The sequence below is a fragment of the Cibotium barometz genome, chromosome 10 (assembly GCF_041138505.1).
Source record: "Cibotium barometz isolate CiBa-2024 chromosome 10, ASM4113850v1, whole genome shotgun sequence".
NCBI classification, from domain to species: domain Eukaryota; kingdom Viridiplantae; phylum Streptophyta; class Polypodiopsida; order Cyatheales; family Cibotiaceae; genus Cibotium; species Cibotium barometz.
In genome coordinates this window covers 50534351-50606439 of record NC_141055.1, presented here as the reverse complement: position 1 = coordinate 50606439, position 72089 = coordinate 50534351, and the positions used below count along the sequence as shown (strand labels likewise).

Below are 72089 nucleotides of genomic sequence, written 5' to 3'. Positions count from 1 at the left end.
CACTAACAATTTGATTAATTTCGTCACACATGTTTTTCTGTAGCAGTCAAATAACCTGCAAACACACAACTTCTGTATATGCAACTTGTAATATAGGAGTATCTCTTGTAATTACTGTAGCATCAGTACTTCAGCACAACTTGTGTGTCACCAAATGTGACCAGAGTATATGTATATACCATCCAGTATCAACAATACATGTGCAAACCCTATCTGCACTTCCAAAACGCACTGCTACACTACATGTGCAAACCCTATCTGCACTTCCAAAATGCACTGCTACACTACAATAACTAGATTTCGAGTAGAAATAGTTCTCTACCAGAACTTTCAGAACACTGCCGAAAATACCCTTCAGTGACAAAACGGGTCCATAACGCACCTGAAACGCTAATCTAGCCCAAAAAGTTATCCCATAATAGCCAAGCTTGACCTGCTTTTTACCAAGTTGGCATGGTTCACATACCTTATGCATACCGTTGTCGGGAGGCTGGGAAAAGAAGAAATGCCTCTATAGCTACCTACCCAGCAGCCTTGGAAGACACAATAAACATAAGGGGCACCACCACCAGCACAATGCTGGAAACAGAAATCTCTCAAAACACCACACAGAGATACCTCAAAAACCCTGTATTCCACAAGATAATGAAAACCCGCACACTTATCCACAAATAATGCAAAAAAGAAGATCCCTCTTTCACAAATCAGCTGGCTCCACTTGGCTTCCTTCACTCCCTTCGGCCAGTGGCCTCCTTTTACATCCTAAGGTGACCACCCTCACACCAGCTTCTTCTCTGTATGCATGCTACCGGCCTCTACACTTCAAGCCTGTCGACGTTGCCACCTTATCTTCAGCAGCAGCCTTCGCCACACACAAACAAACAAGGCCACCCAAACTTGAAAGACCCTCTGTCTCTGCAGCACCTGCACCCTTGTTTACTTGCATAGCCAACCTGTAAGTGCCTGAGAAGTTCCCTCTTTGCTAGCTCTACCTGCTCACGAGCTCTTTTTCTTCAGGGCGGCTGCACCAACAAAACCCTGGCTGTCTTCTCTGCAGGCTTGCAGAGCAGCAGCTACCCGACTATCTCCACAAGGCTGTCTTCTCTGTAGGCCTGCAGAGCAGCAGCTACCCGACTATCTCCACAAGGCTCTCCTCTGTCTGCTCTGCACAGCCACTCGCACAGCCACTCGAGAGGTCTTCCACAACCAGGCGGCCACCCTCTACACGTTGACTCCTCTCACCGTTTGCGTGGACTGCCGAATCCCCAGCCCCTCTGCCCACTCCAGTCGCCCGTGAGCTCTCGACAACACCTGAGTCGCCTCCTCGACTGTCTTTCCTCTCTGCGCAATCACCAGCAACGCCTTCTCTACGCCAGGCGGATCACCCTTCCTCACTTGGTCATCTGTGAGGCGGCGACTATACTTGCCTGGCGTCCTTCGCCACGATGGCTTCACCAGCCCGTCGCCAGCCACTGTACACTTTTTCCTCTCCTGATCAGCCTTGCACTCCACACAGAGAAGCTCCTCGTTAGCTCTCCTCTCCCGAAGTCTCTCACACGCCCCGTTGCCTCTTTTTCAGAATCCCCAGCCACGCCTTCTCTACGTCAGGCGGTCAGCACCTCCTCGAATCTTCGCCAGCCTTCTCATGATCACGCTGGCAGCCTACAACACCTTCCACGTGGACTCTTTCCAAGCTGGCCATACCATTTAATTATATATATTTTTTTATATTTTTTCCCCAAGCCTCAATGATGGCCACACCTTAATGCTAAAAGAGCCCCTCCTTCCTTATGCTTTGGATCATCACACTACGCCCACGACTTTCCAATACAAGAGCTGCCCCCGGCTTTTAATCATCAGCATCGTCACTTACCAAACAAAACCATTTCCATCGATGCCATACTTCAATGCCTATCAAGGCCTTCATCAAGATCTTTTTAAACACCAAAATCCACACAAATACCACGTCTCATCACCATGGCTATTATGCCCAAACCCTCTGCAATGTGGAGACATACAGCCATTCCAAACCTGAAAGACCCTCCAAACTCAAGCACAAGAGCAATAAATATTTTGCTGGCGTCCCTTATAGATTTCAATATTTACAGTCTAAATTGGGTTCTCTCCACATAACCAGCATATGTACACCCATTTCCACCAGAGGTTCATCAAAACCCTATCATTGACATTCTCATGCTCTTCCACCTCTTATTTACACACATCCAAGACACCTTCTTGACAAATAAAAAGCTCGTACAATAAAAACTTCAAGTCTCCAGCTGCTCCAAAGAAAAATGCATGCACTAACTCACTCCAAAGCCATTCAGTCTGTACATTTGCCAGGGCATTCAGGGCAAAGTTTTATTACATACCATGCATCCCATATGTACACGGACTCAAAACACCTTTACAAAATTTTGCCTGACATACTTTGCCCAACCCCCAGCCTGCTGAATCATTCATGATCAGCAGTAAAAAGCATTTCAAGACCTAAATCCATATCCAAAAACTGCCCTTCATCTGAAATCACATCTTCAAATACTGCATCCTGTACAATCACCATCAAACGTGCATAATACTTCTTCAACCTGTATCCATTTACCCTGGAAGCATGTAAAGTCCCATCTAAATCTGCCAATTGATAGGTACCATTTGCAAATCCTTGCATCACCAAAAGGTCCTTCCCACTTAATTTGGAACTTCTTATGAAAGGAATTATCCAGCCTGCTATTATAACGTAATACCAAATCATCCTTCATAATTCCTTTGCTTTTAATCTTCTTGTTGAACTTCTCCAACGTTCTTGCCTGCATATCTTCATAATGCTTCAAAGCATTATCCCTGTTTAGCTGTGCTTCTTGTAAATATAACAACCGCACTTTAAAGGCATCTTTAGGCTCTTCCAAAAGCTTTTCCAACATTTTAACAGCTGGTATCTCCACCTCAATAGGCAATAAGGCTTCTTTCCCATAAACAAGATGAAATGGAGTGAAACCCATACCAGTCTTAATTGCTGTCCTGTATGCCCACAAGGCAGCAGGCAACTCCAGATCCCAATTCTTGCCTTGTTGCTCTGTCACCTTAGATAAAATCTTGATCAATTCACCATTGAAACGCTCATTCAAGCCATTACACTGTGGATAGTAAGGTGTGGTAAAATTGCGACTGATCTTCATCTTTGTACACAAATAGTCCATAAGCTCTGCTCTGAAACCTGGACCCTGATCAGAAAGCAATTCCAATGGCACACCAAATTTACAACAAATATCCTGATATACAAACTTTGCCACCTCCTTAGTGGTAATTTGTTTCACTGCCTTTGCTTCCGCCCATCTAGAAAGGTAATCAACTGCAGTCAAGATGTAGCACTTCCCTCGGCTAGTAATGGGCAATGGTCCCACAGCATCAATTTCCCATTTTTCAAAAACATCATAAGCAAGAATTGTCTTCCTCATCTCAGGCTTTAATATCCGTCTACTATGAGCTTGGCATTGTTTGCATGACCTGCACCAATGATTAACATCCTTATGTACACTTGGCCATACATAACCTTCCTGCAATACCTTATGCAAGGTGATCTTTGAGGCAAAATGTCCACCGCATGCTCCTTCATGGTTTTCCTTAAGAATTTTGTAGATTTCTTCCTTCCAAGGTACCCGTCGCATTATCAAGTCAATTCCCTTCAAATACAAAGCATCACAACCATCACATACCTTGCAGCTTTCCTGATGAAACCATATTTTTTTGATCTTTCAATACCATTAGGAATCATCCCTGTTAACAAAAACTCCTCAACATCCTGTAAATTCTCCCTGCCACAATAAAATGATGCATGAGCTTTTAGAACAAAAACTTCACCAATCATTCCCTGGGCTGCTTCATGAGCCTCCTCATCATGGCCTCGATCCACATGCTTAAGACTCCAAGCTTCAAATTCTTTCAACAAACCTTTAATCTTGAAACACATTTCTTTGAGTAACATATTCTTTGACTTCCAAACTCCCAATACCTGTTTTACCACAAGCAATGCATCTCCTCGAATGCGAATCCTGTGTACACCATGCTTCAAACATATTTGCAATCCAACTTCCAAACTCAGATACTCCGCTTCATTGTTGCTATGTGCATCCACCTTAACACCCTTCTTAAAAACAAGGCAACCCTGTGGATCATAAAGCACCAAACCTCATGAGGCTGCATCATGGCTTTTCCTGTAAGAACTATCAAAATATAATAAGTGTGCATTCACCAACTCAGCCGCATCCTCAACTGGCTTCTTGATGGTCTCCTCCTTTATAAGAAGAGGACTTTCCTTATATGTCAGTAGATCAGCTAAGGTAGCCCTGGTACTCTCTTCCACCAAGAATGAGAAAGTAAACTCCTGCAACTCAATCACCCACTTCATCATAGCCTTAGATAAATTTGTGCCATTTATCAACTGAGGCAAAAAAGTGTAGCTCGTCAAAAACACAAAGGGGCGAGGCAATAAGTAATGGCGGAACCGCCTACATGCATACATCACACTAACCATAACAAGTTCCACCTCTGATAAGAACCTTTCTCTAGCAAGTTTTACCCTGCTAGCACAGTAGACTGGTTGCATATAATGTGATTCTTTCCCCTTTTGTAACAACATAGCTCCAATTGCATCTTCACCCACTGAAGGGTTGACATAAAATACCTGTTCCCAGTTAGGCGCCTGCATTGTAGGAATAGCACCCAACACCTCTTTCACTTTTTGGAAAACTACCTCACACTCCTCCGTCCAATGCAAAGGATCATGCTTTGCTGCTTGCTGCAAAGGATATAACAACTGTGAAGATAGAGAGATGAATCGAGCCATATACTTCACCTTTTGCACAAAAGTAGCCAGTTGCCTTGTATTCATTGGTGTAGGAAGAAGAAGAAGAGACTTGACTTTATCAGGATCCGGATCAATACCATTCTCTGAAACAACATGGCCCAAGAGCTTCACCCTCGGTTGAGCCAAAAAACACTTTTTTGGATTTAATTGACCACCACACTCATCATAACGCTGAAAAACTGTAGCCAGTCTATCACAATGCTCTTGCCTGGAGCTGTATATACAAAAATCATCAATAAAATCCTTCACAAACTTGTTCAAAAAAGGAGATAATACCCAATTTGCCCTTTTCTGATAGTAGGCTGGCCCATTCATCAATCCAAAAGGAAGAACTTTGTAGCAGAAACACCCCCACGGTGTAATGAAAGTCATCTTGCGCTGATCTTCTTCTGCAATCTTTAACTGGAAATAACCTGAAAACCCATCACAAACACTATACCTTTCATATCCAGCTACAGTATCCAAGATCTCATCCAAAAAAGGTAGGGGGTAAGAATCCTTCTTTGTAGCAGCATTCAAAGGCTTGAAATCCACACATATACGCCACCGGCCATCCTTCTTTGGACTCACCACCGTAGGACTTACCCACTCAGCTATGTCCACTTGTGTAATGAAACCTGCACTCAACAGCTTATCAACTTCCTCTCTCAGAGCCTGCATTTGTTCTCGTCCCATCCTGCGAAGCTTCTGCCTAAGTGTTTTTACACCTTCTTTCAATTCAATCCTCAAATCTGGCCCTTTAAATCCTCGAATCTCCTTATAAGAGGTGATGAACAATTCTGGAAAATGAGACAGCATATTAACATATCTAACCTTTTCTCCACTCGAGAGATCCGAACTCAGCATTCCTTCAATCAGCTCCTACTTCTTCTTCACTTCTATCTTTGGCTGCAGTAATTCCTCGATCACTTCATACGACCCCAAGGTATCTTCTCCCTCAGCACCCACTTCATGCACTTCTTTATCTTCATTACCTTGTTGCTCTGATATTAGGAAAGCCACATCTGCCTCTTCTTCACTAGAAGTAGTAGTCGATGAATCCATCTCCGATTTAGAAGTACTGGTGGTAGTTTCCTCTTCACTCAAATCTTGTGGCCTCTCCCACACATCATTCAAAGATCTCCTACTATGCATCTTAAAAGATTTTTTATTACCCCGCTTATTATACAAAGAAATGGTTCCATACCTCCAGTCTTGTACTGCACCCACCACTCGCAACCAGGGTCGTCCGAGAATAATTGGAAAATCACCCAGACTCGCAGGCATCACATGAAAATCTACAGTAGCTTTGACATTAAAAGCTTCAATTTCCAACTCCTTTACCATACCAAGACATTTTACCTTTTGATGATTAGCCATCCTGATTCGAAAACCAGAAACCCCAGACACCCTCAAGCCTGACTGCTCCACACATGATTGGGTAATCACACAGATTTGAGCTCCTCCATCTATATAGGCCTGACCAAGGTTCCTACCTTTACTCCACACCTCCACAATAGGGCAAATATCTGGAAGCTCTTCTAAAGATAGTACTTTGACTAACCTCTTCTCTGACTCCTTTTCCATTGGATTCACAAGTCCCTTCCATTGCCTTCTCAATTTTGGCACCATCTCCACCAACTGCCCAAAGGTGATGTTGGCCTTCCTGTTCACCAAATCAGATTTCAAGTCATAGCTGGTTTGCCCATCCCCCAGTGGGAAGTCTGACACCTGGAACCTTCTACGAGGCTTCCGTTTCCTTTTAGCTTTCACATCTTCTCCTTCCTGCTGCTTCCTCTTCTTACGGCTGGGTCCAGCCACCCCTTTCCCTTCTCTTTCATCCGTAGTGCGCTTGCCAACGGGCATCACATCCCCTTATTCTCTCACCTGAACATTCTCCAGAGTAACAACATTCACGACCTTTGCCTTCCCCTTCTCCTCAGCTGTGATTCCACTGGGGCCTGCTTGATTCCTGATATCAATACCATAATCATTTGACCTGTCAGGTAACTGTGAAGGTAGTGGGTACATATCACCACCCATTCGCTGAGGCTTATCACAATCTGTACTTAGATGACCAAGCTCACCACAGTTCCAGCATGTAGGGATGAAACGACGGCCCCTGTCCCCACGACCACGTCCATACCCTGCTTGTCCATCTCCCCCTTCATGATTATTGCCTCTGCCTCTGCCTCTACCACGTCCACCATCTATACTTCCCATTAAATTTAAGCTCAAATTCTTCATAAGATCAACCATCTGTTTCATATCCTGTCGCAATCCCTCATCAGAACCTGCAGGAACCATAGGTACTCCTTGACTAGCTTGTGGTACCATCTGCATAGCTTGGGCTTCAGTGGGCTTCATCCTCTCGCAATCCCTCATCAGAACCTGCAGGAACCATAGGTACTCCTTGACTAGCTTGTGGTACCATCTGCATAGCTTGGGCTTCAATGGGCTTCATCCTCTCAATCACTGCATTCATGGGTGTAGCCTCCACTCTACGAATCTCCGGCTGTGCTACAACGGGAATCATCCCCAGCTGATTCATCCGTTGCAACTTCCAATCCTTTGATTTGGCAATTTCCACCGCATCCTCATAAGACCTGGGCTTCTTCAATTCCACCTTCCAGCGAATACTCCTCTTAAGCCCGGCTACAAACTTGTTTTTCTTCATCATGTTAGGAGGTACCTGGTCTTCCCCTAAAGCCCTGCATAAAGTCTCCCACAACAAAGAGAATTTCTTCACATAATCATCAATTGATTCCAACTCACCTTGTGTTAGAGCTTGCACCTCATGCCAAACCTTGTCGGGGTCTTCTACCTTCTTGAACCTGTTGCTAAGTGTTGTCTTTAATCCATTCTTAGTCATATCAATACGTGGAACAGCAACCCTCAATGACTCCTCATAAGCTCTGTACCAAGTCCTTGCATCCCCTTGCTCAGTAGCCGCAACACCTGTACCGACTCATTGATGTGGTTGCTGTTAGAAGTCATCTCCTGTCTATTTGTATACACCAGGGCCTCTGTTGTGGGTGTGCCCGCCCGTATATCATTTTTCCACACTCCCCGTATTTTTTCCCTATTTTTTCCATTTTTTCCTACTGGCTGGAGGGTTGCCAGGTGGTGCCAGGACCACTCTGAAGCTGGCCGACTGCATCTGAAGCAGTCGTGGGCTATCTGAGTGCTGGCTGACTTGTTCTGTGCAGACGTGGGGCACCAGATGCTGGCCGACTGCTGTTTTTCAGCAGTCGTGGACATTTAGTCAGTCGTGGGCCTCTTCCAGAGCTGGCCGACTGCCCTCATGGGCTTGTATATATTGCCCCCCATCCTCCTCCACTTTCTCATTCAGTTATCTCCGGGATCTTGTGTATAGAGAAGAGTTTACACACATCTCTCTGTGTTTCTTGTGCTGATTATTTTCTGCAGTCTACTTGCTCTTGTCTACCCAAGTTTGGATATCATTTCCGCTGCATATTCTGACATGGTATCAGAGCCCTAGGCTCTAGCAGATCTTGGGCGTTTTTTCTGAGCAAGAGGGGGAGCAACAGGTTGCTGATCGGTGGATTGTTTTGGGCTGAACGGGAAGTGAAGGTGCAAGAGGAAGGCGGGCAGAAGGGCTGGACAGCCACTTGCATTTTTTCTGATTTTCAGATTTTTCCCAGCCACCCACCCTTTCAGGTTACTCTCCGAGATGGCGGATTTACTCGAGATGGCTGAGAAGCACATGAAGATTCCGACTCTCCCCACGTTCCCAGTGGATCGGCAGTTGGACGGGTCCAATTATGGCATCTGGAAGGTCATGATGGAGTCAGTTTTGGAGTCATATGATCTTGCTGATTTTATTATCAAAGGGGTGCCAAGGCCGGAAGCTGAGGAAGGGGAGGTTTTATCAGCGAGGAAGGACCGAGAGGCACAGGCACAAATGTGGGACCGTGTCAACGCCAGGGTCCGGTCATTTATATTCCTCAATTGCACACCACAGGTGATCAACCATGTGAAGCACATGACGCTGGCGAGAGGCATATGGGAGCACTTGGCTTCTTTGTACAACAGGGTGTCACCCATGAAGCGGATATCCTTGGAAGTGCAGATGCGGGTTATGAACCCTGCAAAGTCTTCGACGATGCGGGAACACATTAACAAGCTGCAGGCCCTTCAGCAGGAAGTCCTTCAAGCTGGGAAAGAGATATCGTCCGAAGATATGGCCATCACGTTACTTTCCCACTTGCCTGGTCAGTATTCCGCTTTCTATTCCTCGTTGATCACGAGTGGCAGGCTCAGCACCATTACATGGGAGGAGCTTGTGCCAATGGTCTTGGACCAGGAGGAACGTTTCACGAACCCTCCTCACGGCGGAGGTTCGGAGGCCTTAACTGGCCAACGGTCGAAAGGCCGTAATACCAACAAGGGCAAAGGGAAGGCTTCACCAGATAAGTCTTCCGAGAAGAAGCCTGATCCAGAACGAGAGAAGCTGAAGGCCGAAAGATCTTGTAATGATTGTGGCGAGAAAGGCCACTACTGGAGGAAGTGCCCTAAGCGGACAGGGAAGAGTGCTGAGTCCTCAGCCTCAGCTGCGAAGACTCCGGCATTTGTGCACTTGGACATGGTGGACTCCGATGATTCATCGTCTTCGAGCGAGGAGGCAGTTGGCTTCACCGCAAAGGATACTCGGGAATGGATTCTCGACAGTGGTGCTTCCAGGCACATGACTCCATCCCGTGACTTCTTCCTGGATCTGAAGCGGCAGTCAGGTCGTATCTTTATTGGTGATAACTCCACTATTCCGATTCATAGTGAGGGCCGGATGGAGATCATTCCCGACGGCAAGGGGGGCAAGCATGCTTCCCGTGTTCTTTATGTCCCTGCTCTGGGCTTTCATCTTTTGTCAGTGCATGAGGTATGCAAGACTGGCTTTCGGGTGGAATTTGAGGAGCATTCAGTTGCTCTAAGGGACCGTGAGACAGGCAAAGTTGTTTGGGAAGGCGGTGTGGAGAACGGTATCTACAAACTCTCTGCACTCTCCTCACTGACAGGCTCTCAGGTCGGAGACTTGTGGCACTTTCGTTTTGGCCACTTAAATGTGGATGCTTTGCGGCGCGCCTTCCGGGACCAGATGGTGGTTGGCTTGCCAGATGTTGGTAGTAGGCAAGGACGCTGCAGTTCTTGCATACGTGGTAAGCAGCACAGGGAATCCTTTCCGAAGCAGGCTTCCAGGCGGGCTTCGAAACCTTTGGAGTTGATTCACACTGACTTGTGTGGACCACAGCAGATACCATTCTTGGGAGGATCTCTCTACTTCATGCTGCTTGTTGATGATTGTACCAGATTCACGTGGGTCTACTTTCTTTCACAGAAGGACCAGGCTTTTGCTCGGTTCAAGGATTGGCACGTGATGGTGGAGAAAGAGTCTGGATTTCAGGTCAAGACTCTCAGGGCTGACAAAGGAGGGGAATTCTCCTCGACTGTATTCTTTCGGTTTTGTGCAGATCATGGCATCAAGAGGGAATTGGCCAATACCGGATCGCCTTCGGAGAATGGAGTTGTTGAACGTAAGAACAGGACTGTGGTGGAGATGGCGAGGACCATGCTGGAGCATCGAGATCTTCCTCGTCCACTTTGGGGTGAGGCTGTGGCGACAGCTGTCCATACCATTAACCGCTCTCCGACGACTTCTGTACCCCATATGACTCCATTTGAGGCATATTTTGGCAGGAAACCCGATGTCTCGCACTTCCGTGTCTTTGGGAGTGACGCGTATGTACATATTCCGAAGAAGCAGAGGGGGAAGCTTGACTCCAAGTCCCGCAAGCTGGTATTTGTGGGGTATAACTCTCTTTCCAAGGGATACAGGTTGTATGATCCAGAGAGGAACGAGATTGTTGTCAGCCGGGATGTGGTCTTTGATGAGCATGTTCCAGCATCCACTGTCGAGGAGCCGCCACTTCTTGGAGATCCAGAATCTGATGATGATTCCCAGTCTATCACTCCAGTTGATCCACCTCAGTCATCACAGGAGGTTGAGCCCGCAGCTGGAGTTGAGCCCCCGCGACCACAGGAGGCTCCACGATCTGTTCGAGTACCTAGGTGGTTGATGGACACCCTTCGGGAGTCAGGTGTCATGGAGCTACCCTCCGAGTGGACCACAGAGGACGGCCCTCGAAGATCACATCGAGTTCGAGATAAAAGCAACATGGCGGAGCTTCTTCAGGTGAACTATGCTCTTATGTCTCGTATCATGCGGGATAAAGAGCCCACTTCCGTAAAGGAAGCCCTTTCACAGGATACTTGGAGGGAAGCCATGCAGGTGGAACTTGACGCCATCGAGAAGAACAACACTTGGGAGTTGGTACCGAGGCCGTCGAAGCGGTCAGTCATTGGTGTCAAATGGGTCTTTAAGACCAAGTACGCGGCTGATGGGTCGGTGGACAAACACAAAGCCAGGCTCGTGGCTAAGGGTTATGCTCAGCGGCCAGGCATCGACTACGAGGATACCTTTGCACCGACAGCGCGGATGACCACGATTCGGACCATTCTTGCCCTTGCTTCTTCTCAGAGGTGGCCCGTGTACCAGATGGATGTAAAATCAGCGTTCCTTAATGGTGACTTGCAGGAGGAGGTGTACGTTGAGCAGCCTCCAGGCTTCATTGTTCCAGGATCGGAAGGGATGGTTTACAGGGTACGTAAGGCCTTGTATGGTCTTAAGCAGGCTCCGCGGGCTTGGAATCAGAAGATTGATTCCTTCTTTATTCGGACTGGATTCCAGAGATCGGTTGTAGATCCGAACCTGTATCTCTTTCGGGAACGCGGCATGGTCACACTCATCATCCTTTATGTGGATGATCTCATTCTCACCGGCGGTCATGTGGAGCACATTGGAGTGACGAAGGCTGCCTTGTCAAAGGAGTTTGAGATGACCGACTTAGGCTTACTCCACTTCTTCTTGGGATTGGAGATCTGGCAGACCCAGAGGGGGTTTTTCGTCTCTCAGCAGCGGTATGTTCATGAGTTGCTTGAGGCCTTTGGGATGGAGAACTGCAAGCCTATTACTTCGCCGATGGACCCGAACACAAAGTTAACCGTTACAGATCCTTGTGAGCCAGTTGATGCCTCGCAGTACCGGAAGTTGGTTGGTTCATTAATCTGGTTGCTGAACACCAGATTGGACTTGAGCTTCTCCATGGGGCTGTTGAGCTCTTTTATGCAGACGCCATTGAAGACTCATTGGGACGCAGGATTGCGGATCTTGCGGTATCTGCAGCGTACGAAGGATCTGGGACTCTTTTACACAGGAGGGAATGGAGTCAAGCTCCAAGGTTGGAGTGACTCAGATTGGGGAGGAGATCCAGACACGAGGAGATCTACTTCAGGATACACTTTTACCCTCGGCTCAGGAGCGGTTTCTTGGAGCAGCAAGAAGCAGCCGACTATTGCCCTTTCTTCGACAGAGGCAGAGTATCGGGCGGCTTGTGGTGCTGCTTGTGAGGTTGTATGGCTGCGGAGGCTGCTTGGCGAGATGGGGTTTCCACAGAGGGAGCCCACAGTCATCCAGTGTGATAACCAGAGTTGTATAGCTATTGCTCGGAATCCGGTTTTCCATGCCCGGACCAAGCATATAGAGATACAGTATCAATTTGTTCGTGAGAAGATCTTGGCGGGTGACATCTTGCTACTTTATTGTTCGACGGAGGACAATGCGGCGGACCTCTTCACGAAGTCTCTACCTCAGGCTACGCTCAGGCGGCACTCCAGCTCCCTGGGGTTGGTTTCACAGCCAAGAGCTGAGAGGGGGTGTTAGAAGTCATCTCCTGTCTATTTGTATACACCAGGGCCTCTGTTGTGGGTGTGCCCGCCCGTATGTCATTTTTCCACACTCCCCGTATTTTTTCCCTATTTTTTCCATTTTTTCCTACTGGCTGGAGGGCTGCCAGGTGGTGCCAGGACCACTCTGAAGCTGGCTGACTGCATCTGAAGCAGTCGTGGGCTATCTGAGTGCTGGCCGACTTGTTCTGTGCAGACGTGGGGCACCAGATGCTGGCCGACTGCTGTTTTTCAGCAGTCGTGGACATTTAGTCAGTCGTGGGCCTCTTCCAGAGCTGGCCGACTGCCCTCATGGGCTTGTATATATTGCCCCCCATCCTCCTCCACTTTCTCATTCAGTTATCTCCGGGATCTTGTGTATAGAGAAGAGTTTACACACATCTCTCTGTGTTTCTTGTGCTGATTATTTTCTGCAGTCTACTTGCTCTTGTCTACCCAAGTTTGGATATCATTTCCGCTGCATATTCTGACAGTTGCTTATGCATGCAACCTCCATCCTTTCCAAGAAATCTGCCACATCCTCATTAGGACCACCATAAAACTCCGGATAAGACATCATTTTAACACCCAAACTTCACCTCAAATCCTAAGAAAAACACCTTCCCTAAAACCCTCAACTCCTAGGGCATACACCCTGGTAAACTGAAGAAAATACCAGAGCTATCCTCATTGGGGGCACCAGAAAACTGTCGGGAGGCTTGGAAAAGAAGAAATGCCTCTATAGCTACCTACCCAGCAGCCTTGGAAGACACAATAAACATAAGGGGCACCACCAGCACAATGCTGGAAACAGAAATCTCTCAAAACACCACACAGAGATACCTCAAAAACCCTGTATTCCACAAGATAATGAAAACCCGCACACTTATCCACAAATAATGCAAAAAAGAAGATCCCTCTTTCACAAATCAGCTGGCTCCACTCGGCTTCCTTCACTCCCTTCGGCCAGTGGCCTCCTTTTACATCCTAAGGTGACCACCCTCACACCAGCTTCTTCTCTGTATGCATGCTACCGTCCTCTACACTTCAAGCCTGTCGACGTTGCCACCTTATCTTCAGCAGCAGCCTTCGCCACACACAAACAAACAAGGCCACCCAAACTTGAAAGACCCTTTGTCTCTGCAGCACCTGCACCCTTGTTTACTTGCGTAGCCAACCTGTAAGTGCTCGAGAAGTTCCCTCTTCGCTAGCTCTACCAACTCATGAGCTCTTTTTCTTCAAGGCGGCTGCACCAACAAAACCCTGGCTGTCTTCTCTGCAGGCCTGCACAGCAGCTACCCGACTATCTCCACAAGGCTCTCCTCTGTCTCTGCACAGCCACCCGAGACTACACGTTGTCTCTCAACCTTAAACTTTGGCAAACTAACAATATTTTAGGCCTCCATAGACTTTAGTTGCTGTACATTCACACGACCAATGCGCTTGTGCCATTTGTCAATATCTGCAATGACACCTGTTCCATGCGCAAACATGTCTGCCTTTATCTTAGGCATGTTCACATCCAAAGTAAACGCACTTTTATAATAAAAATATTTCTACTATGCATTTTTCTATGCCTAAAATGAAAATAATTTTTTTAAAATAAACAAACGATGGGGATTACTCTTTTTGAATAATAAAAGATAAAACTTATTTCACAAAATTTAAGAAAATTTTACCATAACCTCCTTTGTATGGCTTACCATTTTTCAAAATTTCCTAACCTTAAATTACTTAAAAATTATCCCCAAATGGTTTAAAGCATTCTAAACTAATCAAATTCCACTTTTAAAAGAGAAACAATATGAAAAGTTTAATTCTAACAATTTGATTACTTAACTAGGATAAAGAAAGGCTGAATTTAAGAATGAAGAGAGGAGGAAAGTCTTTCCGACAAGGCATAGCATCAATTTATCACTTTAAAGATAACAAAAATTAGAAAAGCATTAAAAGAATAAAGAAAAAGTAGGATTTCTAACTTACATGAATTTCTGGGAGCTTTCCTTTGGCTTGATGGTTTGAGGGATCTACTCTTATTTGCAACAAGAGTGGCCACCAATTCTTTAGAAGAGGGAATGGTCAAAAACTAATGAATTATTAATAAATTCACAGTTTTTGGCTCTCAGGAGGAGTAGAGTAACAGTGCATAAAACACTATTAAGCTTCAACAAAGGGGGAGGCTTCTATTTATCATCCACCGTACCGGAAGCTCACCATTTAAATCGAACCGAGGCTGGTCAAGACCTGCTACACGAGATGTCCTCCATTGACTCTTCGTCAGCTTTGCAACTTTATCAGTTAGGTCTCCACGACCTTATTCACAAGATGGTCAAAATGCTTTCCCAACATCCTTGGGACATAAACCAGTCATTTAAAAACAGGTTTCATAAATATAATTTCTATAATGAACTCTCATCTTTCCGCATTGTTCCACATCATTTCTCGTTATTCCACATTCTTCTACATCAATTCACATTGCTTAATCTATATCCAATCATATGTATTCCCTTCGTCCTTCATCCATTCTCATTCAATCATATCATATTACACCTCATCACATCTCATCCATTCACATCTACCCATATCCACATCACATCATATCACATCCATTCACATCACATCTCATCCATTCACATCTACCCCGATTCACATCACATCTCATCCATTCACATCTATCTTGATTCACATCACATACGTTTACATCACATCCATTCACATCAACCCCTATTCACATCACATCCGTTCACATCACATCTCATCCATTCATGTCTCATCACATCATACTCACATCCATTTACATCTCATCATATCATATTCACATCGCATCACATCCATTTACATCTCATCATATCATATTCACATCGCATCACATCCATTTAGACATCATCACATCACATTCACATCCATTCACATCTCATCACATCCACTCACATCTCATCACATCCACTCACATCCATCACACCCTTCACATCCATCACACTCATTCACATCCATCTTATTCATTGCATTCACATCACATCACAGATAGTCCATCCACATTACATCACGTCCACATCTATCCACATCACATCTCATTCATTCTATCCACATTACATCACATCCACATCTATCCATATCTCATCACATTCACATCCACATCTATTTACATCACATCACATCCTTTCACATATCATCACATCTCATTCTCATATCCTCACATCCACATCCACATCTATTTACATCACATCACATCCCATCCACATCCATATCCACATCCATTTACATCACATCACATCCCATCCACATCTCTTCATTCATTCACATGCACATCTATTATACCACATCTCTTCATTCATTCACATCCACATCTCTTCATTCATTCACATGCACATCTATCATACCACATCTCATTCTCATCCATTTACATCACATCACATCCCATCCCATCCCATCCACATCTCATCACATCCCATTCACATCCACATCTCTTCATTCATGCACATTCATTCACATGCACATCTATCATACCACATCTCATTCTCATCCATTTACATCACATCACATCCTATCCCATCCACATCTCATCACATCCACTCACATCTTATCACATCGCATTCACATCTTATTCACATCGTATTCACATCTATTCACATTTAGTAACATTTTCTACTTTCGAATACGGATGGGACTTTTCTAAATTTCTGCCAACAATTGCTTGGCCTAGTTAAAGGTACTTTTTCTCGATAGATATTTTAATATTCTTTCTCAAATTTCTCAAGTGAAATATATTCAATATTCTTCTTTTGAGTAAAAGATTCATAGGATTTACAAAAATCAATTCTACCCATATTTTCCAATAAAATTAATATCAAAATTCCACTTTTGATAAATACTCATAATTTAAATTATGCTAAAAATTCCTCTTTTACCATTTAATTTCTTGGATCTCAAATATCATGGGAATTCCTCTTTTTTCATAAAAAATAAATTGATCTAAAATTCCTCTTTTACCATTTAATTTCTTGGATCTCAAATATCATGGGAATTCCTCTTTTTGCATAAAATAAATTTATCAAAAATTCCTCTTTTACCATTTAATTACTTGGATCTCAATTATCGTGAGAATTCCTCTTTTTATATAAAAATAAATTTATCAAAATTAACTCTTTTCTCATAATCAATTAATTATGCATAATTACAAAATATTTCTCATGAATATGATGAAAATAATTATTTTTGCATAGGATGTCCAATCCTAGAATATGGTAAGAAGTCCTCTTTTAGCATTATGCATAAAAATAAGATATGCATTATTTTCTAAAAAATTTTGCCATAGTTTTGCTACTATTATTGATAATTTTTAATGTTTTCTAAAAAGAATAAGACATTGTAATACTATTATGATAGAAGATCTATTCTTAAACTTAAACCCAAATTATGAAATTAAATCATAAATTTAGCCATAATCATAAACTTAATTATGATTATTTCTACTAGATTAACCTATTTCTATTATTCCTCTTTTTCCAAAATGATAGGATTATCTCTTTTACATTTAGAATCACTTAAAGTGGCTAACTACTTATAGTAATCTAAAAGAATTTATCTTTATTTTGTTATCATAAAAGCATAAAAATACCATTTTCTTATCCTCTAGCTTTACAAGCTTAGAGTTTGGTTTTGAATTAAGACTTATCAATTAGAAGCATTCTTTTTTTAAAGAATTAGCCATAGGAATGACTATTCTTTTGGGAGAGAGAGATATACATAAAAAGCATTCTAATTAAGCATAAAGATTAACTTTTTTATGATTAATCATTAAAACTCTTAGGGAAAGCTTGATTTGCATTAAAAATAACTAATTAGAAACTTCTCAAGCTTGAGAGGGGTTGAGAAGTGAAATCATTTGAGAATATTAACAAAAACCAAAAAATTCCTTCTTACCTCAAGGTTTGGCTTGCTTCTTTATCTAGAAGTGAAGCCCCCAAAAAATTAATTGGTTTAGTGAGTTGCGAAGAAAGCTCCAAGAGTTGTTGAAGAGAGAGAGAAGCTCCAAGCTCTCCAAAAGTAGTGGAATTTTAAGGGATAATAGAAAATATGATTATTTTAATGTAATACTGGCATGGTATAGCTCACAGATTTTTTTCAAAAGACTAAGGGTCTATTTATAGGTGAGGGAGGCCACTTACCAAGTCCAACTGGGTTCTAGAATTTTTCAAGTTTAGTTTGACTCAATTTGGACAAGATTTGGACCAGTTTGGCTCCCTTTTTGATTTGGTTTGATCTAGGAGAGAGGAGAGATAAAAATATCACAATTTTTTTGAATTAAAAACCCTTCCACATGTGTGAAATAGGCACCTACCTCAAGAGTCACCCTCTCCTTATCAAGGTGTCAAAAATGCATCATTATTCTAAAATATATCATTTTTAAGTAATATCTCATAATTTTTAGCTAATAAACCTTGTACTCAGTAAACTCTTCATCTTATGTGAGCATTTACTCATTTTTGGGTATTTTCTTTTATTCTTTTAGATTTATCTCATCCCAACACTTAGATTAATCCAATTGGTCCATTAGAACCTTAATTGGACCAAGATCTTTCTTCTATTTCATATAGAGGAATAATTACAAGAACAGAAGGGGAGGTTCTTACACCTTTACACCTCAAAAGCTGGAGGGAGGAATCTCACACTTTCTTGTACATGTATTCTCCCACCTTTCTATCTTCATCTTTCAATGCTTTCAAAATTAATTTTCTAGCAATAATCATCTGAATCTTTCTCGGACCTGCATTGTGGTCCATGCTAACTACTCAAGCAGTAAGGTATTTTTCATTTCTCAAAGTTTCTCTACACATCCCCTTTGGTACCTCATGTGTATGCATCCCTCACTGTATAACAGTCTGTTGTGGGAAGAGTCTTTGGGAATAAAGTAGCATACCCACACTGAGCATATCCTCACACACATAGGAACATGCTTACAAAAGAAGCATTCCAAGTTCCCAAAACTACCCATTACCGAAGAGCCCTTTGGTGGAGGATACTTCAAAAAGCCCTTTCTAATAAAGTCTATTTGGAACTTTTGAACAAGAAAGGAACAAACATCTTTGATTCATACACTGATGATAGGTTCCACCACAAAATCTTTTTCTTAGAATAAATGTTTTGTTGGATCTTCTTTGTGTTTGTGGTTTTGTCCATGCATTTACATCGTACTTCTATTTCATTCCCTCCATCCCTTTTTCATTTATCAATTAATAAATAGAATTCTTGACACAAAGCTTGGGTAGATCAGTCACTTTACCCTTGTATTCACATTCTTCTACCAACTTTTTGAGGAGATCAGTACAGGGAAGAGTCTGAATTATTTGGAATGTTGACATTGGTTCTTGAAATACGAGCCCCACAGTAGGTGCATGCATATAAAGCATGGCATGAAAGATCCAAAAAGGTGTCATATTGGTCTATCCAATGTGACAGATTCTATGATTATGCATATATAGGATACATAAATGCCTACTAAGGAGCCTTGGGAAACCTTGGTGTGAAGATGTACATCACAAACACTCAAACTTGAAAGATGTATCTAAAGAAGGAGATGTATAAATGATTACTCGGTGAAGGTTAGAGGGCTTGCAAATGCCCTTGCTTCTATTAGATCTCACTAGTAGATGATGATGATATGGTTTTTGTGACCTTAAATGGTCTTGGCAAGGAATACAACCAGTTTTAAACCTCCATTGGAGTTAGAGAGGGTTTTCATAATTTTTAGGAGAAACTGAATCCATGAGGAGATGAATATTGGGGGAGGTTCATCCTCTATAAATGTAAATGAACATGTCTTCTACTTAGATACAGGTAGAGGTAGAGTTAGGTTGTCATCTAGAGCACAAGGTGGTTGTCCATTTAGAAATTGAAATAAGCAGCAACAAACAATAAAATCAATCTCATACAGGTGAAAGAGGCCACTCTAAAGGTAGGGGGAGCTAGAGGGATCAAGGTGGTTGGCAAAGAAATCAAAATACAAACAACATAGAGTGCTATTACTATGGCAAACTAGGGCACATGGAAAAGGATTGTTATAAAAAGTAGAATGATATCAAAAGTGGAAAGTTGGAGCAAGGCAACTATGCATCATCAAAGTAAACAGCATGATGATAGAAGTGAGCAGCTGTTTGTGATATAGCACATGCTTAGTTCCATGACAGGGGATGTAGCACAATTTCAGTTCCACAACATGAGATATGTCAACAATCAACATATATTTGATATGTGGATTTTTCTGCCTCTAAACCACATGACTAGTCATGGTGAGTGGTTTAGCGAGTTTATTTCATGAAGGAGAAAAGTAAGGTGTTTGCTCACTTTAAGAGATTTAAAGCCTTGTTTAAGAAGGAAAAAGGTAAGCAGATCGGATTTGGGGAGAGAGTAGTTTTCCTACGAGTCCAATGATTTCTTAAGAAACTAGGGAATCAAGAGATAGTTTACATGCAAGTACACTCCACAAATAGAATGGTGTTGTAGAAAGACAAAATAGGCACTTTGCAAAAGCAGCACGTGCCTTGATGTCTGAAAAGAATATGCCAAATTACTTTTGGAAAGAAAGAACAATAACTATTTACATTATGAACAGGACCCCATGAGTTTATAAGCATAAAACCAAATGTGTCTCAATTGAAAGTGTTTGGATGTATTACATATGTACATGTTCCCGATAAAGTGATAACAAAGTTGGATCTAAAGATAGAGAAATGCATCTTTATTGGTTATGCTTTGGAGCTGAAATGTTATAGATGTTATAATCCTACCACTGTGAGGTGCAAGTAAACAAAGATGTTGTCTTTGATGAGATGAATAGATGGTGCGCACCAGTGAAGGCAACATAAGATGTAGAAGTAATAAATAATGATTTAATCCCAGATGTAGAGAAACAATCATAGAGAGTCCTTGATCAGTGGATCGAGTGTTAGTCCATGGTCATGCAAGTTGAGGATAGATATAGGTATAGAAGTATCACACAAAAGGAAGGATGGTGCGCACCAGTGAAGGCAACATAAGATGTAGAAGTAATAAATAATGATTTAATCCCAGATGTAGAGAAACAATCACAGGTGCTTAGTGGACCTAGAGAGTCCTTTATCAGTGGATCGAGTGTGAGTCCATGGTCATGCAAGTTGAGGATAGATATAGGTATAGAAGTATCACACAAAAGGAAGGAAAAGGTAGATCAATATTTTATGCCCTGATCTGTTAGCAAGTCACTCATATGTGGAGGGTGACTCTAGTGGCTTTGAGTGTAGAGCCTTAATAAGGAGCTTAGCATTCTGTTAGTGTGGTTACTCTTGGTGCAAGGAAACCTAGAACCGTTTTGAGGACACTTGGTAGTGATCTAGGTATGTGCATGTGGTTCGATACCCTATTGATAGGTTGAGATATGATGGATACATAGCCCATCATTATGCTTACATGATTGTTAAAGCAACATGGGAGTTGGAGCCCACTTGTTTTGAGCAGGCACTTGGACATTAAAAATGGGAAGATGCCATGGATGAGGAGATGGCAACATTGGATGCAAATGCAACATGGGAGTTAGTTCCTTTACCTAAAGAATAGAAGGAGATTAGATGTAAGTGCATGCATAAGATTAAACATAACTCAGATGGATTAGTGAGAGCAGGTATAAGGCAAGATTGCTTATACCAGAGGTTATACACAAACCTATGGCATTGACTATGAGGAGATATTCAACCTAATTGAGAGAATGGAAACCACCGTGAGAGTTGTCATTATTATATAGCTAGTGAAGGATTGGTCTTTACATATGTCGTTGATAAGCCACCTATCGCTCCCAAATTACCCACATACATGCCATATTGGGTGTCCTAAGTTCTTCTATTCTCATGGATAATCCAGTCTCATTCACACCCACCTTTTCAACCAAGCTTTCTACACATCACCACTAAATTATCTATTGCAAACCATGTATAAGAGTTGAAGAAAGCAGACAAATAAGTGTGGAAGAAAGTGATGTGTTGGAGCTTCCACCAGAAGGATCTTCTACACATGTCCTTCTTATGCCAATGTCTATGCACGACACCTGTAATATACACATGGGATTTACATCTACTAGACACATCAATAGGCATGATAGCTCAAGCACCTGCATTAAGATAGCTATCTAAGTATATTTTTGGATGGGGGGACCATTTTATGACCTATCACCTAGACCTTCTTTAAACTAGGAACCTTCCATAGCCTCTTCTTTTATTGAGATATCGAGCTCGTCTAGTGAGGCGGTGGACACTAATGACCCGCCTGGGGGATAGGCTCCACACTTACACCACTGGCATGGTTGGTGAGATCATGGGTGATATGCGGCCAGTGGGATGACAGGCTGTGTGACAGCCATTCTAGAGACTGGCATAGTTATAGCGCCAGCTCATTTAGTTGGGTTCACACTATAGAGAACCCTCGTATGTATTGGTTGAGTACCTTTCATATTATGTGTACTCTTATCTTGTATATGGTGTGTTGAGTGTTGAGTGAAGTAGAAGAAGATTTTTAGCCTCTCACCTTGTGTGTTCTCTATTAGGGTTTTGTGAGCGTGTGTGTGCTTGCAAGAGCTCAAGCTCTCTTCCACCCTGCATCTTTTCATGGTATCAGAGCCTGGTTCATGCTAAGGGCTGAGCTGCAAGCAAGAAAACCACAGGAAGCGGTACGAGGGTAAGAGCTTCAACTACTCTTCCCTATTTGTGTTGGTGACTACACCCTTGTCGGGAGCTCTATGGGAGGCACCGGCAAACGATCTCTGATTGAGGAGCTTTCTTCGCGGGAGTAAAGCTATAGGGCAACTATAAGGCACGCAAGATACAGTTGAAGAATGAACTTCATACTGTGGAGAAAAAGAGCATGTCTATGAATGACTATGCATTGAAGATAAAGGGTATTGTGGAATCCCTTGCATCTATTGGTGTATTAGTAGATGATGATGATAAGGTGGAAGTATGTCTATGTCGTCTCGGGCCACAATACAAGGCGTTCAAGACGTCTATTCAGACTCGGGAAAACATTTCCAACTTTACAGATTTGGTGTCTATGCTGATTATAGAAGAGAAGAGCTTGGGTGAAGACCAAGAGTCTTCTAAAAACAAAAAACAGTTCAGAGCAACAGGCCTTCTACACAAGTTCAGGAAGAGGACGAGGTAGAGGAGGCCGTGGACGCGGTCAAGGAGGTGGCCGAACAGGTAATCAGAATTATGGCCAGCAGCAGTAACAACAACAGTCCCAGAATACACAACAACAACAACACACAGGTGGAAGAGGCAAATTCAGAGGCAGGGGGAGTCAAAGAGGCCGTGGAAATTGGCAAAGGCAATATAATGATGCACGTGAATGCTATTATTGTGGTAAGCCTGGACATGCGCAGGCAGAATGTTATAAGAAGCAAGCTGACATGCAAAATGGAAAAGTGCAGCAGAACAACTATGCATCCTCAAGCAGAAACAATGAGGATAATGAAAGGTTGTTTGTTATGCAGTATGTCGTTAATGCCATGTCTGAAAATGTTGAAGCAGCACAAAAAGATGATGTATGGTATGTGGATTCAGGTGCTTCGAACCACATGACAAGTCATGGGGAGTGGTTCAAGGAGATGAAAAACCTTGAAAGACCAGGTTTTGTGGAAACAGGGGATGACACTGCTCATCCAATTGCCCATGTTGGAGATGTGCCATTGTCTATGCAGGATGGCAAAGTGAAGTACCTTGCACATGTACTTCACGTTCCGAACATAACAAAGAATCTGGTTTCAGTTGGCCAGATGATTGAGCAGGGTTTGCAGGTTCGGTTTAACCCTGATGGTTGTTATATTGAAGACTTTAAAGACAAGTGCAGGTTGGTTGCAAAAGGCAACAGAGTGGGCAGAATGTTTACGTTGAATGTAGACATGCCTGAAATGAGTGCTGTGATGTTTGCAAATGGTTCAGGAATTGTTGCAGACACAGACATTTGGCATAAAAGAATTGGACATGTGAATGTGCAGCGAATGAAGTCTATGCAGACTAAAGGAATTGTGACAGGGCTGCCAAAGTTTAAAGTGGAAGGTATGCAGAGAATATGTGAAGCATGCCAATTTGGAAAGCAAACAAAGCATGTATTTCCACGTAATAGATATGTGAGCAGAAATGCACTAGATGTTGTGCATTCAGATGTATGGGGTCCTACGAAGACCATGTCTATGGGAGGCTGCAGATATTATGTGACATTTATTGATGACCACACAAGGAAAGTGTGGGTATATTTCATGAAGGAGAAGAGTGAGGTGTTCACTCACTTTCAGAATTTCAGAGTTTTGGTTGAAAAACAAACAGGGAAATATGTAAAGTGCCTAAGGTCAGATGGAGGGGGAGAGTACTTCTCCAATGAGTTCTCTAAATTTTTGAAGCAGAATGGTATTCGGAGATAGTTTACATGCAGATACACTCTGCAGCAAAATGGAGTTGCTGAGCGGAAAAACAGTCACATTGCTGAGATTGCGCGAGCATTGATGGAAGAGAAGAATATGCCGCATAGCTATTGGGCTGAGCCTGTTTCTACAGCAGTATACATCATGAACAGGACTCCAACTGCAGCCATACATGATGTAACTCCAGAGGAGAGGTTTACTGGCAGAAAACCTGATTTGTCTCATCTGAAAGTCTGGATGCATTGCATATGTGCATGTGCCAGATGAACTGAGAACTAATCTGGATCCAAAAGCTGAAAAATGTGTGTTTATTGGATATTCCCTTGAGCAAAAGGGATACAGGTGTTATAACCCTGCTACACGTGAGTTGAGGGTAAGCAGGGATGTTGTCTTTGATGAGATGAGCAGCTGGTATGCTGCTGAAAAAGAAACTGTTGGGGCTGATGTGAGTGGAAGTGTGGTTGCACAGAATGCAGGTCAGCAATCACAGTGTTTGAGTGGACCAAGAGAGTCCTCATCTAGTGGGTCTGTTGATAGACCATGGAGTGGCAGGCTGCGTCATAATACTAGTCCTGCAAATGTGATTAGTACATCACGTAAAGGGAAAGAGAAAGTGGTTGAGCCCCTTGGTATGCCTGACATTTCTGCAGGGCATTCTCATGTTGATGGAGAGTCTAGTGGCTCAGATATGAGCCTTGATGAGGAGCTTGGGATCCCAGCTATGAGAACACCTGGTGTAAAGAAGACTATGGAAGCCATGGATGAAAAGCTACGAAGATCTGGGAGAGTGAAGAATCCTGTGCAAAGGTTTACTTATGATGGTTATGTGGCACATCACTATGCATATATGGCAAAGGTTGTGCAGGTTGTAGAGGCCACATGCATTGATGAGGCTGTTGGAAATGTGTGTTGGGAGAAGGCTATGGATGAGGAGATGGATGCACTATATGGAAATGAAACTTGGGATTTAGTGCAATTGCCTGAAGGCAAGAAAGCCATTGGATGCAAGTGGGTGTACAAAGTTAAACATAACAGTGATGCAACATAAACAGGTACAAGGCTAGATTGGTAGCCAAAGGGTATGCGCAGACATATGGCATTGATTATGAGGAAACTTTCAGCCCAGTTGCCAAGATGGCAACAGTGAGAGTTGTGATAGCAGTGGCTGCGTCAAAGCAATGGTCTTTACATCAGATGGATGTAAAGAATGCATTCTTGCATGGGGATTTGCAAGAAGAGGTGTATATGTTGCAGCCACCTGGTTATGAGGATGTGAGTCACCCTGAGCATGTTTGCAGGTTGAAGAAAGCCTTGTATGGCTTAAAGCAAGCACCAAGAGCATGGTCTGACAAGATTTCTGAATATCTTGTCACTATTGGCTTTCATGTAACCAATGCAGATTTCTCGCTGTATGTGAGACATGGTGATAGAGGGATTGTGCTTGTTGTCATCTATGTAGATGACTTGATCATTACGGGAGACCATGATGCAGAGATCTTTGATGTAAAGATCTTGCTTAGATAGAGTTCGAGATGAAGGATCTGGGGGAGCTCAGATATTTCTTGGGCATTGAGGTGATTAGGTCACCACATGGTATTGGATTACTGCTGCAGAGATAGTATGGCTTGGACATGTTGTCTAAGTATGGTATGACAGGCTGTAAGCCTATTTCCGTGCCATTGGATCAAAATGGCAAGTTGAGTGCAGATTCAGGAGAGATTTTGGAGGATCCTACTATGTATAGGTGCATGGTAGGAAGCTTGATCTACAGGACGATCACCAGACCAGATTTGAGCTATGCTGTTGGGTTGGTGAGTCAGTTTATGCAGGTTTCACGGAAACCGCATTTGGATGCATTGAGACGTATACTGAGGTATGTGAGGTCTACTTTGCATTGTGGACTATTCTATGAGACTGGGACAGAGATATGTGTACATGGGTACACAGATGCTGATTGGGCTAGTAGTATCTCAGATAGAAGATCTACCAGTGGCTTCATGTTTTCTTTGGGGAGTGCTGCTGTGACTTGGAGCAGCAAGAAGCAGCCTACGGTTGCTCTATCCAGTACAGAGACCGAGTACAGAGGAGCTGCTATGGCAGCATGTGAGATAGCTTGGTTGAGAAAGCTACTTTTGCAGATTTGGGTCTATCAGTGGATAGACAAGTTGCCATTTTCTGTGATAACATTAGCAGTATACAGTTGGCCAAGAACCCAGTTTTTCATGCTCGCACGAAGCATATAGAGGTCCACTACCATTTTGTCATCATAGAGAAGGTCTTGGCAGGACCTTGTTTATGTCAGCACAGAGAAGGTCTTGGCAGGACCTTGTTTATGTCAGCACAGAGGATCAGGTAGCTGACATCTTCACCAAAGCATTGGGTACAGAGAAGCTTCGTAGATTCAGGGCTTCGCTTGGTGTACATAAGATGGAGTTGAGCTCGAGGGGGAGTGTTGAGATATCGAGCTCGTCTAGTGAGGCGGTGGACACTGAATGATGACCCGCCTGGGGGATAGGCCCCACACTTACACCACTGGCATGGTTGTTGAGATCATGGGTGATATGTGGCCAGTGGGATGATAGGCTGTGTGACAGCCATTCTAGAGACTGGCATAGTTATAGCGCCAGCTCATTTAGTTGGGTTCACACTATAGAGAACCCTCGTATGTATTGGTTGAGTACCTTTCATATTATGTGTACTCTTATCTTGTATATGGTGTGTTGAGTGTTGAGTGAAGTAGAAGAAGATTTTCAGCCTCTCACCTTGTGTGTTCTCTATTAGGGTTTTGTGAGTGTGTGTGTGTGTGCTTGCAAGAGCTCAAGCTCTCTTCCCCCCTGCATCTTTTCATCTTTGACCCATTGATCTACATTGCCTCTTTCCCCAATGCTTGCAAATGCCAAATCTCCTATTTAGCTCCATCACAACTATGGCAAAGTCCCTTGCCATGCCTCAACATCTACTAATCTTAACTCCCAAAGAAAAGGGATGTCAAGAAAATGTCAAAGATAATAGTTGAGTTGGAGAAATCTTCAAGTTAGAGGAGTACACACATAGGGGCACACCTTCTGCCCATTTCCCACGCACGTTGCTTGTATATTTCGAAAGATCCGTACCGCAATCTACCCATATTAATCATTTCATGGTGGTCCTCGTGCTCATTCTATCAATCACAGGGTGTGGACTGCTTTACCAACTACCTAATTTTGAAGGGTCCTAGCCATTTCCATAACATCACCTTACCTTTCATGCCACCTTGACAAGATGCCTACCATTAAGGCTACCCATATTTCCATTGATAAATCCCAAAACATACCAATTAACCTCACATGACAACTTCACCACCACCGACTAGGGTGATGTAAGCACGTTGATGTGTCAGGGGAGACCTCCCTCCATAGCTCATCTGAGCACACCACCGTGAGGAGGATACTATAACCATCACCACAACACCAGCAAAAGACCAAATCAAAGTACCAATCCACTCAGTTGATGTCCTTTGTCCTCTAGCTAACATAGTCAGACACCTAAACACTCTCCAAACCCTTCAAACTAATTCAACTGACTCCTCGAGCTGTCCTCCTAGGTCAATCTTGACCTCCAATAGCTTTGATCTTCACTTAAAAACCCTCAGTTGACCTTAGCTGACCTTAGCTGACCAAAAACACTCCCAGCTAACATAAACTGATCAGTTGTTGATTGAAAACTGAATCAAATAGCTGTTGCTAACCCCAGTCAGAAATATGTCTGCCAAGCTTCTTGAAAGTTCCTCTAGCCTTAGCTATTTTAAGAAACTTGCTTCAGAACCTCACAAGACCTGCCAACACACCCCTGTTGGCTTCTTGGTAACTGGATTCTGACCCAAAGTTCTATCCCAGTTGATTTAGTTCTTCTGAGTTAGACCTCAACACTCCACTATCCCTGACACCTCCAATCCCTCAAATACCTCAAATCTCACTAGGGCTCAACTCCACATACCCTAAGCTTCACATGACACCTTTCTGACCCTAGAACACCTTCCCCTTAAATTATGCAATTCTGATTGCTATACTGGCTGAATGAAGTTCTAAGTGTTAGACAATACCCAAAACCGATTCCTTTCAACCTAGAAAAAGCATATCTACCCTTGTACACCCTTAACTAATTCCTATTGATCCTCATCTGACCCAAACCACTATCTAGTCCCCGATCTATCCGGTTGACTTTTAAGAGATCTCTAATTGTCAGCCCAGCGTTCACATGTGTCAAAAAATATAAAATATATTCTTTTGACAACATCAGCTGACTAATCCAAACACACAGTTGACACCAGTTAACTCTAAGATCCCCTGCTGACTCCAAATTAAAGCTTCCTGACATAGACCTAACCTAGCAATCCCCAGATTCTCACTCGCACATGAGTTTCCTCAAAAATCTCAAACCAAACAACAAAAAGTAGAGCATAATCATTTCATCCATCCAAACACATAAGGAGCCTCTTGCATATAGATGATTAATGAGCCTGAGACATGGGGATTGAATAGAAAAGAGAGAAAACCATGAAACTAAGGGACCTCCACACAATTATACCTAACACAAACCCCTTCAAATTTGTATCTTCGACTCCACAAAACTAGTAGCAACAAAAAGAACTGCAGCTACACCCTACAGAGCAGGCTTCCACCTCAAACACCTCAGAGAATTATTGAGCAAAGCTTTGGACTGGTCCAAGTTCCAATAGAGTTGCTATTCCAAGAGGTCCTAGAACACCAACATCCTACAAGTCCCTCTATTACCTTAGCACCCTCCTCTGCGCCCTGCTCTACGCCCTGCTGGGCAGACCCAAACCTCCTCAAGCAAATCCCACGTCACATTCTTCCCAAAACAAAATAGTATTCAACAGTAAGCTACCACAGAGCTGCTACACAAAAAGACCCCTTGGCTCTCTCACAAAATTTATCTACAACAATGCTCTCACACCATGCCCCTATCACAACCCTTCTCCACTATTCTTCCCCACAACTATGTGCTTCTCTCTCCTCTCTGCTTCCCTGGCTTTCTTCGTTGACGTCTTCTCTATTTCGTATGCATACAAAATCTATTTCTTCATTTAGCTGGACTAACAATAGCCAGTTCTATTTAGAAGGCGGCCATGCAAAAACACTTATTTCCTAAGGTTCTAACCATACTCTACGCGCTTCTCTTGTCTCTATGGTATGGGTAGGCATATATTATTGGCATTAGCATTTGACACAAAAAACCTATCATATTTTGCAGAGCCCCCCCTTTGGTTAGAGCATTCATGCTCAACCACTTATTCTAGCCACAACTTCATTCAAGCACTACAACTGGCTCCAACTCCTATTGACTGATTTGTACCATCACAGTATTAGCATAATCCTCCACCTAGATCAAACGGGAAACAAGGGAGAAATTCAGGCATCTGTACCACATAATCTAGCCCTCCTATATCAAATGGCCCATACACCTCATTGCTTGCAGATAGGTTCTCGTCTATGTACACATGATCTTCCAAAGCATGCATGTGAACTTGGTTTTCTCCATCAAATCACCACATCATATAAGGCATTAGATCATGCGGTGCATCATCCAAAAAACAATCAACTAGATTGCCCTACAAGTCCAAAACACCATCCATAATTGGCGATGGCACATGATCTAAGAAGCCAAAAACAAGGTCATCTTATATATCACCCTCCACAAGCTTTTCAAGCACACCTTCCATCACTGCATCCTTAGTATTTTGCATGCACATAGTGTAAAGAATAGGACTCACAAACCCCTCCGATGCTTCATCCAAAATAGCAATCAAGTCTTCATCAACCTCTGGCTCATTTCCCTCCATATGAGACCCCCTATCCAAATCTTGTTATGTCTCAGCAAGACTCAACACCTAATGAGCATCATTCAAATCATCTTTCTAGCATACAGAAGAAGCATAGACATGCTTGGAATTATTATCAATACATACAAAATCCATTAGAGCATCATCCAAAATCGCATCAAGCTCAACATCAAACACATCACCAAAACTTTGCACTTGTTTCATCATACATTCATCACACATACCTTGGCCCAAATGCATACAAGTGACATCAAACTGTGAAGACTAATGACTCATAATCCCGGGAGACTCTCCTGACATTGCCTCATCTAACGATTTGTTTTGATCAGCTAGGATACCTGTATATCAACATCCTCATAACATGTGTATGATTCCATAGTCTCAAGATGCATCTCTTCTCCAACTTTCTCACTGATGTCATGACAACCACTCCTTGATGGCAATCTGACAACATTACTTGGCTTCCCATCTCCATGGGTGACTCTTCCTGTAGACACACACTAGGATCCTCTGACTCTACCGCTACACTAGACCCCATTCCAAACATGGTCTCACCACCATTGCTGTTGTTACCATCCTCATCAAAACAGTCAATAATACCACACACAACTCTCCTTTAGCACCCTTGCCATCCACTTACCAACTGGCTATCACACAGAGATTCCACACTGACATCCCTCCTGTCTAGGCATACATCACTGACCGCATCTTCTTTCCCCTCCATAGGAATAAATTCAAGCAAACCACTCACCTTATCAAGATCCTCAGCACCATATTCAGTTGACATATCATTACTGCTTTGGGATGATGACTCTCCAAAATCCGTGGATCCAAAATTCCCCATTTTACCTTGCATATCCTCAAACGTCATGCAAATGGAGGAATCCATGCTATTCTCTCGATGACTATGTCTTCTCTATCACTTCTACTAACATCTCGGGATGAATCAACCTGTTCATAAAGATCCTCTCGTGTGTCATGCATCATCTCTGTTGCCCTATGCATCCCACACTGCTTCTTGCTCCTCGTGGACTTGGCTTCTCGCCAAAGTGCATAATGTATAGCCCTAGCATAACTATCACACAGGGATGCCTAACAACTCTCAAAACCAAGCATCCTCATACCTCAACTAGAGGTTAGCAATCATCTCTCCATCACACTTCATGATAGTTATGAGATTTGTCCAAGCCTCTCTTTTGCCTCCATCCATTGAAAACTTGTGAATCAAAGCCTTGGATAATAGCTATCCTCCACATGATCTAGCAAATTAGAATACCAAAGAGCCGTAGGAGGATAGCTTCCATCTATCCTGCACATGATCTAGCAAAGTAGAATACCAAACAGCCACCGCAGGCCCTTTAATCCTCGATGCAAGGAACATCCCTTGAGCAATATCATTTCTAATCCCTGGATGTCTACACTCCCTCCTAACATGGTGAACAAATGCATGAACATCCTGAGACCCATGTCCGTAGTAAAAAACTTGTGGCTTCTCCATTAGCACAAACCTACCTAATATGAACAAAATGCGAATTGAAGGGTGCTTCAAAGCTCTCCTCAGTGGGGGCACCAAAATAATGATGTGTCCGGGGGAGACCTACCTCTATAGCTTATCCAAACACACCACCAATGAGGAGGATACTATAACCAGCACCACAACACCAACAAAACACCAAATCAAAGTACCAATCCACTCAGCTAATGTAGTCAGACACCTGAATACTCTCCAAACCCCTCAAAGTGATTCAACCGACTCCTCTAGCTATTCTCCTAGGTCAGTCCTGACCTCCAATAGCTCTGATCTTCTTAAAAACTCTCATCTGACCTTAGATGACCACTTGCTAACCAAAAACACTCCTAGATGAACAAACTGATTAGTTGTTATTTGCTAACTAAAAATTGAATCAGATAGCTGCTGTTAAACCCAGTCAAAAATTGTTGAGATATCGAGCTCGTCTAGTGAGGCGGTGGCCACTGATGACCCGCCTGGGGGATAGGCCCCACACTTACACCACTGGCATGGTTGGTGAGATCATGGGAGATATGCGGCCAGTGGGATGACAGGCTGTGTAACAGCCATTCTAGAGACTAGCATAGTTATAGCGCCAGCTCATTTAGTCGGGTTCACACTATAGAGAACCCGTGTATGTATTGGTTGAGTACCTTTCATATTATGTGTACTCTTATTCTTGTATATGGTGTGTTGAGTGTTGAGTAGTGGAGAAGAAGATTTTCAGCCTCTCACCTTGTGTGTTCTCTATTAGGGTTTTGTGAGTGTGTGTGTGTGCTTGCAAGAGCTCAAGCTCTCTTCCCCCCTGCATCTTTTCATGGTATCAGAGCCTGGTTCGTGCTAAGGGCTGAGCTGCAAGCAAGAGAACCACAGGAAGCGGTATGAGGGTAAGAGCTGCAACTACTCTTCCCTATTGTGTTGGTGACTACACCCTTGTCGGGAGCTCTACGGGAGGCACAAGCAAACGGTCTCTGATTGAGGAGCTTTCTTCGCGGGAGTAAAGCTATAGGACAACTATACAATCCTATCGGACTTCAATTTTCGGGCCGAAAACGCGTTTCGGGCGCGTCTGGACCTCCGTTTTTCAGAAAGCAAGCGATTTCGAGCACTGCGGGTAAGTCATCGATTCTCTGCAGAACTCTGTTTTAAGAACTACAAGAAGACAGATTGACTGTGCAGACACTGTGGGTGCTGCAAAGAGGTCTACAGTTGCCATTGGGTGTATGTATGCACATTGAAGTCACTGGTTGTGACATTTGAGAGTATTACAGTACCGCTGTGCAGAAAATACAGCAGTTTGTGCAAAAAAACCAGAGTGCAGTTTCTGGTAAAATTGTGTGTTTGACAAGATGTCTAATGATGGCATAACACAGATTGTGGCTGAGAAGCTGGATAAGAATAACTTCCATGCTTGGAGGTTTAGGTTGACGAATTTCCTGATGGGAAAAGGCTATTGGGACTACATTGAAGGTGAGCATGAAGAGGCACCGGAGATACCGGATATAAATCTGACTGCTGCAGATGTGAAAGAGTTTAAAGACTGGAACCAAGGAGCCAGGAAGGTTATGTATTGGCTCTCCATTAGTATACAGGACACCATGATTGGGCACATTCAGGATGCCAAGTCTCCCAAGGAGGCGTGGGACACCTTGGTAAAGCTCTATGAAACAAATACCAAGACACGTAAGATACAGTTGAAGAATGAACTTCATACTGTGGAGAAAAAGAGCATGTCTGTGAATGACTATGCGCTGAAGATAAAGGGTATTGTGGAATCCCTTGCATCTATTGGTGTGTCAGTAGATGATGATGACAAGGTGGAAGTCTGTCTACGTGGTCTCGGGCCACAGTACAAGGCGTTTAAGACGTCCATTCAGACTCGGGAAAACATTCCCAACTTTACAGATTTGGTGTCTATGATGATTATCGAAGAGAAGAGCTTGGGTGAAGATCAACAGTCTTCACAAAGCAAAAACAGTTCAGAACAACAGGCCTTCTACACGAGTTCAGGAAGAGGACGAGGTAGAGGAGGCCGTGGACGCGGTCAAGGAGGTGGCCGAACAGGTAATCAGAATTATGGCCAGCAGCAGCAGCAACAACAACAGTCCCAAAATCAACAACAACAACAACAACAACACGCAGGTGGAAGAGGCAAATTCAGAGGCAGGGGGAGTCAAAGAGGCCGTGGAAATTGGCAAAGGCAATATAATGATGCATGTGAATGCTATTATTGTGGTAAGCCTGGACATGTGCAGGCAGAATGTTATAAGAAGCAGGCTGACATGCAAAATGGGAAAGTGCAGCAAAACAACTATGCATCCTCAAGCAGAAATAATGAGGATAATGAAAGGTTGTTTGTTATGCAGCATGTCGTGAATGCCATGTCTGAAAATGTTGATGCAGCACAAAAAGATAATGTATGGTATGTGGATTCAGGCGCTGCGAACCACATGACGACTCATGGGGAGTGGTTCAAGGAGATGAAAAACCCAGAAAGACCAGGTTTTGTGGAAACAGGGGATGACACTGCTCATCCAATTGCCCACGTTGCAGATGTGCCATTGTCTATGCAGGATGGCGAAGTGAAGTACCTTGCAGATGTACTTCATCTACCGAACATAACAAAGAATCTGGTTTCAGTTGGCCAGATGATTGAGCAGGGTTTGCAGGTTCGGTTTAACCCTGATGGGTGTTATGTTGAAGATTTTAAAGACAAGTGCAGGTTGGTTGCAAAAGGCAACAGAGTGGGCAGAATGTTTACGTTGAATGTAGACATGCCTGAAATGAGTGCTGCAATGTTTGCAAATGATTCAGGAGTTGTTGCAGACACAGACATATGGCATAAAAGAATTGGACATGTAAATGTGCACAGATTGAAGTCTATGCAGACAAAAGGAATTGTGATGACAGGGCTGCCAAAATTTAAAGTGGAAGGTATGCATAAAATCTGTGAAGCATGCCAATTTGGGAAGCAAACAAAGCATGTGTTTCCACGTAACAGATATGTGAGCAGAAATGCACTAGATGTTGTGCATTCAGATGTATGGGGTCCTACGAAGACCATATCTATGGGAGGCTACAGGTATTATGTGACTTTCATTGATGACCACACAAGGAAAGTGTGGGTATATTTCATGAAAGAGAAGAGTGAGGTGTTCACTCACTTTCACAATTTCAGAGTTTTGGTTGAAAAGCAAACAGGAAAATATGTCAAGTGCTTAAGGTCAGATGGAGGGGGAGAATACTTCTCCAATGAGTTCTCTGAATTTTTGAAGAAGAATGGTATTCGGAGACAGTTCACATGCAGATACACTCCGCAGCAAAATGGAGTTGCTGAGCGAAAAAACAGGCACATTGCTGAGATTGCGCGAGCATTGATGGAAGAGAAGAATATGCCGCATTGCTATTGGGCTGAGGCTGTTTCTACAGCAGTATACATCATGAACAGGACTCCAACTGCACAGCCCCTGCTTTGCTGCTGAGTCCAAATTAAAGCTTCTTGACATAGAGCTGACCTAGCAATCCTTAGATCCTCACTCACACATGAATTTCTTGAACAATATCAAACCAAACAAAAAAAAAGTAGAGCATAATCATTTCATCCATCCAAAGACATAAGGACCCTCTTGCATATAGATGATTAATGAGCTTGCCTCAACAACCATGAGACATGGGGACTGAATAGAAAAGAGAGAAAACCATGAAACCAAGGGACCTCCACACGATTATCCCTAACAGAAACCCCCTATTCTTCCCCACAACTATGTGCTTTCTTCTTCTTCATCTTGTGCCACCAGTTTTGCTTATACCGTCTCTTGCTCTTTGGCTATCTTTTTGAAGCATTTGCCCTCTATATGTCCTAGCTTTTTGCAAAAGTTACATCTAATAGTTCTTTTCTCTTTTTCCTTTGCAAACATTGCTCTATCTAACCCAAAGGATATCACATTGCTCTTTATAGCCGTCTTCATACATGAGAACTGCATCGCTCTCATTATAACTCATTTCTCGAGCTACCCTTAGTACAATTAAGGTTCATAGAATTTTGAAACCTCTTCTTCTTTACTTGAAAGAAGCACAACTTTCTTGTCCTCCTCATCCACAACAACTCCTGAGCCAAAGAAATTGTTGTATTATGGAACCTAGATTGCTCAAATATTCTCCCAAAGTTTCTGTTTTCGTTCATTTTTAAGTGGAAGAATTTTTGCTTAAGAAAGACTTTCGAGTTAATAATTTTATTAACAAACAAGTTTTCCAACTTGTCCTATACCTCCTTTGAGCTTTTGGTGAAGTCCACGTGGTGAATCACGGGCTCGATGGGCGCACCATGGCACAATCATTCCACATACGACTCTTTTCCACTCCATCGCTTGGTCTAAAGTCCATGCTGTTGAGCACATTCCATACACCATCTCTCATCTCATCAAGAAATGCATCTCACCATGCATAAACGATGGAAGTGGGTAACTAGACGTGTAGCCCCGAGAAAGCATTTAACTCCATGACTCTAACGGCATCCTGGCAAACTTAGTCTGCGATGGCACGGGAAACAGAGGCGGCAGCATCGGGCAAGGCTGCTTGGGCAACGACGGCGACTGGGCGCTATAGGCAGAGCTGCGACGTCACCAACATCGGGGCAAGGGTTAGCTACAGGCGGGCGGCACTGTGCAGCGCAAGGTGGCAAGGCGGCGTGACCAGAGTCAAGGCAGATGGCGGGGCTTGTTCCGGTGAAGCCCTCGCGTCGATGGCAGCGCACAGAGGCGGCTGGTGGCGAGTGGCATCAGTGGTTGGTGACAGAAGCGGCTGCAGCTTGTGTGCAGAGGAATTTGGCGGGATCGAGGGGCAGTAATCGTTGTGTATCATGGCAAGGCGAAGGATGTTCTCTACTCCCAAGGTCTTGTGTTCAAGTCTTGGGGCCCTCGTTAGGTACCTACTCTTGATGGGTTGATTATAAGCATGTTAGGTACCTACCCTTGATGGGTTGATTATAAGCATGTACGATGGGTTCGCCAGCCCTCATCCCAGCGGGGCCGCCTCCACCTCACGGAGGCTGGGTGTGTTCGCCAGCCCTCATCCCGGCGGGGCCGCCTCCACCTCACAGAGGCTGGGTGTGTGTGTTTCCAAAATTTCCTGTACTTCAGGGGGGGGAAGAGAGAGAGATGACTGAGGACTCAATGTTTTGTTGGCTTCATTATTATTGGATTGCTCTCTTACACCAACTACATAGGTTTACAACTTTACCTTTTGACCCAAACCAATCAAACTCACAAACATACTCATGACACGTCACAGTTATCTTATCCAAATATAAGGGGTGTTCCCACGTAAACAACTGTTCTCACAACACACATAGGCTCCGAATCCTAATAATCTTTGTGTAGTATCAATACACTAAGCCCCTCCACAGCAAGAAACTTTGCCCTTGTAAGCAGCAAGAGTTAATGCACTGCAACACTTAATTTACACTGAAAACTGCAATGATGAAGAAGAACAAGTACACAAATCAAAACGACTTATAGCATATGCTTACAGTTCCATAATATGCATGTTCCAAACTCTCTCCAACCAGATCTTTGCCAACAAGGGCTCTATGGGAAGCAATCCCGCGCAACATTGTAGAAAAAGAAACTTGCAAGTCAAACACAATTAGATAATGGGGTGCTGATTTTCCATACCTTGTGCAATCTGTTTGTAATAGCAAAAAGCTGCAAAGTTACAAGGTGGGAACCTCCTAAAAGAGTGAAAAGTTACATGGTACAGGCCCATCTCCCACCAAAATAAGTTCGAAGGACCCATGTGAGACCTACTTCTTCGAAACGTAGGCATAGTATTGGGCCATTGGCACCACAAAAGCAATGACAAGCAAGCCCCCAACCACAGTTGTAAACTGGCCTCGCTTCTCCTCTGTCTCCTCTCTGGACTTGAAATTTGATTCCCTCTTGTTCTCTTGAAACTTCGGGCCTCCAGGATCTTCCAATCCATCTATAGCTGCAACAAGCCGCTTTGCGGTGCTGTAGAAGGCCTCATTGTACTTCTCATCAGTGGCTAGTACTGCAACCATAAACAGGGGTAGAAAACATCCATTGTAGCTCACATCATGGTGAAACAAGCGAGATACAACAGCTTAGCTAAGAGCATGAAAAATAGGGTAGCCCTGATTGATGGGGGGTGATGTCTGAGGTCCTATGTGCAGTGCACTTGAAAATGCGGAGCTAAAAAACATCTTCTTTTGGCAATCAACAGAGTGCATTTCGTGTGCAGTGTGAAGGAAGTATGTGTACACGGTACAGCCTTGGTGCCACAATCAATGACGAATCCAAAGAAATGCAGGAGATGTCAAGTGTCCTGAGTCCAATATGGGACCAGCTAGCAGCACTTGGGCAGGACAAACAAGTTGAAATCCAAGATCACTAAACATACCAGGTAAATTTTCGGCTACAACCGCTTCCAAGACCTGGTCTCCAACTGCTTTGATAAATGCAGGGCCTCCTGTGACTGCACCTTCCTTCTGGGTGGTTACAAGGAGGACCAACCCCTTGTTGTTGCCCTCCTCTAGGGTAGGGTACCACTTCTCGAGCAATTGATCAGAAAACTCAAAGATATCTGATTTGGTCTGCCAAGAAAGAAATAACAGAGAGTATTGAGGTAGGCATGATCAGTATACCATTAAGCTAATGCCACAAATCATATATGTAATTCTATGTACTACAAACGTATATCAATATGCCAGTTAGCTAATCAATGCTAAATTCAATGGCGCATTCTCAAAACAATGATCATAACTTAAGAGGGAGGTAAAGAGATGGGAATAACTTAATACGACTAGGATATGAGTTTGTCATTAAGCAGATGACAACTACTTTAACAGAGCATTCTTGCACTTAACTATTTTGAGTTTTAGGGGAGGATGAGGAGATGGATTTTTCCCTCATACAAGATTAGGAGATGGGGTTTCCCCTCACATTCTTGAGCTGAGGGGACTCTCTTGATTTTTGGGGTGTTAGGACGGGATGGTTTGTTTTGGAGCCAAAATGAACAGACGGGATTGTCCATGATTCCGAGGTTAGGACGCTTGCCTCTAATTGAAGACTAATTAAAGACTCAGAAATGTACCTGAGTCTCTCCAACAGAAAATTAAGAGGTGGGGTTGGTTCTCATTGGCGAAGGAAGATGGGTTTGGTCCTAATTCATAGAGCAGGAGATAAGTTTGTTCCTAATTCAAGGTTAAGAGATGAGGCTTTATACCGTTTTCAAGATTAGGAGATGGGTTTGGTCCTAATTCAAAGATTAAGAGATGGGTTTCGTCGTAATTCAAAGATTAAGAGAGAGGTTTGTTTCAACTTCAAGATTAAGAGACAGGTTTGGCTCTAGATGAAGATAAACGGACTACACACACACACACACAGAGAGAGAGAGAGAGAGAGAGTGTTAGGAGATGCATTGGTTGTCCATGATTCAAAGGATTTACTGACTGATTGACGAGGACAAGTGTTACCGTGAGCTTTCGAAGGGTAACGAAGTCGATGTGGAAGCCCTTGCGATCTTCCAAGTCGGAGAGTAAGCGATTGAGGTCCGATCGCGTAACTCTGTTGAGGACGCCTGCATCATCTGCGACATATGTGTTCTTGGGGGGGCCATCGTTGAGAAGGTTGAACTCTGTGGCATGGGCTAGATGGACGGGGGCCAGCTGAAGGGCCGCAGAGAGAGCCGCCGCAGCAAGGCCTTTCCCCGCCAGAGCAAAAAACCCTTCCGCAAAGCCCTCCCTAGAGCTGGCTATGGCGGACGCTCTTACCCCACTTCGCTTGCACACAAGCTGAGATGAAATAGAACAGCTTCCTTTGAGGCCTGCGTTTTTGGGCAGAAAGCTGGAGCACAATGAAGAAGAAGGGCATGATGGAGGCGAGAGTGTCGCCAAGGTCTCCATTGTAGATCTGCTAACGCTAATAGGTGTAAGTGAGCGTGAGCGTGCTTCATTGTTTGTGCAAAGATGAGATTTTTTCTCCTTTTGCTTGGATGGTGTTGGTGGATAGCATTTGGCCTTTGGATAACGCTTTTCACAACTTACATGCGAACCCCCCAATGGGAACACAAAGGTGGAAGCTACAAGGCCTTTGGTTAATATGGCAGGGCAGCTTTGGTTGCCCGCCCGCTCAATCTTGCTAATGTTCCGGAAACTCTTTTTAGTGAACCTTACATGAATCCTTTTGGCCCATGGTTGAGGAAGAAACTATCATTTAGAGTAGGTATTTTTTTATATTTTCTCCAAAATATAACTAAATCTATAAATTTTTGAAGAGGTTTTTTTCCTTCTTCCATAATTTTGAAAAGGTTTTCCTAAAGTTGAACAAGTTTTAGGCTAAGTGGAACCTATCTCGAACACTGTTACTGTCCAACCCAAGGAAAAAATAGGAGCTAATATGGGTTGGCCTTTAAAAAGTGTGAGAAAGTGGGGGACTATTTTACACCCCCAAAAAAATGTTTAAAAAACTTGCATAAAAGTACTAATTTTGAGTGAGTTACAAAGATAGATTTGTCTAAATTACAAATCGAAAGATTTACACAATATTTTAAACTTTCAAGTTCATATAATATACATTTGTTGCCAATCTATCTATATGTATATCATGACTCCACAACACTTACATGATCTCTCAATGCCAATCAAGTATAAAATGAGCTTGCCTCATCCAAGTGTTGGCCTATAGGCTTGTCTTGATAATTTTATCTCAACCACTAGGAACGGACATTGAATATATAAAAGTTTGCAACCATGATTAGCTAATGTTTCACCATAACTAGAATGATGATAGGAACAGACATTGAATATATAAAAGTTTGCAACCATGATAGCTAATCTTTCAACATAACTAGAATGATGATTGGTTTAAGATCTAGTTGGAAGAAGAGCTTATTTGTATGCTCCAAAAGGAGTTGATTCCGACAACTCCCAAAGGAGGTGATCCCCATAACTCCCAGAGGAGGTAGAATCAAATTGCATTTATGGTCAGACTTGTATCTAAGAGTGCTTGCTGGACTTGACCTCTCCAAGAGTGCTTGTTGGACTTGACCTCTCCTTGAGTGCTTATATCCAAGAGTGTTTATTGGACTTGACCTCTCCATGAGATTGAGTGAATACCTATCCTTATCCTATATCCACCAATAAACAACAATATCAATAATGACATATCGGAGATGTTATTTTTAATGATGGTTGTTATCAATCATGTATGCATATATGAGATAGGGTTCAAGTCTATCATTCATCAACTAGCTCCCCAAAGGTTGTCATGTGAAGATCTAGTCTCAACTCTAGTATACATTAGCCTTGACCTACTTAAACCATGGGCTACCCAATGATCATTTCACAAGAATAAATCTCTTTTCAATGTCCACTAGAACAATAGATATCTTGGATATATACCCTACTACTGGGGTAGACCATGAGAAGAATGCATGGAAGAGGATGAGCTTGAGCTCCTTGCAAGTAAACACACACACACACACAAGAGTAAGATAAGCACATAAGAGAGAAGGATGGCTGAATTTTCTTCTATTCTCTTCTCCTCTCTACAGCCATAACATATAAAAAGATAAGAGTAAGATAAGCACACAAGAGAGAGAGACAGATGGCTGAATTTTCTTCTATTCTCTTCTCCTCTCTATAACCATAACATATAAAGAGATACACACTATAAAGGAAAGTACTCCCCTACTATAACATACAAAGGTTGGTTCATCGACTACATGTGCTCATGCTATAAGCATGCCATAACACTATTACACCAAAGTGGCTGTCATACACAGCCTGTAAACCATTGGTGTCATATCACCCATTATCTTACGAACTGAGCCAGTGGCATGAGTGCGGAAATCTATCACCCAAGTGAGTCATCCATTATCAGCCTATAAACCATTAGTGGCATATCGCCCATTATCTCACCAACTGAACCAGTTGTCACATAGCCTGTAAACTGGTGGCATATCGCTCATTATCTCACCAACCAAGCCAGTGGCATAAGTGCGGAAGCTATCACCCAAGTGGGTCCTCCACTAGTTAAGCTCCATATCTCAACACTCCTCTCAAGCACTACACTCTAAGTACCATGGTAGCATCCCTGTACTCTCTACCTATGTACTTGACAAGGCAACTGTCGACTATTTCTTACTACTCCAACTCAAAAAGCAACACTCCCAAAAGAAAATAAAACAACACTGGTAGATCTCTTGTCTGAGACATTACAGCCCGGTTTTATATACCCATGTAGTTGTATCTCTCTACATAGAAAAGTCTTTCAATAGTGCATACCAGCTACTCATCTCATCAAAGACAATATCTCTACTTAGTCACAGCTCACGAGTGGTAGGTTATAGCATCTATAACTTTTTTACTCCAAAGTATTACTAATGAAGATGCATTTCTCGACCTTTGGATCCAACTTGATTCTCACTTCATCAAGAGCATGCATATATTCAATACATCCAAATACTTTTAAGTGAGACACATCTAGTTTCATGCCTACAAACTTATGTTCAGGCTTCATACCATGAACAGTTGTGCAGGAGTGAGGGTCCTTTTCATAATATAAATAACAATTGCAGTGGCAACGGCAACAAAACCTTGTTGTTGCTTCACCCTAAAAATAATATGGCATATTCTTTTCACACATCAAGATATGAGCAACTTCTATAATGTGCATGTTTTTTCTTTTTGCAACATGTTTGTACATGCATGTGAATTCTCTCTTGATTCTCGATTTTCTCAAGAAATCACTTCATTAGAGAAATATTATCCCCCATCATTCGATCTTAGGCATTTGATCTGCATACCTTTTTCCTTCTCAACAAAGTCTTTAAATCTTTGAAAGGGTATAAAAACCTCACTTTTCTCCTTCATAAAATAAATCCATGCTTTCCTGGTGTGATTCATCAATGAATGTAACATAGTACCTACAACTTGCAATTGTTACAATCTTGGTTGGTCCCCATACATGAGAATGCATAATATCCAATAGCCTTGCACTGACGTGCTTTTCATGTGAGAAAGTATGTTTGGCATGCTTACCAAGCTGGCATGTTATATATACTTTGTGTATATTAGCATCAACTTTAAACTTCGACAAACCTACACTAATATTTTGGACCTCTATAGACTTCAGTTGCTGTATATTCACATGACCAATGCGCTCTTGTGCCATATGTCAATATCTCCAATGACACATGTCCTCCTTTACCTCAAGCATATTAACATCCAAAGTAAATATCTTGCCATTTTCGTTACCCTTTGTAACCAAGTGGCACTGATTTTTGAAGTCTTTAACAAAGCACCCATGAGGATTGCTTGTAGACCCTGGTCAACAACCATATGTCCAACATAAACTAGGTTTTTCATAATATTAGAATATGAAGTACATCTACCAGGTACTTCATTTTGCTATCTTGCATAAACAATGGCACTTTACCAACATGTGTAATGGGGTGTGCAGTATCATCACTTGTTTCCACATACCCTGGTTTTTTCATTCTTTGCATATCTCTAGACTACTCACACTATGGTCATGTGGTTAGAAGCACTAGAATCTATATACTAAATATCTCCTGATCTTAACATAGCTCCTGCCATGGAATTGAGCATGTGATGTATCACAAACAGCTACTTACTTCTGTCATCACCCTATTTACTTAATAATGCATAGTTATCTTGTTGCAACTTTCCACTTTCTGCTTTCATAGTCCTTTGCAATGTGCCCTGGTTTTCCATATAAATAACACTCCATGTATTTTTATTTCTTTGCTAACAACCACCTCGCCTCTTCAACTCCCCTTGCCTTTAGAGTTGCCTCTTCTACGTGTGTGAGATTGATTTTCTTATCGTTGTTGTTCTTGTTATTTTTTATTTCTAAATCGACCATCACTGCGTCCTCTAGATGGCAATATTCCTCTACCTCTATTTGTATCTAAGTAGAAGGCCTGCTTATGTGAATTTTTGGAACCTCCCCCAGTATTCATCTCCTCATGGATGAGAAGAGCAATTAGTTTTTTAAAATCAGGAAAGTTCTCTCGAATTGCAAAGGAGGTCTGAAATTGACTATATTCCTTGCCAAGACCATTCAAGGTCAACCAATACCATATCATCATCATCTACTAGATCCAATAGAAGCAAAGTCATATGCAAACCCTTTAACCTTCACCGAGGAATCATTTACACCCATCTTTCCTATGGTCACATTATGCAACCCTTGCTTTGGCTGCATCTTTTGTGCTTGAGTTTTTGTACTGTATATCTTCACCAAGGTGTCCCAAGCCTTCTTAGGCATTTGTGTATCCTGTATATACATAATCATAGAGTTTTTCACACTGATGATATTGATTACATCACCTTTCTAACTCTTTCATGCCATGCTTTGTATGCATGCATCTACTGTGGGGTGAAATTTTCTTCATCAATCTTTGGCTCCTTTTCATCACCTAGATGAACTTCCAATATCCTTTTCCCATAAGGAAATCATGAAGCCTAGAAATTATTCTTGTCCAACTTCTCACTCACAATTTATGATAAGCTGTTAGTTATCTTTACCTATAGCAAGTGCTTGTAAAAGCTGTTAGATATCTTTACCTATAGGAAGTGCTTGTAAAAGATGTTAGATATCTTTACCTATAGCAAGTGCTTGTAAGAGCTTCTAAACTTACAATAGACCTACAATCTTAAACACAGCACAGTAGTACTGTAAATATGTTATCTTGCAATTATATATGGACTAGTCACACAAACATACATTCACCAACAACAACTTACAAATCTCAGATTCTCTGCATAGACTGCAACACCTATATTTTTGCGGCAACTTTGTACCGAACCAGAAATTGGGCATACACTGTCAAAATCTACACTTTTATAGAGTGCCTGCGAAAACTTGCATAACCAAAACGAGACTCAAAATGGCCTTGAGTCTAAATTCAAAAATCATTGAAGTCACATAGTATAATGCCCCTTTACTTTAGAGCAAAGGGGTACCTCAAGATGTGTTAGTGTACCTTACTATTGTGCCTGCCTGTTCGCTGCTCTTGCCTGTTTGCTGCTCTTGCCTAGTAGCTACTTGCAGAGATTTGCTTCCAAATCAAAGGGAAAGAAATGACAAAACTTAAAAATAGATGAACTAAATGACTATGAGAGTTACATAGGCTTGGGCGTAGCCAACCGTTCTCATAATTACAATATTTATGGTGTCATTTTATGACACTTATTGTGCTATCTCTCATATGTAACAGAGAGATGCTAAGTTAACCTCAAAATGGGATTAACATCTCCCCTATCTTATGCATATTCCATCCTCAGAATCTATTGCCATAGGGCATGCTGCCCTAGTGGTGTTTCCTAGTCTGGAGGATGTGAAGCATTCTTCAAAGAAAGTAGAGCATCCTCAAATTGCATGCCCTCATGGTTATAACTGTGCAAATAATCATCATGTATATCATGAGAAGTATGATAAGCTTGAGGAATCTCACGGCGGTGGTGTGGCGAGCGATTGCTAGATCTAGAATTTCTCTCCATGTATATATCGTTGTAAGCATAAATTGATGCTGTGATTTAAAGTGTCAAAATTACTATGCTCAAAATAAGAAAATGTAGTGTCTTGAAAAGACTTTTTGATGCCCTGGACTTATGTCCTCCAAATACAAATTTACTCAACCTGATTGAACCAATTGCAGTGCAGGTTTGTGGAAGAACACCAATCTTATTTTATCTTCTGTATAGAGAACTGTTTATCTTTATTTAAATTCTCATAATTTCATTTACAAACACCACAACAAACAGACCCATATTCTTGTGGATGGAGATTACTTATAACAGCTAAATACATGTTGAACTCCTACTTTGGAGAGAAGCAGCCTGAGTTTGTAAGTCATAAGATTTACAATCTTCAAATTTTCTAATTTTTAACATAAATGTAGTCAGTTTTTGAAAATAATATTTTCTTTATTGCAGATGCAAGAAGATAGTTTTGGCTCTGACTACGTCTATAGTTTCAGAGCCAATACACTTTTGAGGTTGCTACGACTTGCTTCTCCTATTCTTGCATCTCCTCCACTTCTAAACGAGCCAATATCCCCTTCCAATATTGATGTAAAAGTTGCTTCTCCTATTCCTGCATCTCCTCCACTTCTAAACGAGCCAATATCCCCTTCCAATATTGATGTAGAAGTGATTACTGGAGCAGAAAGATGATTTGAAATCTTTCAATGTAAATGATAACATTCTTGATGGGTTCCAGAAAGTTCAGGAGCAGCCTTCCAAAGTGCTTGAGGAGATGAAAATGGAAGATGAGCCTCTCCCACGAAATATGAAGTCTTCGGATGTAACTGAGGCGCAAAAGGAGAAGCCGAGGGAGAGCCATATCAACAAGGAGCCTTTATCTGAGTCTTTGGACCAAAGCCAGGCTCAGCTTGAGCTAGAATCCCAAATATAGGCATATTTGTACATCTATAGATATACCCTCCTCTGTACATCTGAGAACAACAACAGTAAATGCAAATATAAATGCAAATACTCTTTCTCAATGGATCACTTTTTGGTTTGAAAATGTTAAGAATTCTATAATGCTTTTACTGTCTGGTAAAAGTATACATGAATTGTCTATTGTACCTGAGTTCAAGATGATTGAACTATCTGAATTGTTCTGCTTGCAATATCTCTACATTGTATCTTTTGCTTTCTCTTCTTTGCAGTATCTGAAACAAAATCACAGTTTGAAAATGAGATGTCTACATTTTTTGAATTAAAATTTTGATAAAACAATTTTGCTAATCTTGAATGAGTACTTTAGGAAACTCAGTTTACCTTTTTGTTGTTTAAAATGAATGAAAATCCCATGCAGACACTCCCTTCAGTCTCGTTTATAATGTCATTCCGTAATCGAGAGAGTGCGCAGTATCTTCCAAGTGTGATGGATGCTATTAAAATGCCATTCTCGACAACAACATCTATATCAATAATATCATTTTCTAGACATGAAGAGCTCTGATCTTGTTCCATTGGTACTAGTTGTGTACCTATCATCCTGTTTCATTTATAGTAAAATGAGAAAATAAAATTCTGGGAGGCAAACATGTACTTGAGATTGATTGTGTCATGGACAACCTCACAATACATAGTATTGGCCATAATTTTATCCCAACCATCATCCAAAAATTTTGGAATGTCATCACAGCCTTTTGCTTTAAAAGAAAACATAGTCTTACAAACTCTGATTGAATATTCTTGAAAAATATCTATGAAAACATTGACAGGCATAAAAACTGTGATTTTGACTATTCTTGTTGCAATATTTGGTTTCAATGAATGCTGCACTTCTACATATAGTTTGGCTCTATATGCCTCTATTATACTTCCATCGGGAACAGGCCAGTCTATTATATTCCATTCCAAAAAATCTTGCCTTTGCAATATGCCATAAGAATGAGCATGGTCCAATAGCTGGTAGAAGTGATCACAGAACAAATTACCCGCTTTAGCAAAGTCTCTTATAGATCTACCTTTGTACTGTAGCTCTCCTACCGCGCCATGTACGACATTGAAGAATCCTAAAATGCATTCCACTGGTTGCCACTCCTCGTATGATGAAGGATATAGATCTGAAACATTCAAAAAGATCATCTCAGTTATAAAGGGAGAAACAATTGTGCCTTGAAAATAATTTAACTTATATTATGTGTTTACAATTTGGTCTATGATGTGGAAGATAAGCTGGATATTCTCGCAATTGAAGTTCTCGATGCATATAAACATGCTGCACCAAAATCTCTTTTACGCATCTTCTGCCTTCTTTCACTCTAAAACCTTTTACTCTGCCTTTCCAGGATGTCAAGAAAGTACTCGTTGATTGTTGCTTTTTGCTCTTCTTCCTGATCCTCTTGGGTTGCATTAGTACCCAAGCTCCTTTTCCCACTTCGAACATTTTCCAACTAGCATTTGCTGTTACAATATTGGAAACCTCTATGCTTGAAATCTGTGCGATAGACCTTCGTGGCAAAGATATGTTTCGTACATCAACAGAGTCTTCACCATCTAAACCCACCGAACGTTTTCTAATGCCGCGTCCATTGTTTCTGGGTGCCATCTCAGGCTCCGAATCTAACACCCCTAATAGAAACCAACACAAAAGAAAGATAGTATGATGTTAGATTTCAATTAATCTAACATTCTAGGTAATGCAGATCGACTTAAAAGAAAGAACAAAAAGATATCCAGGTGAAATGTTGAAGAGAGCAAATTACAACAAAGCTATGGCAAGGAGGGATGCTTGTCTCGAAGATGGAATAGTCCCTCGAAAGTCTGAGAAGAAAGGAAATTAGATTGTCGCGAGTGGGAAGTTTCAAACAGACTCTTACACTCAAAGATGGACTAAAATCTCATGATAGAGACATGCTGGAGAAGAGAATCAAAAACAAATCTCCCTATTCAACTCGCACGCTTCTGCCACCATAAAGTACTGTTCTATTTTCTATTTTTCACTCTTTTTTTGTGGGTTTTCTACGTTACGTTGGCCTTCTCCTGATTGGTTGCGAGACATTTTCTCCAAACCCTAAAGGCCCTAAAATGAGCTCTCCTTTTTCCTAATGAGACTTTAAAGACAAGTGCAAGTTGGTTGCAAAAGGCAACAGAGTGGGCAGAATGTTTACATTGAATGTAAACATGCCTGAAGTGAGTGCTGCGATGTTTGTAAATGGTTCAGGAAATGTTGCAGACACAGACATTTAAAAGAAAAATTGGACATGTGAATGTGCAGAGAATGAAGTCTATGCAGACTAAAGGAATTGTGATAGGGCTGCCAAAGTTTAAAGTTGAAGGTATGCAGAAAATATATGAAGCATGCCAATTTGGAAAGCAAACAAAGCATGTATTTCCATGTAACAAATGTGAGCAGAAATGCACTAGATGTTGTGCATTCAGATGTATGGGGTCCTACGAAGACCATGTCTATGGGAGGCTGCAGGTATTATGTGACATTTATTGATGACCACACAAGGAAAGTGTGGGTATATTTCATGAAGGAGAAGAGTGAGGTGTTCACTCATTTTCAAAATTTCAGAGTTATGGTTGAAAAGCAAACAGGGAAATATGAAAAGTGCCTAAGGTCAGATGGAGGGGGAGAGTACTTCTCCAATGAGTTCTTTGATTTTTTGAAGAAGAATGGTATTCGGAGACAGTTTACATGCAGATACACTCCACATCAAAATAGAGTTGTTGAGCGGAAAAACAGGCACATTGCCGAGATTGCGCGAGCATTGGTGGTAGAGAAGAATATGCCGCATAGCTATTGGGCTGAGGCTGTTTTTATAGCAGTTTACATCATGAACAGGACTCCAACTACAGCCATACATGATGTAACTCCAGAGCAGAGGTTTACTCCAGAAAACCTGATTTGTCTCATCATCTGAAAGTCTTTGGATGCATTGCATATGTGCATGTGCCAGATGAGCTGAGAACTAAGCTGGATCCAAAAGCTGAAAAATGTGTGTTTATTGGATATTCCCTTGAGCAAAAGGGATACAGGTGTTATAACCCTGCTACACATGAGTTGAGGGTAAGTAGGGATGTTGTTTTTGATGAGATGAGCAGTTGGTATGCTGCTAAAAAAGAAGCAGTTGGGGCTGATATGAGTGGAAGTGTGGTTGCACTGAATGCAAGTCAGCAATCACAGTCTTTGAGTGGACTAGGAGAGTCCTCATCTAGTGGTCCAGTTGATAGACCATGGAGTGGCAGGCTGCGTCATAATACCAGTCCTGCAAATGTGATTAGTACATCACATAAAGGCAAAGAGAAAGTGGTTGAGCCCCTTAGTATGCCTGACATTTCTGCAGGGAAGAAAGCTATGGATGAGGAGATGGATGCACTATATGGAAATGAGACTTGGGATTTAGTGCAATTGCCTGAAGGCAAGAAAGCCATTGGATGCAAGTGGGTGTACAAAGTAAAACATACTAGTGATGGAAGCAAAAGCAGGTAAAAGGCTAGATTGGTAGCCAAAGGATATGCGCAGACATATGGCATTGATTATGAGGAAACTTTCAGTGCCAAGATGGCAACAATGAGAGTTGTGATAGCAGTGGTTGCGTCAAAGCAATGGTCTTTACATCAGATGGATGTAAAGAATGCATTCTTGCATGGGGATTTGCAGGAAGAGGTGTATATGTTGCAGCCACCTGGTTATGAGGATGTGAGTCACCCCGAGCATGTTTGTAGGTTGAAGAAAGCCTTGTATGGCTTAAAACAAGTACCAAGAGCATAGTCTGACAAGATTTCTAAATATCTTGTCACTATTGGCTTTTATGTAGCCAATGCAGATTTCTCGTTGTATGTGAGACACAGTGAGATAAAGGGGATGTGCTTGTTGTCATCTATGTAGATGACCTGATCATTACGGGGGACCATGATGCAGAGATCTTTGATGTAAAGATCTTGCTTAGACAGAAGTTTGAGATGAAGGATCTGGGGGAGCTCAAATATTTCTTGGGCATTGAGGTGATTAGGTCACCACATGGTATTGGATTACTGCAGCGAGACAGTATGGCTTGGACATGTTGTCCAAGTATGGTAGTGCCATTGGATCAGAATGGCAAGTTGAGTGCAGATTCAGGAGAGATTTTGGAGGATCCTACTATGTATAGGTGCATAGTAGGAAGCTTGATCTACATGATGATCACCAGGCCAGATTTGAGCTATGCTATTGGGTTGGTGAGTCAGTTTATGCAGGTTCCTCGAAAGCCGCATTTGGATGCATTGAGATGCATACTGAGGTATGTGAGGTCTACTTTGCATTGTGGACTATTTTATGAAACTGGGATAGAGATATGTGTACATGGGTACACAGATGCTGATTGGGCTGGTAGTATCTCAGATAGGAGATCTACTAGTGGCTTCATGTTTTCTTTGGGGAGTGCTGCTGTGACTTGGAGCAGCAAGAAGCAGCCTACGGTTGCTCTATCCACCAGTACAGAGGCCGAGTACAGAGGTGCTGCTATGGCAGCATGTGAGGTAGCTTGGTTGAGAAAGCTACTTGCAGATTTGGGTCTATTAGTGGATAGACAAGTTGTCATTTTCTGTGACAACATTAGCAGTATACAATTGGCCAGGAACCCAATTTTTCATGCTCGCACGAAGCATATAGAGGTCCACTACCATTTTGTCAGAGAGAAGGTTTTGGTAGGAGACATTGACCTTGTTTATGTCAGCACACAGGATCATGTCGCTGACATCTTCACCAAAGCATTGGGTACAGAGAAGCTCCGCAGATTCAAGGCTTCCTTTGGTGTACATGAGATGGAGTTGAGCTCGAGGGTGAGTGTTGAGATATCGAGCTCATCTAGTGAGGCGGTGGACACTGATGACCCGCCTGGGAGATAGGCCCCACACTTACACCACTGGCATGGTTGGTGAGATCATGGGTGATATGCGGCCAGTGGGATGACAGGCTGTGTGACAGCCATTCTAGAGACTGGCATAGTTATAGGGCCAGCGCATTTAGTTGGGTTCACACTATAGAGAACCCTAGTATGTATTTGGTTGAGTACCTTTTCATATTGTGTGTACTCTTATCTTTGTGTGTACTCTTATCTTTGGTTGAGTACCTTTTCATATTGTGTGTACTCTTATCTTTGTATATGGTGTGTTGAATGTTGTGTGAAGAAGAAGAAGATTTTTAGCCTCTCACCTTGTGTGTTCTCTTTTAGGGTTTTGTGAGTGTGTGTGTGCTTTGCAGAGCTCAAGCTCTCTTCTCCCTTGCATCTTTTCATGGATTACCAATTTTATTAAAGCACAGATTCAGGGAAAAAAATTAGAAGTGGAGGGTAAGGGCACTTATACAATAGACTGGCATTTAGAAGGTGACTTGAAGACAATAAAGTGCCTTCTTGGGTGTCCACAAGGTGCTAACACCTCAAATCCTTGTCCATGGTGCATGAGAATGGTGAGAGAAAAGAAATAGAAGAAGGCAGGAAGGAACAAGAAGCTAGAGAAAAGAAACAGAAGAAGGTAGGAAGGAATAGGAAGCTAGAGAATCAAGATGATGAGAATGACAAAGTGGATAATAATGCTGGCAATTGGGTTGGTGGTGTCTTGTCTGCTAGCATGCTAACTGAGCCAAACAGGCATTTGAGAGACCCCGAATGGAATCCTGTAATTCCATTCTCGAACTCAAGAATGTCCACTTTTATACTTTGCATGCATTCATGCGTGTGTTTGATTGTCTACTCAAGTGTCACGTTGATTATGCATTTACTATGCAAGGGAAGGAAAGACAACATGAAGCTCTTCAAAAAGTAGAGGAACTACTGAACTCAATTGGGTGCCATGGCGGCAATGTGCAGATTACTGTTAACAAGAAGACCTCTGGCATAAATCATGAAGTAGCCCAGTAGGTGTTAATGAGTGGATACAAGGCAAGACATTTTCTAGAGAGGCTAGAAAAAGTAAAGAACTCAAAGTCCTGGGACTTGTGGAAGGATTTGTGTAAATGCACAACGTTTGACTGCACCAATCCAAGCCTTGTAGTTCTACGTGAGAAAGTTTGGTCAAACTTCAATAAGATGGTTAAATTAATGAGCAAAAGCAGGACGACTATAGAGGAGCGCCAAAAATTTCAAGAAAAGCTTTAAAATTTTACAAAATCCATGGTAGATACATGGGGTGATACCAACATTACACATTACATGGTAAAGAGTTTCTTTCTACTCATCAATTTGAAATGATTATAAGGTATAAAGTATAGCTTTTGAATTGGTCCTGTTTTCTTTTGCAGCACATTTTGTATGCACATGGTGCATACTTCATGAATGAATATGGTTCTCTTGACATGTGGAGCACCAAAGGAATGGAAAAATCTCACTATACCGACATGGAGGAGGAAAGACTCGTATAAATTACCTCAAAGAAATGTTTAATTGGTTCTACATATATACTTTAGGGTGAAAACTATCAATGGAAAAGGCTCGTATGAGTGATTTAGCAAAGGCAGCACGAAATCAAGCCAAAATGAAGTGGAAAGCTGGCACAGGACTAACACGTCATGTGGCATGGAGATCATCAAGAAGACGAGAAGGAAGAATTTGGATTTAGTTTAACAAAATTTTGTATGTAAAATTTATAACATTTTGAAGTGTTGTAAACATTTTTGGTTAATACAAACTTCTAATTAAAACTTATTTGTATCATTTCATTACATAAAAGATATAACAAAATATTTACAATGACAAGATAATTAACTGCTCTTGAGTCTCTTCTGTACTTGCTCTTTCTCTTCACTAGGCATTTTTCCTCTATAACGCAAAAACTTCTTACGACTATAGCCCTTGAGTGCATTTCGATCTTCTAGTCCGACACCTAGAGCATAGCTAGCATAACAAAGGAAGTATCCGGTTCCGAAAGGCCAAAATCATGTACCGTATCTAAAGATACGAATAGCAGCACACTTCTCTATCAGCATGACCTTATGTGTATTGTAAGGGATAAAGGAATAGCCCGTATATCTAGATAGTGCCTTGAGTGTGGGAAGTGGAATTTCAGCATCACTAGAATATTTGTTGTGGTAGACAATAAATATTTCTTTGTCAATAGATGGGATGTAGTGTGCAAGAGCAACATCTTGGCCAACTCTTCGGGTAGCACCTCCACGTCCAAGGAAACCATCGGCATCATCAAGCTCAATCTTCAATAAACAAAGAATTAGCTTTCACATAAATTCAGTCGATATACCAAAACATAAATTCACTCACTCAAGAACAGATAAATTACCTTCTGGTTCTCATCCTCTTCCAACTTGGATGCATCCCAAAGGTTGATGGAGCCTTCTTCATTTCCTTGATCAAGGGTGGGCAAGGGCTCTCTTCCAATTTCAGTAATTCCTAACTCCTTGTGAAGACTTTGAAATTCCAGCTCTGTGGGAAGAGAAGATTTAGTTTCCTTGGCTTTTTCAAAGCACAATGACATGGCTCTAGGAGCCCTATTCATTTTTTTGTCGGGTACCATTGACGGTGCGAGTGTTTTTATGTGATTATTTTTGTAACTTTGCAATCCTCCCTCTACGGTGCAAGTACTACCATCCGTCAGGCTCCAGGCTCCAATCAGGCTTATCGCACCATGGATAACGCGTTCTCGCCCTCCTCCCTTGACGGTGCGAATAGACTAATTTGGTAGGGTCTAATTATGCTTATCGCGCCGTTGAAAGCATTTACTCGACTTCATCCCTCTACGGCGCGATCAGTCATATCCGGCAGGCTCCAATACCTCCTATCACACGTGGACAGCCTCTTGTCCTCCTCCCACGGCGCGAGTAGACATATCCGGCATGCTTTGATCTCTCTTATCGCACCATAGCTTCCTCGCAATATATGGCTCGTAATAAAGTAGACTGTGAGGATGGTTTACCCAGATCCCTCCCTTCCTAAAGATTCAGTGCCCGAGCAACCACTTCTAAGCAACCATTAGAGAAGAAACAAGTAAAGGGTAGAACCAATTTATCTAAGGCAAGGAATTTCCTCCAGAGATAAAATAAATTGTTTGCTGAGATAAGGCAAACACAGGAGGCTACACATCTGCTCATCCCTAGGGCACCATTCCTTAGAATTATAAGAACAATAAGTGACAGTATCAAAGAGCAAGGACATTATAGATGGCAGAGCAGTGCACTGGCATGTCTTCAAGACGTTTGTGAAGACTTTCTCATAGACTTCATGAATGATAGCTTCATATGTGCTGCCCATGTAAGAAGAGTCACTTCGATGGTGGACAAAGACATGACACTTGTTAGCAGGGTGAGGTACAGGTTTCATAAATTTCTTCATCCCTTGCTAATGAGGGATAATAAAGCCTTTGAGATCCTTGCAATTCCCCCTGCATTAAAAAGGAAATCAAAGGCATATGATATTAAAGTTGAAGAAGTTACTTCCCCTCCCATGAAGAAGAAGAAAAGAAAGTTGGTTAAGAAATCTAAGCCAGATGATAAGAGTTCTGGGAGGAGGAGGAGGAGGTGAAGGAAAAAGAGGAGGAGGTGATTGAAAAGGTCTCACATGTGTATGATAGCTTAGAGACCCTTGTGCAGTTGGAGAAGGCCAATACTCAGAGGCTTGCCCAAGTACCAGGGCAGCTAATCTGCAATGTTGGCACAATGGAGGAAGACTATCTCTATATTGCATGCTTGTAGAGAAGGATAGGGAGATCAACGACAATGTTGTTCTCATGTGTATAAGGTATGACTACATTTTTCACATATGTATATTTTCTCATATGTTAATATTTTCTCATATTTTGTTCATTCCTTCATAAACTCTTGTAGGGCACTTATGAAGGAATTGCTTCCAAATCAAGTCAACGAAATATTCATTTGTGATCCCTTAGTGTCGCTTGCATTGATTGATATGAAGAAGAAGACTTCCGAGCTGGCATCCTATTTCAAGCCAATGAGAAATAAGAACATTTGTTTTATTGTTTTGCCATATGTAGAGAGGTTCGTCTCTAACTGATGATTCCTATGTGTTTAAATATTTGACATATGATATTTGATTTCTTAAATATATCAACTTCTTTTTTCCAATGGGCACTGGAGTGCTTGTGTCATTAATCTTCAGTACTGTTATTTTCATGAATAGCCATTGGCATGCATGGGCAGATTAAATTGTAAGTAGTTCTCCTTAATAACTTGAATATTGAGCTTCATACTTTATTTTTTCTTATATTCAAATTTGGTTTTTAATAGAGCATGTAAGAGAGCTATTGCGGCTATTGAAGATGAATATCCAAATTATAAAAAGGAGGTAGAGTATAAGTTTTTGAATCAGCCAGTGGCTTTACAAAAAGATTCTACCTCATGTGGATGGCATGTTATTGCCAATGTGTGGAAATATCTTTTATCTAAATATACCAAGATTGATAGCAGTGTAGGTTAAATTAAAAACCCACTATTTTTGCAGTAAATCTTTACTTAATTTTTTAACTTATTTTCTATAGTTCTTGGTTCTTAAATTTGAGAAGTTTTCTTAATTTGCCAGACTCTTGAATCTAACGGATTTTGGATGTGGAGTGTTCGTGCAAGAGCTATCAATATTATTTTGAATAATTCAATTACTCGAAATGATCCAGATTCTCCACCCCCCCAAGGCAAGCCTCTCCATCTAAGAAGAAGAAGAAAATGCCTATACATTCACCACTAAAGCATTTTATGTTTAAGCAAGGAACTCTACGAAAAGAAACCAAGGGTGCTCCTCAACAAGGCACACATAAAGAAACCAAGGGTACTAAAACAGGAAGTACCTCAAAGAAAAGTGATCCTTAAGTGGGTGCCAAGAAGGGTGTTGGCAAGAAAGCTAAGAAGGAACTCAAGTTCAAGTTTACAAAGGAGGCCACAAAACCAGAGAAGACAAAGGGGGACATGGAGACAAAGGAGGCGACAAAACCAGAGAAGACAAAGGGGGACATGGAGACAAAACTAGAGGAGGTGGAGACAAAATAGAAAGCTTCATTCTCCTCCCTATTTATCATTGTAGATATTTGTAAATTTTCTTCTAATTTTATAATCTTGTTTGTAAAGATTGAGAAATTCTCTTCTCATGTTGTGATGTTTTTTACTCAAAACACATTTGTACTTGAGTTTGTAATGGTTTTGAGATATTGTGCCATAATTGTCATCTCGTGACTCGAGTACATCTCTAAAAGGAAAATATTAGAACTCTAAAAGGGCTTCATAAAAAGAGCTCTAAATATTGTAATTCTAAAAGAACAACATAAAAAATTACAAAGACAGCAAAATTACAAGACAACTTTTCATTGATAAATTACATACGTAAATTTATAAAATCCTAAGAGTCTAAATAGACTTCATAAAAAAACTCCAAAGCTTTCTTATTAAGTCTTGCTTATACAATCATATTCCCAATCAGTATCTTCCAAGGTCTTCGACTCCACTCGCATTCGAATCTTTCTATTCTTCACCTTGAACTCTGTCCCACTTATATCCTCACCTCCCATGATATTGAGATGCTCCCTAATATTTAGTAGGCTCGAGTGCCTGCTTGCACTTACAATTTCCACCACACCATTGGGCAACCTAACGCATATGTCAAGAGGAAAAACACCTTGTTCATCCGCTTTTTGCAATGGGACCCAACTACTATTTTTCTTCATCCACCATTCATAATAAAAGCGAATGTATAAGGTAGCACGAGCTTTAAGATACCTAAATGTAACACTAGACTCTACTATTTTGCACTTGAATGTATCATCCTTATGCTGCCCCTCTACAGTGTTTAGTGCTCTCCAAGCAAGGCAACCATGTCATCACCTAGTACTTTCTTGCACACAAACATGGTAAGTGTTTGTGAGAAAGTAAATTGATTGAACATCTTAGCAAATAGATGAATTGGATGTACCCAACTGAGACCCACAGATCGAGATGGCTTTGCAAACTTCAAAGATCCTTGTATGTCACAAAGCATCTTTGATTTCATGACCATAACCGTCCAAGCATCAGGAGTTGGCCATTCAACAGAAGAGAGGAGAGGAGATGTGATGATCTCTAGCTTACCAAACCCACCGTCATGCATTGGCACCACATAGGAGTGCCGGTAAAAGAAGATATTTTCCTTAAGAAGGTATGCACTGGTTTACAAGAAAACAGTGGCTCACCAATGTCTGCATGGAGGAGTGCTTGAAATGTTCCAATAAGGCTTTGTAATGGTTTCTCCTCTACCAAGTTGGAAGGAAAAATATCTACAACCCAAAAATAAGATCATTAAACATGAAAGATGTAGCTATCGTAATATCACAAGCCTCCTTCCTTCCCTATGATACTTACAGTTGCATAGGAATCGAGTTTGTTTACGAAGATGTATGTCTCGTGCCGTGTACACATGTTGTACAATGGCCACCAGGTCTCCATTGCTCGATTTTTTGAATCCCTCTAAATGACCGTTCCAATGAATCTCCATCACATCTCGTCGTTGAACTCGGTGCGGACCAATAGCAGTAGGTTGCAGGAAAACCCAAGCACCCTTGCGAAATGCCTCTCTCACCCAAGAACCATCATCGTCCCTCTTATTTTATAGTGAGATATCCTCAATCTCATCTTTTGGTCTTCTTCGTGGTGCAGCCATATCAATTGTGAAGCTATAGTAGTAAGATTAGGGTTGGGCAAATGAGATAGAGCTAGAAAACACGAAGATGCTATGCCGATTAGGGTTTCGGGCTTGATGGATATTAAAGAGATGGAAGAGGAAGGGAGGAATAGTTTAATTTAGACGTTCAAGAGGGAAAGCGGACTTGAAAATAAAATTTTTGACTGTAATGAAATTTGATATGGGTTTTTGGGGGGAAAAGTGAGTTTTGGGAGAATCTCAAAAATTTCAAAATTTTAAGGATTTTTTGAGCCACGAAAAATGGTGGGACCATACCTACCCTAAAATCCCTACTTTTTTAAAGGGACAAGTGTAATTATTAGTACTGAAAGCCTAGTCCCCCTCCCTACAGCCTAGTCTCCCTCCCTATATTCAAAGGAGACCAAATGTGCACAATCCTCTATTAGTACTGAAAGCCTAGTCCCCCTCCCTACAACAACCTAGTCTCCCTTCCTATATTCAAAGGAGACCAAAGGAGACCAAATGTGCACAATCCTTTATTCTTATAGGCCCAAAATATGTTCAAATGCCCCCTAATGGGTAACAAGATACTCCTCGATCTTGTTTGACCATGCTCTGGGTGCCTGCTTTAAGCCATACAAGGCTTTGCGTAACCTGCACACAAAATCTGGATGTGCATCACTCTCATAACCTGGTGGCTGCATCATGTACACTTCTTCTTGCAAATCACCATGCAAGAAAGCATTCTTTACATCCATTTGATGTAAAGACCAACCCTTCCCTCCTGTAGCCATAGCAATGACAGCTCTCACGGTTGCCATTCTTGTAACCGGGCTGAATGTCTCCTCATAGTCTATGCCATAAGTTTGTGCATAGCCCTTGGCAACCAATCTTGCCTTGTACCTGCTCACTGAACCATCAGCATTATGCTTGACTTTATACACCCACTTACATCCAATTGCCTTCTTTCCCTAAGGCAAAGGCACTAACTCCCATGTTGCATTTGCATCCAATGCTGCCATCTCCTCATCCATGTCATCTTTCCATTTCTTATTTCCAATTGCCTGCTCAAAGCAAGTGGGCTCAACCTCCTGTATTACTTTTACCATGTAAGCATAATGATGAGCTGTATATCCATCATATCTCAACCTGTTGTTATGCTTGACCACACCTCCAAGAGGGAACTCTACACATTCACCTAATGGATGAGCAATGAAACACAACCGTCGTGGGGTACTTACCAATGCTTCGAGCTCGTGTCTCTTGAAGCCTCCAAGCTTGCATGTATACTCCAAACTCCAAGCTCCACCTCCACACTATCACCGTGGAGTTGCTCACACCATCACATAGGCCAATCACACTCTCTCTCACTCTCTCATACAAGCATAAACACACAAGCATGAAAGAGACACAATGCTAGAATGCTCTCACTCCTCCACTCTCTCACAGGTACAAGGGAAGAGCTCTCAATAGCACAAAGGGGATTGTGTCCTTTCATTATGAGAAAATACCTTATATACAATTGGCTCTTATTCACACTCGGGCGCCCAAAACTTACTAACTAGGCCTTGGGTGGCAATGTCTACTAACATTGTTGCAGACAAAATAGGTAACATTTCTTGAAAACGAGAAACATTTGGCATCTTTCAAAGATTCCATCAAAAAAGTTTAGTTTTTTACCTCTTTTTAAAAAGTGGTCTACGCATGTGTACAACACTGCCAAAAAAACGATAATATTTTGCGTACTTTACATGTTTCTTACAAAAATTGACATGAAAAAAAAGACTTCGTTTTGGATACTTTTTAAGATCATAATTAAAAATCTAACAATAAGTTTTCAAAAAACATGCCAAAATAGAGACAATGTTTATTATTTCCATCTTCAATCCATTAAAAAAATGATACAATTGAAGAAGAAGCCATTTTCTTAACATATAGCTTATGGCATAGGTATGCTTCCTCATAATCATTGCTACACCATCACTACTTGATGTGCCTTTCCCTGAGAAGGTAGACGAGGCATCCTCTTCTTCACTATCCACAAATACAATTTTTTTCTTCTATGTGTACACTTGAAGCTTAGACTCCTTGGGTCATCTGCCATGTTAGCATGATTAAGGATGTGCTATAGAGTGCAACTATAAAAAACTATTTGTATAATTATATTACAAAAGTGTTGTCTTGATACAATTATTATCTTAATTTTGTAAAACCCTATTTTGGCTCTCGATGAGAGTAGTATTAAAATCCATTTTGAAGCTCTTGAGTATCACAATTTCTTAATTGATAATATATACTTTTTTAAAAAGAGTTCATTATGTACATATGAATTTTAAAATATCATGAATAATGTCTAATTTTGAAAAATAATTCCACACTCATTTTTAAAGAAGATGTGTCCTTAATGTGATAAAAAAGGGTTAAATGGTAATGTTAACCTATGACGGACATTGAGACGTACTGTGTTTTACGTCATTAATTTAAATATTCTGAGTCATGGGCCGGGCTTGTCGGCACCATATGTTAAGGATAAAGGGATTGGGTGATCGCCGATGAGAGGCGCACCTTGAATATCAGTAGGGTAAGGGTTAGGATCGATCGGCCATGTATGGGCGCCCATGTGTGAACGGCCAAGTCACCTATAAAAGTCAAATGTAACCCTAAAACCCTCATTCTCATGTGTTGTGAATACAAGAGTGCTCTTGCCTTATCTCCTTGGTTTCCTTCTCCTGCGTGTGTGTGTGTGTGTGTGTGAGAGAGAGAGAGATAGAGAGAGAGAGAGAGCGATCGAGCACTGTGTAGCGGCACGGCGGCGGAGAGGCGGTAGAGCGGCGACGGCGGCTCCTTCTTCACTGCGACGCGGGAATCCTTCAAGGCGGCGGTTGAGCGGTGAGTGACACACCTTTTGCATTCTGTTTGAGCTTGCTTTCCTGGTTGTATGCTTGCAGCCATTCGTGGCTCGCATACGGTGTTCGGCAAGTCCCCAGCTATACGACCTGTGCGACAAAAGCGCACATTTTTTGTGCCGCTGCTGCCGGGGAGTTGCCCTGCACCAAGCTCCAGTTTGCAGCTCGGGCTGCTGCGTGAAGTGAAATTTACACTGTAGGAAAGGCGACTGTGTGTTTGTTGTTGAGGCATTTCTGTGTTTTGCAATCTGTTTCTGCAATTTGTCTTCTGCATTTCTGTTTCTTTTGCTATATCTCCGCTCCGCGTGTGGGCGTACGTTCTGTTATCTGGTTTTCTGCATGCGAGGGAGGATTTCTGAATCCCCAAACCTGTGCTGTGTGTGAACTGCGCCGCGGCAAAGTCTGAAGCCTAGAAAGAAACACTAGAAAAATTATCCCCAAAAAAAAACTAATTGTGAAAAAAATAAAAATAAAAAATAAAAAAAATTTATTTTATTTTCAAAGAAAAAAACCAAACGTGTGGAGAGGAAAGATTTTTTAATTGGAGAAAAAAAATTTGAAAAGAAAAACCCCCAATCGACCCCGACCCCGGCCTCGGTCTTTTGATATATATATATATAGGAGAGTGAGCCTCCATAGCTTTCTTTCAAGTGAGAGCTTATGGGGAGTTGTGCCCTATATGTAGCCCACCTCCCAAGGAGTAAAGTAAAGCATGTGGGATAAAGCCCTCACCCTTTCCTCCACAAGCAAATAGGCTTTCGCCCCTTCCCCCCACAAGGAAACAGACTGTTTTGAGGACTACAGGAGCTCTGGATAGGCGAATACGGTGCTGTAAAGCACACTAGGACTCTTTGAACGATATGCTCGTTTCGAGCTATCACACGCCCTAGTCCAGGTTCGACCATAAGTAAGGGGATCAAAAACGAGTTAAAAACAATATAAAAACAAGTAAAAACGGGGTGTGAAACACCTAAGAAACCACTTGTGTGGACTTCAAGGGTAGTTACCAACGCCCGTAGGGTACCCACGTCATATGCATCTATGCTCTGGTCGGGTGCTAGAGCCTGAGCCACTAGAAAGCGTTTCAGTTTATGCAGGCTCACACCATCCCTCCACGTTAGCATCTTGGCCTTCCGCTGGGACCCAAGGAAGTGCAACCCAAGATCCACGAATAGTGGATAGTGACTCGTCCTCTGACTCAGAAGCCATGGAAGGGCATCCTACTAAGAACCCTAAGGAAACAAGCCAAAACATGCCAATTTGGGCCCCACAACCTGGATCTAGCATGTTTAGTCGTCTAATAGAGACCTTTAGTAGAGCTACACGCTCTGAACATGCGCGACAAGCAAAGTAAATGAGGAAGGAGGGGTAGTAGATTCGCCATTCACATCTTATGTAGACCCTACCCTCCCAAAGAGTGTCCATGTGGATATTCTACCCACTTCGTTTAATGAGGGCCCTACTGAGCTACCACCTTCCTATGCTCTTCCTAAAGTAGAGGTCCCTAGAAGCCAACCCATAAGAAGTGACATTGCGTCCACTTCAAGAGAACCGTTTGGCACACCAAGTCTGGATGAGATATTTCTCAATAAAAATTGAGAATATGATCTACACACAGAGACTCTAACTGACCTATACACGGGCTACACATACCATGTAGGTTGGTTAGAAGTCCTACGATCTACATCTAGCACCACTAATCTAGAGGAGCAACAACAAATGATATGTGAGGTTATTCATAGAATTATCCAAATTGAGAGGCAAAATAGGGAAGTGAACTTAGGTTCCACTGGCCCTATGAGATTTTTGGATACGGGCAAGGCCAAACAACCAACCCTATCACAATTGTCCCATAGACCCTTCATACGTTGTTTCGCCTGGAGTCTCAATGCAGGTTGAGCCCAGGAGCAGTAACTTTAGCTTTCCAACCTTGACTCAACTTTCCATTAGGGAATCCACAATGCCTACCCCAATGATGAGCATAACGGAAAGTGCACCTGTTTTACCGTTGTAGTTAGTACGACATCGCTACCTAGTGGAACAATACCTACAACAGTGCGTGCGAGTGCCTATCGACCATATGTACCTATCGCTACTCATGCTCATGTAGCTCCTATGCCTCTTAGTATGCCAATGGCGTATGCTCCACGACCGCCTTATCACAACCCTTATCCAAGAGGAGCTAGGCCTAGTCACATATCATATCCTACGTCATTTGCCAACATACCCAGACCAACGCCAACTCCTATCAGCCAAGCTATCCCAGAAGTGCCTCCACCAACTATGCCTGCTCACCTAGGTGATCTCGTAGTGTTTGCTCAAACGATCGGACGATCTATTGCAGAAAACATGCGGGGTATGCCTGAGAGAGAACCTAGAAGCAAGGTAGTACAAGTGGCTAAGCTCACTCAAAACTTCAGTGGTAACGAGGATGTTAGGAAGCACATTGAAGTCTTTGAACACGTGTGTGATTCCTTGGAAGAGCACAATGAGCTGCATAAGTGTAAAGCCTTAGGCTTAACCTTGAGTGGGAAGGCCGGAGATTGGTATCGAACCTTAAGGGTTGAAGAGCGCACTCACTACCCCACTCTCAAGAGATTGTTCTTGAAAGAATACATACATGAGGGTGTGCTTTGGGGAGTAGCATCTCAACTCCAAAAAGCTGAACGTGAGGAAGGGGAGTCAGTGAGAGACTTTATAAGTCGATTGAAGCATCTAAATTCTCGCTGCACTCCCGATGAGCGCTTCAATAATAACCAACTGCTCGATAGATTCATCCGAGGATTGCGCCACGAGGACATATACAATGGCCTAGTCATTAGAGGTCTTACAACGTGGGAAGCAGTCACTGCCAATGCAATCCAGTTAGAAGACAACTTGATGATTGCAGGTAAAAAGGTGTCTTCGGAGACAAAATCCATTAGTTCGCAAGTATCTAGGCATGAGCCAATGACGGTGAAACCTATTGCCAAGGAGCCCAAGATATCTGAAATGTCTGTGATGACCGACCTTACTAAGGCTCTCCAAGAATACTTTAGGGGTAATCGAGCTCCTCAGAATAGCCATATGTACCCAAGAAGAGAGCAACAATGGTGTTCGGTGTGCTTAGGACCACATAGCACGAGTGAATGTCCCACATTCAGAGTCAAATTCAATGGGAATTGCAATGCATGTGGTAAGTCTGGCCATCAATCTAAGGATTACCTAGTACTTAAGCGAATGTTGGCAAATCAGGCACCACTAGCCTGGTCAAACATACCTCAAGTACCCGCGCCAATGTCTGCACAACCTGTCGAGCAACCGCTCACAACACATAGTTCCAAGGAATCCGAATGTAGTCCAGTCTGTGCCGTTACCACCGCCAGTGCTAGGACCACAACCTCCACATCCAAGGATTACACCAATAAACCAGATGGGTTGTGAGTTTTTCTCTTTTTTTTTCTCTCTTTTTTTTTCAAAATTTATTGTTTTATGGTTTTTATTTTTATTTTTTTATTTTTTTATTTTTTTATTTTTTTTAAAAAATTGCATTTACAAGGAAATTAACAAAAATAAATAAATAAATAAATAAATAATAAAAGAAATTTTAAAAAAAGAAAAAAAAAATCACTGACCTTATCGCGTCTGCGCCGTTCGCCTCCTTTACGTGTCTTCTGCAACGCGGCCCCCACGCAACGACCAGCTTCAATGCTTCGAGCGACGGCCTGCTCGCCCTGCTTACAGCCAACGTCCTCTTTCACGCTTCGACCGCCTGCTCGCCCTGCTTACAGCCAACGGCCTCACGACCGCCACCTCCACACCTCCCACAGCCCTTCGCGCCCGTCTGCTGCAACGCCCTCAGCCTCTCCTTCTTGCCTCCACGCAGCCCCTCAGCTGTTGCGCCACCTCTTTCCACAGCCACGCCCCTGGTCAGACCCCGCCCTCGTTTGCTTCCTTTTAGCCAGCTGCTGCTGACAACGACGTAGCCTTCCGCCCTTCTTCAGCCGCCTTAGCTGCAGCTCCACACCGGCCAACACCTAAAGCTTGCCGCCTTCTATGCCTCTTATGCTGCTGCGCTGCTTCTCTTGCAGCTACCCACACGGATAGCTTCTGCAAGCTGCGCCCAATGCAGATGCCCCCCACAACGCTCTGCAAGCTGCTTCAGTGTGTATATATATATATATATATATTTTAAAGCCGCCTTGAGCCTGACGGTGCAGACACCCCCGGAGCGCTCTGCCAGCTGCGCCTCCTTCACGTATATATATATATATATATATATTTAAAGCCGCCTCCAACACTTCTTGCTATAGCCCCACGCCTCTTCAACTTCACACCTCCCACACTGATGTAGGCACTAATCTTCTTGCAGGATGATGGAAGGAAAGATGAGGGCCGCGTCACAAAGCCCTCCCAACCGCAACACAAAAAACACAAATGTTAGTGTGTTAGTTGATTAGTGACAAAAGGTATGCCAAAAAATACAAAAACAGAAAGCACTTAAACCTAATTAATGGTGGGATTACTCTACCGCAATGGGGTTTTAATTTTCTTGCTTCTAATCAAAAAACAGAAAACACACAAGGCGCCCTTGTTGAGATCACACACTCAATGCCCTTGCAAACTCTACTCTAATCTACCCTAATCCACGATTTTGCAATCAATGGAGCACTTAGTAACTTAGGTGTGCGTTCCCCGGCAGCGGCGCCATTGTTTGGGACATCATAGCATAGCGGAGGCTACACTCCAACCCACACACTTTGTCAATCCGTGAATGCAACCCGGTTAGCGCATAGAGGCTATCCCGAATGGGAGAAGATTAGTTAACCACACACTAATGACTTCTAATCCTACTCAATCCTTCTTCAACAATCAAGCAATCAATCGTTGATTCCTTCTCAATCTAACATAATCAACGCATCAAGATTAGGCTACACTTAAGCACAAAAATGCAACTTATGCAAAGAATCTAACATGCAAAGAGCTATCACACAAGCCTCAACTACACATCATTTCATGCACAAGCTTCATCACATGCACTCTACAATTCACAAATCAGATTTTAGCATCAAAACATCATTACGAAATCTAGATTAGCAAGTGTGTAGACCGCAACCTCAAATCATTGAATACGTAGAGAATAGAGAGTACAAGATTGAAGCAAGAATGGAGATGGAGAGCCTTGGGAGAGCACATGAGAAGGAGCTATGGAGCAAGCTCTCTCTATGAGCCTCTCAACCAAATGACCAAAAGTCCCTTAGCTCTCAAATGAGCCACTTTTTATACAAAAACTCTAAAACTCTCAAAAGTTCCCATGTGGGATTATTGTCAAGCCCACTCCCACATTCATCTACAACTTGGAACTCTTTACAAGAGCCCTAAGTGTCTTTTTTGTTGCATCCTTGCATTGATCTTCACTCGTCACGCAACAGGGGATTATTAAGAGGAGATAGACCCCACTACTCCATACGGGATTGATACGTTTGAAATGACTCCCCAGTACTACATGGAGGATCATTTCGGGCAAGTCAAGTCTGTATATCAAGCGGCTGCTCTCGCCCCACAAGAGGGCAAAACCTTAATACCTTGGCGAGGAGACCACCTCTTCAATGCTATGAGTGTGGTGGACCGCATCGTGTAGCGGAGTGCCCTAATAGGCTACAGAAGATCGCTACTCAGATGCAACCAAATCAAGGGAGCACATCGGGAATGCCGGTACTTACATGTAATCATTGTGGCATAGATCATTTGATTGCTCAATGTCCACATAATCCTAATGCACCCAAGATTACGCCATTGAATTTGGTTGAGGTCACCAACCAGGCATGAGGAACCATACCTGTTGTACCCGTGAATGTAGTTACATGGTCAATGCTTCAAAATCAAAACTACATTCTCGAAGAGAGGGATACTGCATCAATTGCTCGAGCAAAGAAAAAGAAAACGCGGCGAAAGAGATCGCTTAATGCCACGAGCTCCAAGCCTAGTTCAAAGACTAACATAGGGACAGGAGACGACCCCGTGTGTATGAATAATCCTGAAGATGATTCTGATTCAATAGAAACCATGGGGACCAAAGCCACTACCTTAAGGGAGGAACCCACTCGGGAGCTCAACAAAGGAGAATCAAGCAAGTACATAAATAAGGGGAAATAGAAGGAAACTTTCTCGGCCCTACAACCAAGTCAGTTAATGCCCTCTCGACCACCCAAACTGACTGAGACTCCCCAAGACAAGCCATGTGGGACAAAGACCCTCAAGAAAAAGATTGGAACTTACCCGAACCCAGTTGAGGAAATTGAACAAGTGCAACACTTGAGGGGTTTGGTGGAAGAAACACAAAGAGAACTGGAGCCAAACCCGAGAAAAATCAAAATTCCAGACACAGTGTTTCCTACGCAAGTTCAGCCTCACAGGAACCATAAACCGTTAGCTATACCTAGTATCATTCGGGAAGAAAGTGAGGATAGGACATCCGGAAGTGGGCAAACACCCTTCTTGCTAGAAAGAATGTTTAGTGAGGGAATGCCTGACCCCATCGAAGAGGAAGTGATTCCATCTTCACCTGTCCCTAGTCAAGGGGCGATGTCTCGAAAAGTACCATTGAATGTGTCTAAGCTAATGGATTTCATGTCCTCTGAAATCAGAACCACGATCATATCCAAATTATATGGAGATCCTGAGCTATTCTTAGCTCTTCGGGCATTTCTCAATGGAGAACTAAAGGCGGGGCTACCACAATTTGCAAATATGGATAGACCCGACACACTTCAAGATGAAGGGGGACATTGGGATCTACAACCCAACCTCGATGAAGACTCGGTCGTTGAAATACCTGTTAACAAGTTGGGACAGTACTTTGAAGGTGACGAATATAATGCCACCCTCCCCATTACTACCAAAGGATTAACTCTAAAGGGAATCCTTGATGGTGGTGCTGGCGTGAGCATTGTGACTAAAAACTGTTGGGAATCTATGGGGAGACCTCACCTCGAAGTCACAAACATAGTGGTTAAGATGGCAAACGGAACCATAGCTAAACTTATTGGAATGTTAAGGGACCTTAAGATCAAGATTCTGGGATACAAGGTAAGACATACCTTCATTGTAATGGATTTCTCCAAGCATCCTATGTCATATCAAATGATCTTAGGACGTCCTTTCATGAGGGAAGCACAAATGGTACATGACTGGTCGAAAAACCATGTCTACCTACAATTCCAGGACTCTGTCATTCGAGTTGATCTTGAGAATGGTCGTGCACATCCCTTAGGAAGCAAGGTTATCATCGATAATCGATCGTATACCACTATTCACTCCGCCCCATTAAGGTATTGCTATACATGCAAAAAAGAAAGATTCTCCTTATATGGATGTCCTGCCGGGTATGACTGAGTCGGATAACGTGCATTGGGTACACCTAGCGGCAACCATCGGCAACCATAGACACATGGGGAAATAGAGGTACAAGTTGGGTAACACCTGAGGGGCAAGATATGCCACCGTTAGTGCCAATAAACATGATAGGTGTTATGCACTTGACTCCTGATGGCGAGAAAGCGGCAACCTCCACTAACATTGAAAGTGGCGAAGACTCTGACCAATGCAACTCTACGTATGAATATCAAGAAGAATCTGACTCTGAGCCTGATAGGGGGGATGAATCAAATATTCACCCAAATGTGGAAGCAAGGTGCTCAAGGCCTAGGACAGTGACCTCCTACAGTTCCGTCGAAAGTGAGGGGGACACAAGTGAAGATCGACCAAGTGAGTTCGAATCAAGTGAGGGGGACACAAGTGAAGATCGACCAAGTGAGTTCGAATCTGACAAAAACAAAAATCAAAAACTTGGTAAGAAGAAAACGAGACATAAGCGCCAATGCTATCGAGCTAATGTACGCACTGCAATAAACAAAGAGATATGTACCGCAGAATGGCTTAGTTATGTAGGAGCTATTGACGCTCATCGAAAGTTAGCGGATAATTGGGGACAATACCTCCAAAGTGTCATGTGGTGTATTACGCAACCTCATGATGTCGCCCAATTAGAAATCGAAGAGAAGCCAAAACTAAGTCGTACTGCAAGAAGGCGGCAAAACCAAGAGTTACCTCAGCAACAAAAGGAGCGAAATTAAAAGAAAAAAGCCTGGCACAACAAGAACCAGTAGACTTACACCCCGCACCCGAGCATTTCAAATCATTCACCACCACAGGGGAACGTAAAGTGGTCTACAAAAAGCCCAGCGGACTGAACGCCTACCAATGGGAGTAGCGGTGTCTACGATGGCCCTGCGGTAGTTAAGGAGATAGACTTAGCAGATCCGGGTGAGGAGTCTAAACCACTTTTTATTGCTCAAGACCTCACCCAGTCAGAGGAAGCTGCACTTACGAAGCTTCTTAAGGAATTCAAGGACATATTTGCTTGGACATATCATGATATGAAGGGTGTTCCACCCTCGGTGGTGCAACACACGATTCCAATGATTAGCACTACTAAACTAGTCCAGCAACGTCCCTACCCAATGAATCCTAAGTACGCAAAGATTATACAAGAGGAAATTGAAAAGCTTGTAAAATGTGGATTCATATACCCTATTGAGTACTCAGAATGGGTTTCTCCGATGGTCATCGTACCAAAGAAGAATGGGAAACTCAGAGTGTGCGTTGATCTAAAAAAGGTTAATGCAGCCACCAGAAGGGATCATTACCCCTTGCCATATTCTGAACATGTGCTTGAAAGAGTGGTAGGCAAGGAGGCATATAGCTTTTTAGATGGGTACTCGGGTTACAATCAGATCACAATTGCAGTCGAGGACCAAGCTAAAACAGCATTTATCACGGAGTTTGGAGTGTTTGCCTTTCACGTCATGGCTTTTGGCTTGACCAATGCACCTGCAACATTCCAACGATTGATAAACATGGCCTTTAAGGAATATCTAAGGGACTTCTGTGAAGCTTTCTTAGATGATCTTTGTGTTCATTCCTCTTGGGACGAGCACTTGATGTGTTTACGAAAAATATTTGAAAGGTGTAGATTATATCGCATCTCATTGAATCCTTTCAAATACCAATTCTGGGTTAAACACGGAGTTATTTTAGGGCAAATAGTGTCCAAAAATGGGATTTCCACTTACGAGAGTAAAATCAAGGTCATTTTGGAATTGCCCCCACCCACCAACTACTATAAGGGAGTCCAACGCTTTATGGGCCATGTTGGTTATTATCGAAGATTTATTCTATTCTTCACCGAGATAGCTCGACCATTGTATAAGCTTCTCATCGAGTTTATTTGGACCGAAGAATGTGACCGTGCCTATGAGCTATTAAAGAAGGCCTTGGCGAGTGCTCCAATCTTGAGAATGCCTAACTGGGATTTAATCTTCCATGTGCATATTGATGCATCAAACTTTGCTATTGGGTGTGTGTTAACTCAACCTGGAGAACACAAATTAGACTACCCCATTAGCTTTGCCAGTCACCAGTTGAACGATGCTGAGATGAACTACACCACTACGGAGCGAGAAGGGTTGGCAATGATATATGCAGTAAGGAAATTTCATTATTACCTCCTTGCCACCAAGTTTGTTTTCTATGTGGATCATCAAGCATTGTTGTATCTGGTAAACAAACCATGCTCCACAGGAAGAATCACACGATGGCTATTGATTCTTCTTGAGTTTGATTTCACTGTTGTTGTGAGACCTGGCAAAAAACATGTTATGGTGGCTGATCATTTGTCTCGCATACCTAATGGTGAGGCTCCTACAGGAGTTGATGATGACTTACCTGACACTTCCCTATTCATGGTGGAGACAATGCCTGAATGGAGTGAGAAGATTGTTAACTTTTTGGTTAATGGCTTTCCACCCAAGGAGCTTCGTAAAGATCTAGCTCGAAAGCTGATCAAAGAATGCGAACCCTATTGCCTGATAGCCGGGACTCTTTATAAAAGAGGAAAGGATGACGTTCTTAGGTGTTGTGCCCGAGAGGATGAGTATCTATACATTTTGCAAGAGGCACATATGGGCGTAGCCGGTGGTCACTTCTCGGGAGACTTAACTACGTGAAAGATCTTACAATCGGGGTATTGGTGGCCCACTATGTTCCAAGATGCATCACTCTTTGTGAAGGGTTGCGATGAATGCCAAAGATACAAGAAACCCTAGCGGAAAGATCAAATGCCCCTACATCCGATCAAAGTAAACCAACCATTTGAAAAGTGGGGTTTAGACTTTGTAGGTCCAATTAGCCCAGCGGCCCGCAACACACAATCTCGCTATATTATTGTGGCCACTGACTATATGACCAAATGGGCTGAAGCGAAAGTGACACGTAAGGCAGATGCAAGGACAACAGCCAAGTTCCTCTTTGAAAATATAATCACACGCTTTGGTTGTCCTTTTGAACTTGTGAGCGACAATGGTACGCATTTTATAAATGAAGTGATTAAGGAGCTCACAACAAATTTCATGATATCCCATCATAAATCTACTCCTTACTATCCGCAAGCGAATGGCCAAGCCGAGAGTACCAATAAGACCTTAATCTCTGTTTTGACAAAGACAGTTGAAGCTCATCGCACGGATTGGGATCTAAAGCTTACGACAGCTTTATGGGCCTATTGTACTGCGTACAAAGTGGCTATTAATTGCACACCATTCAAAATGGTATATGGCCAAGAAGCAGTCATGCCGTGGGAATTTGTCATTCCTAGTCTTCGTGTTGCTACTCAAGAGGGTTGGGATGGTAATCCCTTAGTAGAGCATCTATACATCCTTGAGCGGCTAAACGAAGAAAGACAATTGGCTATGTACAATGCCCTTGTGGAGAAGGATAGAAGAAAAAAATGGTTTGATCGCCACCTGAAGGACAAGGACATCAAGGTTGGGGATAAAGTCCTGATGTATGGAGTGCGAAATGAAAAGAAGAAGCTCAAATATGCTGGTAAGGGACCGTAGAGAGTATGTGAAATTACTCCGCAAGGTACCATCAGAGTGGAGACTCTCGACGGAGTTGAAACCATTGGATTCCTTAATGGGAGTAAATTCAAAAGATACTATGACCCCCTAAGCCAAGAGGAGTTATATGCAATCCATCAAAAGAAGGTTGCTAAAGAACAAGCTGAGCTTAAGAAAATACAAGCGAGAGTTGAAGCCAAAGAACGTCAACAGCGTGCTAGGCGCCAACGAGAAGCCAACTTGGGAATTACACAAGTATTTTTCGAGGAGGCAAAGGAGGATTCACTGGAATCTGACCACTTCTAAGATACCCAATTGAGTTACAGAGTCCTTACGGAGAGGTGCTATATAATGCATTATTGGATACAGGAGCGCAACACAATTTGCTATCATATGGCGTGTGGTGTCAACTTGGAAAACCACATTTATCCAAGAGTGCTATCCAAGTTAAAGGAATCAACAAGAAGAAAACCCCTGTCTCAGGAATTCTGCACACTCCGGTTGCCTATGACAAGGGGACCGTAATTCAAAGCTTTTTGGTTATGCCTGCGGGTACCATGGAAGGGACTGTAAACTTAGGGCACAAATGGATGATGGCCACCAAGTGCAATATCGATTGGGCAACCAGACGAGTCACAACACAAGAACCAACACTAGGTCTGACCACTCAAAATCCCGCTCCTAAGCCAT

The 72089-nt window shown here is 42.3% G+C and overlaps 1 protein-coding gene across 1 annotated transcript; it reads right to left on the bottom strand.

Annotated features, from left to right (window-relative positions):
- Positions 1-36922: 36922 nt before the first annotated feature.
- Positions 36923-39425, bottom strand: LOC147635023 (UPF0603 protein At1g54780, chloroplastic-like). The gene is made up of 3 exons (XM_086804274.1): positions 38931-39425; positions 37856-38048; positions 36923-37486 (listed from the first exon to the last, which is right to left on the bottom strand). The coding sequence occupies exons 1-3, from the start codon at positions 39357-39359 to the stop codon at positions 37239-37241; spliced, it is 870 nt and encodes a 289-aa protein (XP_086660400.1). The 5' UTR covers positions 39360-39425; the 3' UTR covers positions 36923-37238.
- Between the last annotated feature and the right edge of the window lie 32664 nt (positions 39426-72089).

Excerpts from the sequence above, each read along its gene's own strand:
- LOC147635023 (XM_086804274.1), bottom strand. The coding sequence starts at position 39,359 with ATGGAGACCTTGGCGACACTCTCGCCTCCATCATGCCCTTCTTCTTCA. Across the intron at positions 38,049-38,930 it reads TTACCCTTCGAAAGCTCACG|ACCAAATCAGATATCTTTGA; the intron begins GTAACACTTGTC and ends CTTTCTTGGCAG. Across the intron at positions 37,487-37,855 it reads TGTAGCCGAAAATTTACCTG|TACTAGCCACTGATGAGAAG; the intron begins GTATGTTTAGTG and ends TTATGGTTGCAG.